Genomic DNA, 72,089 nt, shown 5'->3' with positions numbered 1-72,089 from the left:
ATAGTAGAAGTCCATTACGGCTCTTATCTACTTAAGATATGACCTTTTACAAAACAAACCTTGCATTATCAATCTAGGACTGCAATTAAGAGATATTCTTCCACTTAAATTATCTCTCTTTTCATGTAATTGCAGTATATGTGTCTGTGTGTGAAAATAGTTTGCAATTCCATTTGTCTCATCAGTGACAAAACTATATCCGACAGATCCGTTTTTGACCTGCAACATATGCTCCAGTGTATCTTTCAAATGAACAGTTGCCATGCCTTTGAAAGCAGGAATCGTGCAATGAGCAACATATGCTAAAATATGTAACAGTTATTATTCTTGAATGTTAATTAAAGGGACCCGTGAAAATCTGGGTTAGAATTGATCTTCAGTAATCTTCAGAGGCAAATAACGGGATCGGGTGGTCAGGATCGCTGGCTTGGTTGACACATGTCATCGTATCCCAGTTGCCCGGATAAATGCCCATGCTGTGTGTCACTATTCTCCGGTCCAGACACGATTACATACAGACCGCCGCCATATAGCTGGAATACGGCTTAGAGAGACGTAAACTCAGCGTACTCACTCACCATGGATGGGTTTCTCGCTTTCATTCATTTTCATTAATCACATTTGCATGGATAAAGTAGACACGTACTCGTTTAAACAAAGCGAGTTGTAGTTCTTCTGTTCTGTTAACTAAACATAAATATTTGTCAAAACGGTCGAGTAAAACGTCTTGATGTATTATTGTATAAATCTTTCACAATGTACAACTAGGACCGTGATCTGACAGTCATTCTAATAACTCGGTGGTATATGATATATGCTTTTAAACGTTTTACACTACATTCTGCTTCGTGCATATTCATTGCTTGACATTATCAGTTTACCATGTGTTTTCACATTCAGTATGACTGAATTTAAGTTTCTCCGTTTTGTTCTTTCATACGAATCTTTATTTATTAGTGGTATTCACAGAAGCCAATGCACGTAGAAGGAATACAGTGTCACAAGCTCAGTAGGTGCAATAACGTTTGTGCATGTCATACTGTTACACTTTGACAACACGATGTCTTCGTTAACCATTTTCTTCCAATGAAGGATTTCTTGAAGGCTATAGAGCAAACATGAAAACAGTCTCCTTGAGAGTTCCATAGCCGATTAAAGTAGTACTCTCTAAACACACATTTATTATGCATATAACAGAAACAGTTAAAAAACGACATAAAATTTCAAATTTACATATGTGTCCTGAATGATATCAATAGCATTAATATAATCGTGGGCTGTGATGCAAATATTATCTAAAAGGCAAAGAAAGTGTATTCCCGTGGCTGCCATGTTGCCTAGAACAAAGAGCGAACCGCTATTCGGCTAAAGACCAGTGAGACTTGAACGTTTACGACAAGTTTTCCCTTTCTAGATAAGCGATTTGTCCTGGGACGCGTTACAAGCAATTTTTCACAATTAAAGATGTTCGTGAGTCATAGAGGCGGCTTTACAGATGTAAATATGCCGGCTATTTAGCCCATTTGGTGGGGCACATGGGGGATGGCAGTACGTGGTATGAGGTTGTGAAGTAGCGGCATCACTGCAGGATATTACACGAATACACACCACTGACGTTCATTACCCTTGTGGCAAGGGCAGCCCGTAAACCAAACCGATGGTGGCTTGTGGATAGAGAGGTAGTCACCCGAATGCAACTGGTCATGTACCTGTGTCACATACATGCGTACCAAGTTTAGTTTCCAGAAATACATTCTGTAATTTGAACACATTAATATAAATAAAATATAAGATGAATAAAAACTTACTTCATGGAACCAACATTTACATTATATCACAATATACTATTGATAATTTGAATATTTAATGATTCAGTATCTTTTCTTCAATGCATTAACTAATCCTGACTGAGAATGTTGTTGTTGTCTCAATTCGAATTGAGAAAATCCATCTGCAAAAACAGATTTTGATATCAGTAGATGGTATCATATGACCGAGACGTCCAACATTTAAGCCTCTGTTCACCCAGCAGAGAATGGGTACCCGATGGAATAAGTCATGTAACCACTAACCTTCTAGTCCCTAACTTCTAGCTTGGGTTAACCGGGGTAATGATAATCAGATAATAATCAAGGTTGTTGGTAGTAATCCTATCTACTGTCCGAATTACGAATGCGTGACTGTTTTCGGTGAGAAAATATAGACGGTAGAATGAAATAAAATTTCACAGCGCTATCACATGATGTGATTCTCCTTTCTCTCACCAATCAGACAAACCAGTGATAGATTTAAGAACAAGCTATAAGCATCCTACAATAGGCATAGTTTGGGACCAATTCTGACCCTGGGACCCATTGAGTTGCTGCAGCTGACCTTAGTGAGTTATTCATTATCATTTATGTTCACCTTTCTGTTACACTTAACCTAGTGGTGTATGTACACCCATGGGCGGACAGTGAGTGAGTATGGTTTTAGCAATATTCCAGCAATATCACGACAGGGAACACCCCCAAAAATGGCCTTCGCACATTGTATCCATATGGGGAATCGAACCCGGGTCTTCGGCATGACGAGCCAACTTTTTACCCACGTGTTTAGTGTTATATTTGGTTTGGCCTAGATTTCGAGCTTACCACACATACGTAGTCCACGTTAAGGTTCATTCCTCGATTCACGAGAGCTGCTTCCCTGTAAGATGAACCGGATTAACTGCACACTTGATAATACATTCTGTCACTGATAAATGCTAGATTTCAAGGTTAACGGATTAAAAAGTAGGGGAAAGGGTTTATCGCATGTGTTTTCTTTTACAGTGACAAGAACAGTTCTTGTCTAAATGACTGTATCTCATTGTGTGACTATTTATACTATATAATTAGAAAAAATAACCTTTGTGTATACTTTTAATAGCGAGGTTAGCAAGGCACGCAACATAAAATAAATACAAGTGAACTTGGCATAAAAGCTATCGTGTATTATATTAATATTCCACAGATCAGGAAAAATCGTCAAAATATGACACAAGTCATTATCACTGACCGAGGTCAAGGTAACAATCATCTGTTCTCAATATCGGTTATGGTCGTCATGAGAGTCCAGAACTGCCTGGCATCGTCGCCCCATGAAAGCAATCAGATTACGAATTATAACCTGGGCAATGTTCAACCACTCATCCTCCGATGCTTGTGCCAACTGCTGCGGTTCTGTGGCTGTTGCTGGCGTGATCGCAGGCGTTGATCAAGATCGCCTGTTGGGGTTAAGATCTGCAGATCCTGAGGGCCCTGGCAGTACTTACCTGTTGTGGTTCCTCCACAATGGGGTAGTCAATCTTACTTTGTGAAGTTGGGCGCTGTCATATTGAAGAATGGCGTTTGCTCGATACATGATGGGACAGACGTGTTCCTGATGAAATTTATTTAGGTGACATGTGACGTACCCATTCTGGACGTGTACTGAGTCTGTTCTACCGGTATGGGAGATGGTGACCAACATCCTTACACCTCCACCACCAAACCTGTCCTCTTCCAGTATACATGCTAAAAATAACGTTCCCCGCGACGACCGCAAGCACAAAATCTATGTACGGAGGAGCCAAATTAAACACGACTCCATCGCTGTTATGACCATATTCCGTATAATTGACATCGATGCAAAGGCACATAGTATACTATAAATACTGTATTCAGTGCTGTCAGTAGTAGAAACCAAGCTAATTATTAAACCAAGCGTACAAGGGTGCTAAAATGTTCATGGAATAAGGAATTGTAAAGTAAAATGGTTGCCTCATTGCAAACATCACCTTTACAAGATAATGTCTACATTTTTATGTGAGCATATACCGATTGAAAACCCATTTACATATGTAGCACGCACAATGACTTCTCCGCGATGCGCAGTATGGACACAAATATTTTCTTCATATCAAAAATTTGTCACACCTTCCATCGAGTTAGTCGCAACACGTATATAGTGATTCACTCGTAATACACACACTTTACCAGGTTCCTAACTGGCGAAATCCAAATGGAGTTACAGTACTGGAAAATAGTTGGTCATTTTTCATTATCTCAGAGAGATAAATAGATTGGAGAAATGCGATGGCACATTCCTTTACCTACTGGGCTTCAGGAAGGAAAAATGTTCCAGATTTCGTTCGTGCATATTTAGCTCACAGTACAGTATTCAAAAGTGTGGTGCAACGCCCATCTGTCAGTTAACGACTGAGGTGACAAACCTGAAACGCTAAGAGAATATCGAGTCCCGATCTAGAACAGATTTGTTCATGGCGATCAACTGATAATGTGTTTGGTGGAACACACAGACTTATAAAAAGGAAATGTTTTTCGAATGTCGATTTAGAACTTAATCTTCAAGAGCATGTGTTGGACTACCATGTGATCCGGGTCACGACTTGACTTTGAACAAGTTAACTTATATAGGAAATCCTCTAGATGAAAACAGGAGTGATAAAATAACAGGAGGAGAGGAGGGACGGTAGGATTCAGTTAATTGTACTATATATAGAAAAATGAAAGCTTCATTAAATCAAAATAAAAAAAATAACGTAAAGAATGTCAAGAATATTATAGAGATTCAACCAAAGCGTTGGGTAGATGGGATTCATTTAGACAGCTTACGGGAATAATATAACAAGAATTTAACATTTGAGCAAAAACAGTTTGACAGAAAAAAACTAAGAGAAACATTTATAAAACACATTCACGAATCGTCAGAAAAAAGTATAATGACGAGGCCAGATGTCCCTGAAACGTGTGCGAATACGTTGTGCGATACTTTAGGGTTGTTTTCGTGAATGTGTTATCCTCTGACTTATTGTTTTAGATATCTCCTGTCTGTGGGGGAAGAACATGAAATGTCCAATATAAACTCACAAAGAAGCTAATTAAGCACTCCCAGTATATTTGCAGTGACAGGTTTTCAGCACACACATAAAACGTCTTGTGGTGACCACAATGGGAAAGTTTTTCTGGCCGTTATGATCTTTTGACTCATAACAAATAGCAACAGGATTACAATCCATGTTGATTTTATGATAATTGCTCATTTAAAAACACACTGATTTTCATAGAAAACCATGTGTGCACATGTATCGCCCTTGCATGTTTAATGTTGAATTTATGGGTGAATATGAACATTCCAAATGTCATTTTGCGTGTCTTACACGATACAAATCAATACCTTCCATGTGACTTAAGAGAGCCAGCTCCTCATCATACTTCTGCCAGCTTCCTCATCCTCTTCAAATTCGGCCAGGTTATGTACAGGAAGATCCTTTTTTCGTACACGACGACCAATCATGTCCCAGTTGTGCTCCAAAGAGTTAATTAAGATCGGGGTTCGTTCAATCCTGAGAAATGTTAAGGATGCTTAACTACGTTCTCGGTGTATACATTGTCTATATTTTCTACAACATTTGCAAAACCAGTCAGATGTAATCTGAAAGAAGGATCCAAGAAGGATGGGACGTGATGTACATGATGCCTCACCCTTCAGATATCTCCAGATATGTACACAGCTATTTCAATGCCCATAATTAATGCACTAGTGGCAAGACTTATTAACACAAGATAACCACTGTGGAGCAATGATTGCCAATAGCTATCTATCTCACCTGTCACTCTTTGTGACAATCTAGGCCTGTTTAGCTGGTCTGCAAGTGTGCACCACTAACACTATTTACCGTTGTCTACAACTGAATGGAACTATTTTGCACTTACAAAACCTTTTGTCACTGCCTACCGCTGTCTTCCACAAATTACCACTTGACCAAATTTTACCACTAGATATCGATGTTTACCATTGTTTGACACCAGTTCCCATTGTCTCCAACAGTATCACGGTCTGTCACTGTCTAAGCTGAGTACTGCTACCACCCACAACCAAGGAAGCATGGTAAATAAAATTTACTTAAAGCTGCAAATATTTGTGTATTATGAGGCTTTAACGGTTACAACATCGTGTTGTAACATCATCCCCAACACAATAATCCAGCAAGACAAGTAACAAGAGCAACACTATGACACAACGCATAAACCGTAACCATTGTCATCGAGGTGCAAACTAAACAGTTCACAGAAAACACAGAACAATTATGCCAGAATCATTACTTCAACACCAATAAGAAGAACGTCCCTCGAGACATCTAGAAAGCTCTATATACGTATTTCCATGGCCTTTCTAGTCTGTTTAATACTTGCACCTACTTGCTCGCATGTCTGCAGTGGTCTCTTGTGACGAACGTGTCGACGGTAATCATGTTCCGTAAGCTCGACATGGGACAGGAACGTGACAGTCTTTCTCTAAGCAACATTTTATCAAGTCCGTCGAGCTTCACTGATTCCCGTGGGAACAGATCTGGCTGCGACTATGGTTCATGGATGGTTGTGAATCATCATGTGTAGTCACAATCAGAGGGGCATCCTGAAGGTCATGTTACCAAGTATTTCACTACCATCACTGTCATGGTTTATTAACATATGAAGAAAGTGCTTCAGTGTGAAGCTGGTTGTTAGGGTCGCATGTGCAACTGTTTGAGAGAGTAATTTTCATTACTAATGTGTGCTTTGTAAACGAAAGTATATTTCACGTGAAACATCACTAGCGCTGTGAGCTAAGTGCTGACGTTCGGTGTGTAGGGTCGTGGCATATAGTTGTATGAATCTGGTGTTTCGTGCTGTTCAAGTGTTGCTTTTGGTCCTCCACATCGTTGTTCACGTACTACACAGAAGTATTGAACGATCAAGAGCCTCTCTGTTTCAAGCTTAACTTAGCTAAACTATTTTCAATGAGTTCTTACCCCAACAGTTATATACCGGTAACAATGTCTGCACCTCATATGTTTTTCAAAGGTCAACGTGGCTTATTTGGGCTTTTTAACGGTATGTGTTTGGACGTGAATAAAACTGAAACGTGCAGCTTCAGTGTTTCTTTGAATAACGTTATTTGCCCTCCAATATCGATCGCCCTGTCAAGCTTCGAAGTAAAACTAGGTACCATAAGAAACAGTGAATAAAAAGTGGCCATTCTTAAAATGAACTTTCATTCCATAATTAGACATTCTTGGTCTGCAAATTCGTAAACCTAAGTAATACAAACACCTTAGTATAATTATAGGTAGCACGCAAACACTATGCGATATTGTTGTCGAAATATGGAGCCAATAGGAATGACAGTTGTGCCCTTGTTGACCTAGCAAATCGTATAGCCGTCATCGCGGAACCAATACTAGCACTGTGGCAACCAATTACTTAGGTTCGACCTTGTGAGGCGTCAAACAGGTAATATATGTGTGATGGTTTCTGGTCTAAGTGCGGCAGTCATGTCCATGTCTTTTCCACGTCTTCTTTTTCTAAAGTGGGTATCACAGGCGACGCCTGTTTGCACTAAGGCCATCATTATCATTTGTTTTTAGTGTTCTTCATTTTGGATCTAAGCATAGTTCCAGACCATGACTGCCCAAGGTTGTATTATACAACGTGGGAGTCAGTCAAAGTAGATTGTTTTAGTTCAAATTTTTATTACAATTACAACGGCATAAGATACAACTACATGTACATACAACCATGAATGTACTTCTGAGTAATGGTTTGTTTCGTCTAGTTATGAGCTGTCTAACATGATCCCATGAGTGCGTCATGTTATTAAAAACTTCGCCACAAAAACATTGAGTTATATCTTTTGAGATTGCTAGAAGTGCACACCAGAGTCAACCTACGTTGTAAGGTAGAGCCTTAATCAACCTTTACCAACAAAACGAGGAGTGTAATTCTTTTCTACCGTTTATTAGTTCCTTTGATGGTATGGGTCATATGCACTCAGAGTGATACTGACACTGTTTCGTCTTCAATTGCTAGCTGTGTCTTTGGTTTATGTACAAGGTGCTCATTCGACAAGACTAGACACGAGACCAGTGGGAGAGTTTGAATCAGTGGGATATGCCTACCTGAGACATTTGAACAGCTATAGTAAGCAGGGGCCATTAGCGCGTTTGACATTTGCTGGTTATTATGGAAACAAGGAAATAAACAAGGAGTTTTATTCCCAGTGGGTGAATCAAGGAAATGGGAAGCTGTAAAGAACATGGCTGAGAACCGTTGCACAAGCTCTTTGGAAACCTACGCTGGTACTGAGGAAGCAACAATGTCTTTTCGACATGGCGGCTGCTGTTGCCGAGCGAAGAGCTGCCTGTTAATTGAACCTAACATAAAACATTTGGTTTTATGGGCGGTGTGTCGCCATTGAAGCCATAGTTTATGGTTTATATGTTAATTTTAATGTTTATCGCTGTTATGGTTAACTATGATCTTAGATCATTGTTAAATGGTTCTTACCCTTCTCTCCATGTTCGGACTGAAAATGGAAACATTTGGAAACACTAGAATTCATATTTTGATCTAATTTGAAATGCTATTTCTATAATTATCACAATCTTATTCGTTTATCATATTATTAGTTTATCTATAAAATAACTTACAATAATGCTTTTAAAATGTTCATGCTGAGTGAAAACTTGCGGAATTTATTTATGTGATCTTTTGAAAGCCTAGTTAATGTTTCATGAAGAAATATCATGTATCATGATATTGCACTGAATAAATAATGCTTGTTGCTGTAGCTCGCACAATACTTATGTCTCATTGAAATATGATTTAAAAACATTTGTATTTAAATGAGAAGGCTTAAAACTAAGTGTCGCATACAGTTCGCCCAAAATGTCAGATGTCAGATCTTTGTTCTTGATCTTTTTGCAGATGTTCTTCTTTACCGATTCTTGTTTGACAATAATGGTCTAATTTTAGCGAATTGAAACATGTGTCCATTTTTGTGAAATATATCGTATTCTTTCGGTACCTGACCTGCAGTATCATAAGTCAGTATCATTCATCAATGACATGGGGAGGTTGTAACCTGTGACAGATTCGTTTAAATCTTGTGTCATGCCATATTTGTAGTGGTACTGACACTTTTATTGCCATGTTTCCTTTGTTCTGATTGAATCTATTTTTCAACATATACTTGATAATCCCGCTGTACATTTTGATGAAACAAGCGATTGCAACCTAACACTAAGCCTTCTCTTATGTTTCTACTTTCTAGTTGACATTTTTGTATGGTGTCCTTAACTTTTAAGGATTTTTACTTGAGCTCATTTTGTATATAATATTTGATTTTGTGAAATAAGTCAGTGTTTATTCGGATACTAATCCACTCCCTCAACCTATTAAGATAAGCCTTAACACATCTCTGATTTTTGTGACATGACCCATCTCTGAAAACTCTCAAGACAACAGGACTCGGAGATGACTGCTAATTCGTCAAAGAACCTTGTATCACGGAACTGGAAATCGTTTATAGAGAAACCACTATCTTTCTTTCTTTTTAATAATATGTTAAGGTATGTATTGTGACACTATTACTCTAGTTCTGGCAACCCTTTGGGAGGTTGAAGTTGGTATAAAAGGAAAAACATCATTTAAAGCAAGCCTATATTCAATTGTTCAGAGTTAAAACTCTGATAGAAATAACAATCATGTTATACTCAAAATAATGTTGGGTTAATTATTTAGCTGGCTACATACAACTTTGGAAATGCTAAAGAAAATGCTCACATTTGACAAGACCTTTCAAACCTCGAACAGCCATCAAAAGTATCATTGTTGAATATGGGAAATAGTCTCTTTCATGTATGGAGGAAAATAGAGTCTTACTAAGTGATGGCAAAGCTGTATCAATCGCAACGCGACATATGTTTGAGACGGCCTATTTGGGAAATGAAGACACCATTTCTTGGCGAGAGCAAAATGGAAACTTTTTACAATATGACATTCTCTCCGAGTGAAAGTTTAAAAAATATATGTGTGTGAAGGTGAGGACGATGTTTGGATGTTGTCACTAGAAACATTTTGCCGGTGTAGGGGGACATCGTGTAGAAAACAAACCGAAACCATCCTATGCGAGCGGGATGATTTGATTTGAAAATGTCGCATGTTGGGTAAACAGACAGGAGGACAATGCTGTTGACTTGTGATGTTATTTTGACTGTAAAATGTGCAGCTCTCAAAACATCAGTGCGGTTTGTAACGGCTACATTTTCATTTCTGTGTGAGCTGTCAGAAGACGCTTCTACTTCAACGGAGTGTCATCCTTCCAGCGTACACTTGTCATCATGCTTCTTTGTATGACAGGAGAGAGGTTCTTCCAGCTGAACATCCGACCACCCCACTCTCGTCAGTCATGATTGAACTCCATCTGTATCGCCTATGTTTGGCTCCGCTTGAACTATGAAATCGTTGTCTACGCCTCAATTCTGTTGTCTTTAGACAGTATCTGGATTCACCAGTGAAACACTCTGAAGCCAAGTCTTGGTCTGTCCAAATGACGTCTTGGCCAGGCCAATCAAAATGTGCCTGCTCATTATCTTTAAAGATGTCGAGTTTGTGGGTTACATAACTGGACCCAAGCTTCACGGACGATTACGAAAATAAAAAAGAGTTCAAACTGGCGTTCCGCAGGTCGTTTCGGAGGGTCGTGGTAGTCACGAAGTCTTGTTGTATTCAGGAGAATCCAGTCTGTCTGTTGGGTCATGGAGAGATTATGCTGGATCGGTGATCCAAACATATTGATCCCATATCATGCTGTTCACACGTAGGCTTACATCAAAAGCGTTAACCCTGTGAAGTTGTGTTGACTCGGGTCCAAGCATGCCTATGCATCTGCTCAATTCGTCGGTTGTTAAACGACGCCTTAGACTTCATAAATGCATTCAGTTGTTGCATCGTCAGAAGCAAACGTCTGTATACAAACAATCACGGCTTTTCATGCACTTCGAGCAGACTGCGTGGATAAGTTGTGCCATGTTTCATCATGAAAGTACAGATCCGTAGAAATAAAACTAGCTTTCTCTACCTCTGTTGCACAATATTCTGCCGCCATAAACACTTGATCCTTAGTAAACTTTGAATGGTATAGTTCAAATGGGCCAGTCCTCCAAGCCCCACAATTTGTTTGGGTTCTGTTCTCCGCAGGGAGCTGAAAACAATAACCGGCATGCATGTGATTCCATCTGCCTGGAAACCAAACTGCCTTTGAAACGTCGTTGGTAAATGTGCAAGAGCGTTACGTATGTATATGTTATTGAAATGCGTTGCCAAATGTAGAAGACAATCTTATACATCGAGAGAGCATATGTACATGCACTGCAATGCTTGTGTATGGAATCATAATGTAACAGATATGGACATTCTTCGGTATAGACATAGGTAGGTATGTGATTCCTTGACAGTAACTAACACTTTTTCTAAACTATCGGATAATACCGATCGGAAGGGATTAATTTTCATCTTCAATGCTTTAATTAAGGAACAAACTACAATTAAATGTCAGAAATCGTGGACCTGTTTCGGCATGTAAGACTCATACCTGATATATACTCAACTAGGTGCCTCTTTTCGTATGTATTGGAACGTAATATCCACCATAACAGACATAGATATATGACGCGCAAGTTAAACTACAATTATACAGTTGTACTATAAGAATACAGAACTATTGAAACTGATCTAGTAAGACTCGCTTGAGTGGCATTTTTACAAATTGGAAGTGAGATAGAACAAGTATATTTATGTATGACAACTTGTTTAATTGTAAAGCACGCCGTTTCGATATAGGTTCTTGTATCGTTTTCAAGTGTGTCTTAAACCTGTATCGAAACGTCGTGCTCTAGAATTAAAGAAGTTGCCATCGATGTATACTTGTTCTCGATGATCGCACATGCCAGTGTGGGTCTCCACGTGAGAATGCTGTACACTATGTCTCTATGCTACATGTTCCAGAGATATGCTATGTCTGTCCATATAGTCCATATGTATATAATCCAAACAAAATTGTCACTTATATTCCTCAATCTCTGTGTTTGACCTGTTTCATAAATTTCATATTTCTACACCGAAAATCTGTCCATGTACCATCTAGGAAGGGTCTTTTTTCACTTGGGCCCAAATCTTCTTTCATGAATAAAATATGTTTAAAACGGCCAATATTTATAAATAACACTTACTAAGTTTTCATTTTCTGCTGCTTTCAAATAACAAAACTGACAAATTGTGTTTTCTCTTATGATCCTCATATATCTTTATAACTATATAACATAAATAATGGGTCTGAATTATAGATAAATCTTGCAAATCCAATTCAAAAAGATGCAAGTGTCACATTAATACGAATTGCTCTCTACTCTCTATAGAAACTTTTGGAATAGTGATATATCATAGATTATAATGATTGCGAACAATGCCACATTTAAATGTACACATCTTTTAAGGTCTGGGAAAACATCCTTGAACTATACTGGTGTATCCGTTGCCTATTCTACCCATAGATCGTCATAGCCACATGAACAAAACTGATGCTTACACAGAAGATGCCCAGTGAGTCTGTCGCTATTGATCACATGGTAACGTCATAATATAACATTTTGATAATTTGTTGCATGCAGTTCAACTAATATAATCCAGAATGTTATCGTCTTTGGCTTTGCAAACATGGATAAAGAGTATTGTTCACACTCTAAGTTTACAGATGTATCTGGTGTCACACCTGGAATTCTGTTATATCAATGTACTCTTTCTACAACATCAACAATTGCAAACCGGAACCTTCTTCCCCCGTAACCAAAGTACACACATTTTTGTATCGAAAATCGGAAATCTTTTTAACTTGCATGGCGTCTTTGCTAGGATGCACCTACCACAACAATCTATTTGTAAAGTATACACCTAAATACGTATGGCATGATACGGTATGTAATGATTACCCTTTATAAAACCAATTTCCTTCTGCTCGTCCAGCTGGTGTAACACCATATAAAAGGACAGCAGCTATTGTAAATGTATTCTTTTACTCCGACGATTATGGCCTTCACAATTTCTAATCATATTTTATCTGAACATGCTGGAAACAGCATTTGAATTTTTTATCAGTATCAAATTGAAATCAATTCTGATACATTTGTGACAACAGATAATTACGGGCCTTCAAAAATAAAACGAAAACTGTATAATTTTCGACTTTCAAAACATCAAACATATATTCAAGGCATTAAATTCTGTTATTGACTCACATGATTCAAATTTCATGCCAGTGAGGATAACAAGCGTATCAAAATTTTCCTGCATGCAAAAAAGTTAAATATCCTCACAGATGGTGCGAGACAAACAGAAATTGATTAAATTACGTAAAGTCTAGAATGGTTCATTAACAATCAGATCCGACATGTCACTGGCCAACATGCCACTTAAGTTGCCATGCCATTACACATCACAGATATATGTTACTTTATTGGGAAGAGAAGACTCCTTTGAGCTTGGAAAGAGGTGTTCTATTTGTACAAGGCTAATTGAACCCAATGTCTGTTAGTATTAATCATGTTCGCGGTTCACGAGTCGACACCAGCTACCACGAAATCGAACCTCCTGATTCTCTCTCCCCCACTGTCATTTATCTTTCTTCCCCAGCAGCTCCGACATTGCTGGGTAATCCATGAGCGGCCATGGTGGGCAATGTACATTTTGTTAGCATTACCAACAGCATTTATTAGATTATATTAAGAATTAGTTCGATCTCAGAGCGTTTATCTTTAATCGAAGTTGAAGGGGATTCTAATGACAAGTGATAGGAAAGGCGGGTTACATACAGTCATGCGATAAGGCGAGGGAGCAGGGCCAGACAACATGCTTACACCCTTTCCACGCAAACTCTTTAACACAACTATTGCTCTCAGAAAGGAAAATATATGGAATTTCAATACTTTGGCTTTTACGGGGACGGTTTTGTTGATGTTTAATTTAACATTGCTTATGTCACTGTAATAACTTAAGTGAAAATATTCAATAAATTGGTGTGCTCCTCCATACTGTACCAAGAAAGAGCCTACCTTGCCCATATAAAGGCACCGAATGAGTCATAAAAGGGACAGTTATTGTTCCACTGGGAAGACACTAGTATGTACCACGTCGCTACAATTTACATTACAATCGACTAATTGGGTATTTATGTATATGTGCGAGGGACTTAAAGAAAAACCTGCATATGAAAATTTGAAACTGTATTTTCAGCACCTTTATCTGAAGTAAGAAAATGTTAGTCTAATTAATCATTATGGCCGTTGTGGTACTTAATACAAACACGTTTCATGGAAATGAAACCCTTCGTCCATTCCTGCAAACTGCTGCCTGTCTCAAAAGATGGCAGAGACGCTGCGCGGGTATTGTTCCACTTCTCAATATAGAGACATTCTGACAGATGTTTTTCTCATTTACTAGCATGAACTGAAAAACAGTTTCGCCTATCCATGAAGGGAAAACACTGGTCATAGCAACTGTCAACGCATCCTTCAAATACAATTTGATATGCATATCATTTCAGTATTATTGATGCTATTTTTTAAACTTGACACTGGAGGTTTTTCCTGATTTCTTCAGCTTGTGTGTACATTTTTTTCCAATATCTAATTATATTTTGTGTTTGGAGAGGGAGTTAAGTACCTTTGTGAAATATTGTCATCAAATGATTTAAGTTGTATAAAATATTTACTGTTCAATATACACCACTTGCCTATGTAAAACAGGAATAGGTGCCTCTGATATTCTAAGAATATCATCGAGCATTTCAGTCATGACAAGGTGTTTTTACGAATGTGTCGGAATTGGACATTCAACTATTACACGGGGAAAGTAGTAAAAAATTCTCTTTGGATATCTTTCAGGCGGTCAAAAGACTTTGTATTCATTCATCACGCTCACAGTATATAACGCCAAGCTAAATTTACCGTATTAAACATGGTGTATTGCTCAACGCGGAGTTTTACAATGTTACCACACCGTGTTGAGCAATAGACTGTGCAGCTAAAAAAAAACATAGGTATCATCAGAAATATTTATCAAGTGCATTCATTCTTATATGATCAAGTTATTTGTGTACGACGTCGAAAGTTTGTAGATTTGATTGTTGAAAATAGTTCATCAGTATGACTCTAAATGATAAAGTCTGCTGCAGACAATCCGTCTCGTGAAGAGTGGGGCAAGAATTGATCTTCAGTAAACTATCGTAACCAACGGTATCAGGTGGTCAGGTGATAGCGTAGATCGATGTTCATGCTATTGATCACTGGATTGTATGGTCCAGACTGGATTAATTGCAGGCCACCACTATATAGATGGAATGCTGCAGCGTTAAACTACACCAACTCTCTCATTCCAGACCACCCGGTAACTTATAGCATGAGCAACCATCCACATTGTCAGAGCAACGATGCTGCGTTATCAGTCAAGTAACCATCCATGTCACCTGGTTGGTGCCTCTTGCGTACGATCGTGTGTCTGTAGATATGGCCTTGGATTAAACATGACGGAACAATATAGTGTGGCCCAGCCATTTCCACAATCATAATACGATTCCAAAAACATCAAAGCATGTGTTTAGGAATCTCTTTCAGTTAGTAATGAAACCGGACGTTTAGAAAGGGTGATCGGTGCCGCCTGTTACAAATGCAAGAGAAGGCACGTCAAGTGTACCGATCGAGCATGGTAACATAGATATGTTACACGTTAGGATTATCAATGGTTTCAGGCGTAATTGTTGGCTAATGCATCAATTTGGAATCGCTCTTCACAAGTCCATGGAACGTTTTCTTTATCAAATCTTGTAATCCTGACCATACTACGTTTACGAAAAAACCGACTGACATTTCAACATGTTCCTAAATTAAATGTGCCCACACCAAAGCTTGAGCTGAATGAATACCGTTCGACATACAATGAAACTGACAGTTGTAATTTGTAGTCATCATTCATGCCCTGCAACCTTCTGGGTCATGATATTAAATGAACTCCAGCATTAATTACTGGTTCAATGTACACACACTAAGTTGAGTCCATGCTATAGCATATAGGTGATACGTACGCCACCTAGAATAGGAGTTCACAGCAATCCGCTTTGAATCATGCAAAAGTTATCTTAGCGAGAGCAAGATCTTTTCTAAACATGAACGGAAAAACAACTATTTCAATCCAATGTTTGGTTATCTATGGCCTTGTGAACTCGAGTGTTGGAGCTAATAACAATTCCGAATGGCCCCCTTGATGCCAGTAGGCTAAATAATGCTGAATGTGAGGGGGCATATCAGATTAATGTGGATTTATTGCGTGTGTTCTCTTCATTCGACCCGTCCAATATCTCGAAATTTAGAACCCCATGCCTCTGACATTTAGGTTAACATTGATATATGACCTCTACAATAGACACCATGTGTCAAACACTTGATGGACATCTGTCTATTAGATTCTTCTGGATCGAAACTGGTTACTGAATTGAAAACGGATTCTGAAACATCATCTCATATCTCGATTCAAAGTCTAACCGTCGAGCTATTAACATCATCATTCATGTTTATGCCGAATGTTGGATATAATGAATGTAAGGCGTTTTACCATGACCTCCTGGTAACAGAGAGACACCTAGCGGCTAAGACGTTCGCTCGTCACGCCGAAGAATCGGGTTCGATTTCCCACATTTCTGGTGTCCCCGCCGTGATTGGTGAAAGCGTAATATTGCTAAAAAGTAAAATGAAAACTCACTGATTCACGATATATTATTAAACTGACTTAAGGGTATGTCAAATCAGCCATACTAGTTTGCAGTATGTTACGACACTATGTAACGAGGGTGAAGTAGGTAACCAATGACTTGACACTCCTAGTTAAGCTGTGACATGTCACCTTACGGAAGGAGGAACACATTTGTAAAACCATCATAGATATGATGTCGGCAAACTATGAATAAAGATCGGTGTCTAATCCAGTCCGCTCAAATTTCTGATAAATGATGATGACTTTCAGAGTCTTCTACATTTAAAGAAAATAGGTTTAGTTTTTACAGTAATCATCTTTGCCACTAATCAGGTGAAACATGAAACCTGCTGAAATATAACCGAGTAAAAGTAATATCCTCCCAGACAGAAACCTACATATAATAACTTCAAAGAAAACACAACTCTCAACTTAGTGAGTGAACACAGAAGTGGTAATATGACGCCCTTGGTGCTTATGTTGCAATTCTTATCTGACATTTCACTTGATAAAAACATAAAGTGTGTAAAATATTGCAAAAAATGTTATGGTTATAAATGAAATATGGTCCTGGTTATTTTCAACGAATACCAAATGCTTAGTAGAATCGTTTGTACGTTGAACCGTTTTAGAACATTAAAATTCTTAAAGAAAAACGAGTTATCTTTGGGAGGTATAAATCTCTCAAAAATATATTGATGAAGATAAGGCCATTTATCAGCGAATTTCCCATGTGGGGCGTATTCATGAACGAGTTTCTAGCCGAATGAAGCCATGAGATGAATTTATTCGTTTGAGACTGTGTGTGGTCGGGCAGAATGGAGGCCAATTTGTCATGGGACATCGGGGTTTTATGTTTCTAAGCCCAATCAGCTACAGGACCACTTAGGCCTTAGCGACAACACAAAGTTCTTTGAAGCATACACCGTTAACGACGGCAATAAACATTCTTAATTTTTCGTAAAGTGAGTATTTTATTGAAGATCAAATTGGAAATATTTTACTAATTTGTAATTATTAGTTGAATTTGTTTAACAGTGGGAAATATTCCGTTGTGGGTGATAAAATCCACGTGAAAAGAGAGTGATAAAAGCTTTTGTAATTTCGCCGATGATATAAATGCTAATGCTCCATGATAGATAATCAGTTTATGTGTACCAAATAATAAAAACATATACTGAGATAGCGTCTGGTATTCTATTTGCCTCAAATAAACAAGTAATCTACTTCAGATTCGGATAAATCTATTGATCTGAATTAAAACTGAATCAGAAAGGCTAATTATTATTAACCACTCATCGAAAGTCTTTCAAATGATTTATACCCACACAGCTTTAGACAATGTTAAATTATAAATTTTTTTGATCCATGCTTTTTAGATATATGTCAAAACTGCCATCATATGCCACACTTCACAGAGAGAAGACACGTCCAAAAAAGAGATGGATGTCTCCAAATTCAGACTGAACTCCTTTTACACTGTTATTCCAAGCTTTACATAAATCTCACTCACGCATTGAGCATCGTCCTCCCGTGCTCTCTAGGTCAGAAGAATAAAAATGGCTCTTAAACGACCCTATTTATCATCAGCTACATTTCTGTTCGCAAAAATTAAATAGATTCAATTTTAAATACAAGGTTGTTTTTCTGAACCACTCGATGGAGAGTCATAAGTTCTATGTTCCATGTATGAAAACAATGTAAGACAGATTTAAGTTCAAAAATGTTTTATTCTAAATGACTGCATGAGCATAGTAATGACATACAGCATAATCATATGATATCATGGCATAACGATGTACAAATCATAGGATATCATGGCATAACGATGTACAAATCATAGGATATCATGGCATAACGATGTACAAATGAATTTCCGCAAGTTAACGCCAACAGTAAAATGCATCGGGTGCACACTGTGGAAAGAGCTGCATCGTATGTACATTACAGTCTTCGTCTGTTTGAAATAAATAAGTTCTTCGTGGTTGTTAAAACACGATCTCTACTGGTAACAAGAAAAAGGGTCATACGGAAAGTTGTAGATAGGTTCTGTAAAAGAATCTACTATTTACACATAAATAAATCAGGTTGGTATTGTTCTATTATACCCATAAATGGCCGTACACCGGACCAGTGTTATAACAAATGAACACCTTAAGTTTGGAAAATGTTTCACGTTTAAAGAGAATGGTATCATTCGACCAAATAGACCAAATACGAAGCCGTTTATAACCCTCCGGCGGTATTTTCACATTGAACAGACAATATCAATGTAAGTTCTGGAAGAAATTGAACTGGCCAGCTGAACAAATCATGTAGGTGTCCTTATGCTTGTACACCCACGTAGACTTCTCATCTAGGTTGTAATAACCAGTATATTTCTATCCACCGTGAAGTAACTGAAATATCGACTGGTAGTATGTTCACTGTTCCAGGTGACGTGTCTGCATTCTAGTAATCAATCCTTTGTTACGTAGAGATTAGTGGTGTTGTGGTCACCGATGACGTCACTATGGTTTGCAAAGTATTGTGATGTAATTAATTTTCATTGTCATATTTTCTCCTGGGACGTAAAGCTTAATTTTACCAAAGTGATATCTCCCGTGGAAGACAAGTCTTGGATCATAAATATACTTCACAGCACTGTGCAACACAAAGTCTTATACAAACATACTAATCAACGTTTTCATGATTATGCCAGAGCCGTCATGATACTGTCATCCAATAGTCTACATCAGTGTACGTGATTGAATATCATCTGACTTATGATGATACTCTACATTTGATAACAGGCATAGACATGTTATCACAACCATATATAGCGAACTTATATTTGCAAAGGATATAGGCACGACACAATAACAACTCGCATTGTCACACTCACGTATTTACAAACATGTATATGCAACATATATACACAGTGCCAAATATCTAAATGTCACAAAATATGTACAGGCTTGCCAAAACATTTCAGACTAAGATATATCGCAATTCACCGACTCATAATCCAAAACTGACATAGTTATCCAATGTATAGTATGTATACATATATATGTAAGTAGATGTTGGCCAGGGTTGCCCATAAAATAATAACGATCTGAGATATATCGCAATGAAAACTAATAGTCTGTGATATTTAATTTGCTTTAATACATTGATGTCAATGTAATTAACGGGTTGTTTGATAACGTTTCATTTTGACATAATCGCTGTCGCAGACATCTGATCAACGTAACACCTGGTGTCGAAGAAGTCTATTCATATTCGGATAGCTTCCGCATGAAAATATCAGACATACCCTTGAATAATTGGTATGTAAGCGTGATGACACCGGGTGGTCGCCTATCATGTCTTAATCAGCCAGTAACGACTGAAATAGGAGATAGGTCAATATATACTGCCCCAATAAAAACTCTCAGTAACAGAAGTGTGACAACATATTCAAAGTAGTGCACATCTGAAACCTATTTATCAGATGCATTTTTTGGGGCGTCACAAAAGAGGCACTAGTTGCAATACAACAAATTCACTTCTTTAAAGCGTTAATGGCAATCGGGAAGGGCAATGTCTCCTTGGAAACAGTGCATATAATCTGTTATATCTGAAAAAGAAAGACTGTCATCATAATCGCTCATTGGTTTGACTTCCGCCTTCCATGGTGGAACCGCGGTAGGCCCAGTCTTGCTTAACCCTAAGTACTTTTCTCATTAACACATTTCCTGAATCAATACAGACAGCGTTATGTGATACTGTACACTACTTACAAGCATGCATCTAAAACACATGATAAATATGTGTTGTGGTTAGCTTCACGTGCCTTATAATCAATCAGAACATACACAAGGAAGCATATTAACACCTGAAGATGGCGCTGTAGCTTTTGTTTAATGGAACTGACGCATTTGGTAATACCGAACTGCGTAAAATTCGCACATAAACGTTCACTGTATATCCAGATATCTGCAACCAATGAATTTATTAGTTGGTGTATTTCTGGTGTGGCCGTCTTATTCATCTTCTCAGATGTTGTTAATTATTATGCCATCAATGCGTTTTTGCACTATTCCTATTTGTCCATGGAACATCCACACATTCAAGTCTTGGAGTGGAAAACATCCACGGATGTTCATCACCGTGAGTTACAATGTTGAAGAAATACTTCTACATCTGTTCTAGTCCATCATGGAATGCTAAACCTGTTTTCGAAAATAGCGTCAGTTTTATAGGATATAGAATATGAAAAAAGAACTTGGCAATTCGACGTCCGCCTTGTTTCTTTGCTTTATTAGAATATATGCACACGTGCTATTACACAAGTCTTTCTTTTCGCTCACGGATGTTGAGGAACACGTGAAAGTCTTGAGCCAAGAGTCCTTCCTAAATGTAATTACTGGACTGTTTGAAGAACACATAATGACATGTCTTGATTAGGAAGACACTTCTTCCTCTTAAACTTTTTTCAGTTTATACAGCCATAATAAATCATAATTGCACAGTAGGTGATATATGTTCTGTGATTCTGTGCCTTGTGCTTTCCTCTTTCATGTCGGTGCTACCACTTTGAACCCAGGTTCACCAGGGTTAGCATTAAAGCTCCATTCCTTACTTGCATAGCACATACTTCACATGACATAGAAACAGTCAGCTATGGAACCACACAAATATTAATCCACATAAAACTACACTGGTTGAGCAAATGTTCTTATGTGCCTGTCCTTGGACTGTTTTAGACTGGATTGGGCTACCAGGAGCGCCTGCAAGAGAACAGAAGAACAAGCATTCAAATCATAACAGGCTCTGTCAAGGAGATTGTCCATCCCCAAACTGGTGGAACACCATGACACCTTAATGTGTTCTTGGTTCCAATACTTTGGTGTTCAAACTATATTTAGTATCTTTGGGGCATATGAAAACCATTCTAGTATGGTAAATTCATCCAGCTATGCCGAATCATCCAACAATGAAGGTGACCATCAGGGATTGTTAAAATAATGCATGTCAAACGGTGGGTGAAACCGTTTCAATCGTTATATATACAGATAACGTTATGGCATGAAAATGGTGAACTTGTACCTATGACTTGTTGGCAACAGATGATGTCCCTTTAATTCTGATGACATTGCGAACAAACAAAAGAAACACAAATGGCATTGTGTATACATAAATAAATATTTGACTATCCTATTGAATTTAACAATGAAATATTAATTGTATCGACATATATGTTGGATACATACACACAGGCAACAGACTACCCGTGCACAGGGTCGCCATATTGTTGTTGATAGTGTTGTAGGCTTTAAGAGAGTTACCCGGATCTAACTGTGGCCTCTGCTCTGGCCTCGGTGTGGGTTTCCTAGTAACGATGTTGACCACCGTGTCTCCTGGTTTCACATCCGGCGTACGGCTTGCGTGCGGGTTCCACGTTATAATTGGAATGGTTGTCGTTGTAAATGAACTTTGGGATGCCGTAGTTGGAATTATTGACGTTGTTGCTGCTGTCGTTTTTCGATTTGCTGAGTAATCTGTTGGAGAAAAACGCACGCACGTCAAACATGTCAAACGTACTTAACTCTCAAATGCATTCTAACTTATAACAAACATTTGGAATATTAACAACGATAAAATATGATTTACTCCCATGTGAAGAACGACAGACTTCTATTTTTTGCAAGAGCTTGCCTGAAGTTTTTGAGTGTGTGTCAACTCGAGAAAAGTAATAAAATTCATCCGTTCAGCCGCCAGAGAAAGAACTGCATGCCCCAAGAGAAGTATATAATTAAATCTACCAATTACAATTCTTTTCTCTTTCCGATTAAATACTTTATACTATTAAAAATAAATAAATGTGTGTGTGTGTGTGTGTGTCTGTGTGTGTGTGTCTGTGTGTGTGTGGATGGATGGATGTTAGGTACGTAGCTTGTCCACTGTTCGTTCTCATCAACATCTCACCATATAGTATCATATTCTCAGCATCCTTCCCAACTGAGTTGGAAGACATGCATGTGTAACTGCCAAAATCAGTGTCCTCCAGATTTCTGATCCTCAGACTGAGGGTCATTGTATGCTCCGCTTCGTGATATATCTCTACTCTGTACTTGCCACCATTGGATATCACCACCCCCTTCCTCATCCAGACACTGATCGCCTGGGGGTAGGCGGAGATCTGACATTCCAGTATTGTCTCTAGACCTATGTCCTGGCCAATCCGTTTGTTGGGGAGGCGTACCTCGGGAGGAACTGTTTGAAAATAACTACATGATAGTAGTCAAATAAATGTAAAAAAATAATATAACTAGGAAGACAAGTGACAAAGATGACAGTGTTAATGAAAGATGAGTGAGTGAGTTAAGTTTTACGTCGCACTCAACAATATTCAAGCTATATGGCGGCGGTCTGTACATAATCGAGTCTGGACCAGACAATCCATTTATCAACGGATGGGAACCGATGACATGTGTCAACCAAGTCAGCAAGCCTGACCACCCGATCCCGTTAGTCGCCTCTAACGACAAGCATAGCCGCCTTTCATGGCAAGTATGGTTGGCTGAGGGCCTACTCTGTCCCGGATCTTTACGGGTCTGTTAATGAAAGGCTAAGCAGCAAATGACACTAAGAGACACATGACCATCCATCATTATGAAGGTAAAAGACTTGAGACATACTTGAATAGTTTATTAATACCTTACTAACACCTCAGTCAATATCACAGAGGTGATAAAAAAAGCCACGAATGTGCCTTGTTCATAACACACAGCCTTATTGAAATATTACATTCTACAGTATATGTATTGTAATCCTTCGTGCAAATGTCACTATGCATGTCAGTAAAGACAGACCTAATTTGACAGTTCAGACCCATTAGATTTGTCTTGCCACGTATTCGCTCATTGATAATGGAAAGTGGCTTGTTTATTTACACATTAATAAGAAACACTATAATAAACTTACATTCAACCGAAATCCGTATTAACCTGTTTACGGCTGGCGGTACACCGTTGAAGGCGATACATTCATAGTTACCCCCGCAGTAACGACTCACATTATGGATAAGTAGGACCTCTCCGCTGATGCCGATCTCTAAAATACAGTAAAACACGTCATGCCGATAGTGAAGTACAACATATGGAACACTATACAGGTATATGAGGTTTACTATACCAGTTTTCACCACTGCTACAACGACAACAATAAAGAATAACTTCCTCTTTACAGATTTTAGATCCATTAAAAAGAATGAACATGGAGCAAAAGTCTTTAATCTTTTCAAAGGTTCGATGTTCTCAAAGGTGCAAATTCCGGTTTTGTATTTCCGTTCATATATAATGTATACAATCGTTCACTTTTACGTCAGTGATATATAGTTAATTGTAAGCGTGACGTTGAAACGGGACACGTATATGAATGAGATCAAAGTGTCATTAAGTGTTCATTCCGATGCCTGTGTCAGAACAAAGATTAGACTTCGAACGGACAGAAATAAACTGAACGTACGCAATAACTCAATGTAATGTATGCATGAATTAGTATGCATGACGTGAATAGAATTAAAAGTCATCCAAGACCAGGAAGAACGTATTTCAACCATGCGTAAGAAATACGGTTCATGCTATTACATTCATGCTGGTAACGTAAAATACTTCAACTCAAAGTGAATCAATTTTAGATTCATTCAGAAATGTCATTCTCATTCCGTAAATAATACCAATATTGTTCCGTGCTATGTAGAGCTATCATTATATTCAATCGTAAAAAGAAGGACTTACACATTTAAAACAAGGTTTTTAACGATGCATATTACCTTTAATACATGTAGCAGAGAATTTGGATGATACATATATGTGGTAAGTTGATCAACGAGTAATTGCAGCTAGATTTCCTTCTGTGCAGACTCTCCAATAACCGCATTTTGTCCTCAGTGGCCACTTCCATTTTTGCAGTTTATTATACTCATACATGCAGACTATATGCATGGCTTGTTAGCAATTGCAGGGATTCGGTTCTAATGCTATAATTCGTTTTCGAAAAAGGCGATTTCATATTTCACCTTTTTCTGAGCTATAACACTATCCTTCAGGCATGAGTATCGTCTTGAGGTATTTCAAAAAGATGAAACGAAATTATGCAGTTTCCATGGTATTGCTTGAGGCACCGAGGTGTACATGGTATTTACAATTTACTTTGGAAATATCGAGTTGGGTGTCTACATCAATATTGCACATGATGCGCATGTGCCTTGAACGCTTTATTTAGCTGCAGCTCAGACATGAAAGTAGCACCATGACACGAATGTATTCATTATACATATAGACTAAAATACCATGAACAGAAACATCATCAGAATGCGCTGACCGCAGAAGCTGTAAAACTACGATTTGTTTTCACTTCTTAGTGATTCCTTAAAGTAATGATATATTTCGCTGTCAACTGACGGGTTACTGTGTCAGCTATATGCATGAAAGAGTTTGGATGTGTACACTTGAGTGTGTTTTAACCACTGGGAAATTCGGGTGGGGACTTGAACTCAGGGCCAGGGCTGGTGAACATAATATATGATTGCACATAAGGGATGGTGAACACCGGTATAGGACCTGCACCCAAGAATTGGTGGGCACGGGCATAGGACCTGCACACAAGGGGAGTGGCGGGCACTGGTATTGGACCTGCTCTCAAGGAGTAGGGTGCAACGGCACAGGATGCTCATTCAATGAGTATTGGGCACCGGTATAGGACGTGTACACAAAGAGAGGTGGGCGCCAGTGTAGGACCTGCACATAAGGAGTGATGGTCACCGGTATAGGACATGGACACAAGGAAAGGTGGGCGCCAGTGTAGAACCTGCATACAAGGAGTAATGGGCACCGATATAGGACCTGCAGACAAGGGCTGGTGGGCACCGGTATAAGACCTGCAGACAAGGGCTGGTGGGCACCGGTATGGGACCTGCACAAACGGAGTGGTGGGTACCAGTATGGGCCCTCCACACAAGGAGCGATGGGCACCGGTGTAAGACTTGCAGCCAATGACTGGTGGGCATTGACGTAGGACCTGCACACAAGGAGTGGTGGGCATCAGTATAGGATCTAAAGACAAGCAGCGGTGGGCACCGGTATAGGACCTGCGCACAAGGTCCTGAGGAAACTATTGTAGGACCTGTACACAAAGAGTGGTAGGCACCAATATAAGACCTACACTCAAGGGGGGTAGTGCACCTGTGTAAGGCCTGCTCACAAGCGGTGATGTGATGGACACTCGATGGGGACCTGCATAGGAGTGGTGGACACAGATTTCAGGACCTGCAAACACGGTGTCGTGGGCACCAGAATTGTATCTACACAAAAAGGTTTGGTGGGCACCAGTTTAAGACCTGCAAACACGCGATGTGGGTCTTCCACACTGAGAATAGGATCGATACACCATTTTGTTCGGTATTCTGGTAATTTAATATAAGTAGATGATGTTGTATTATTTATAATACTTATGTACATGTTAAAACGTCAAGTGCAATGTGCAATTTGAATTTTTCGATAAATGTACCAACATTTAAGTGTTTTAAGAGTTTACGAGTTTCCTCTTGACTATACAAATTTGCATTTCAGTGTGAACCAATTCTAATTAATGTACCTAGTAAGTAATGTCTAGACAAAAACACGTCTACCCCTAAGCCGGTCACCAAGTTTCTCACTTACAGTGGAGATCATTATATTCAGCATTGTCGCCTAATCTTGTGGATGATAGACATCGATCCTTATTAAATCCACAAAGAAATAAAGTGGTTTACTCTGCAGCTATGGAAAGTGACAGGTGATCCGACTGAGGATTACAATTTCCTCCACCCCTGACTGTGCCTGTGTCCTATACGTCCCCCTGACGTGATCTTTACGGCCAGATTGACGCCAGACAGACTCCGAGGTTTTATTAAACCAACTGTAGTCCTTAAACACACTTTAATTTCCTTCGTTCAGTGTTCGCTTAATTTCCTGACTTTGATTTCGCTGTCAGGTCCAAACTATGCTAAAAGTAAAGTTCAAAGGATACTGTCAAATACCACAGAGCATTTCCTCCATGTCGCCCGAATTAATGGCTTGGATATTTCATCATTTTTCTTTTCCTGTCGTTCCGTATTTATATCTAAGAGGAAATAGCTATCTTTTCGTATCAAAGTAGCCGCGTTGGAACAGTTATTTCTCAGAACGTACAGCATTGACAGTCGCTGGTGGGTATTTATTACACAGCGGCTATATTTAGATGTGTCTTCCCTGTGCCAGAATCGGGTTTAATGCTACTTCGGAGAGTACAGAATCCATCCTTGAATTGTCCCGACACTTATATTACCCAACGCCACAATGTAACGTTCTGTGTTTTCTCCATACTGAGTCGTGTGTGAGTTTTTCGTAAGAAGGTTGAAACTTCTGTGGTGCCTGCATTGTTTGTTGCGTCAACAGGAGTATTCACCACTGTGGTGGTTTGTCGGATGCAGTCATGTGAAACTTCACGTATAGCAGAAAAAAGTCCTGATTAAGTGGATGTATACAAATACTTAATGAATGCTACAGCGTATTACAGTGTAATGTTCTATACCACTGCAAGGTCAAAACCTGCATTAAACGTACTGTACATTTTACAAGTAACCGTGCCATTTACGTTTGAAGGTTGAGCTTTAGGTGTAACTGGAAAAGCGATCTCATGTTTCATAAATATTACGATAACTGAAGAGCCTAAATTTGACTTCTTCATTACTTCTACAAATCCCTAGATATCTCGAAGTAAAATATCTAGCTGAGCTCTATGTCGCAACATTATACAGATATTGCAATGAGCAGGTGAGAAATGTTCTATCAACATCACAATCAACTAGATATTTTAAATCAGCTTCACATGTAGTAGCTATGTGGGTTCATGTGTTTAGACGACAAGCAAACAATTGACCCACACGGTTGACTTGTTAAAACAATAGAAACGCGAATATAACTTTCGCATAGCAGTAAACTTTGAATAGGAAAACTGGTTTATATTTTACAGTTACGAATATCATGAAACAACAACCTCTGAAGATATATACAAACAGATAAACTTCAACATCACAGAATATCAGACAGTCGCTTTTTCCTGACGAGTGAGTTGAGTTTTACGCCGTAATCAGCCATATCTCAGCCATACGACGGTTTTCCTGATGAGCAGATGTTGTTGGAGATAAAGAACAAATCGATATCACAGGAGACACCACGTGGATGGTGCAATTTGTAATTTGCTCTACGTGCATCTCTGTGTAGAATACCATTCAACGTCATACAACAACAGCTTTCAAGCAATCATAGTCACGTTGTGATCCCTACTGTCAAAGGTTGACGTCAGTCAAGCAGCCATACCGGACTGCACTTTTTGCTTCCAGAGTTATAAATATGAGCTACAAGACCCTTTCCACATTCATGAGAAATCTCTGCTTAAAGCATAGTCGATTATACAATACAAGTGATTGTCACGACGACAGAGAATGATACCCCGATTAATGAAAGTTTTACAACGTCATAACAAGACTCGTCGCGATGTTTCTAGATGGGCGGATCTTACGATAGGGGTTCAATGTATATGCATGGATATATATACACCTATATTACATAACTGTGATGACTTAAACACTGACATTGCACAAAACAATTACGGGGTGGCTACCATAGTTACCTTAAACAAATTCTACTATGTTATTGTCATAATCAAAGTTCAGTTAATTATTGTCTAATGGGTTACTTTGGGTATCACTTAAAATGAACATGCAAACAAAACCAAATATATCTTACTATTCGTGCCTGGGCAGAACTCACTGTCTTTGCTAACATCGTCCTTGGTTGGGTTGTGCCTGTACCACGTGACAGTTGGCATGGGGATTCCTGTGACATTGCATATGAGAGTCACCGTCTCGCCTTCTCGTACAGCCATGTCCTCGGATGACAGCTCAGGTAAAATTTTTGCTGGCACTAAAAGCCAAGTAAATTGTACATTAAATATGGTAAAATGATCAAGAGGATATCTGAGATCATGCACGATATTGCTAATGCATGCAACAGCCATTTATAGAGCTTAGTTTATGATTTCACGATGCCAGTTAAAACTGAGTTTATCGCCCAAAAAACATTCATTCAACATAAAAGAGTAAAGTAACTTTTTGAAGACTGTTGTATCAACATTTACTTGATTTTCAGTGAACATGATACTATATGTAATACAAGCAATTGATGCAGCATGGAAAACACGTATTGCCTTGCAAGAAAAACCTATCCTTTTCAGCGCACAGGCATGATTCATTTGAGCGCCGGTTTCAAATGGTGGTCCGTTCAAGTTTTTGATTTTTTGTAGTATTCAGTAGTTATCAATTACATATCTAAAACAGAAGAGATTCTTTAGTTTTCAGGAGGGCTTTCATGCAATTGCATGGCAACAACTTGATAACTGTTCCTAATGGTCTTTTTGCATTATCCAAAAAGAAGCAGAACATTTGTGTTTGCACGAAAGTTTGCAGAAAATATTTCCTTTGGTGAAACAGTTGATCAGTTTTGATCAGGGTTGAAGACGTCCATAGCTTTATTAATATTTTTTTATAATTAATCACTGTTATGCGCTCCCATGCTTTGTTTACAATGTGATGAACATGTTCAAAAAGGAGTTAGAGGCAAAATGTATCCTTTTTAACAAAGTTATTTTCGTCGAGAAACTTCAATAAAATATTTCTACACAAATAAAAGTACATTCCTTGTGATTTCAACAATTTCAATATTATGGGCCATTCTGTTTCTTCCAATAGCGTCATGTACAGGACATTGGCTCTGTTCGCCGACTCGATTGATCCTGGGTGAGAATTGGCGCCCAAAGGTAATTTCAGGCCATATGCTGTCACTAACTAAATATGACAAATACTGGTAAGGGGCTCACAGGTTTCGCTCCTTCGTCACAATAAACGTGAAATATGCTGATACCATTTCCCCCGAGTCGGTCCAAGATCCCTAGTCTTAGTTAGATATAGAACATAACGTTCCTCCGCTTCACTAGGAACACGATTCGATATTTTCCGGAAATGCTACATTTAATGTAATCAAGGATGCTGATCTCTTGGGAGCACCCTTTGAAAACTGGATCGATAGTAGGTAAATACCTCAGTATAATTGTGACTGAAAACGCACACTGAAAATCACAGTGCTGTAAGATTTACTGTCACATTGTGTCACGCTGAATCAAAATCGTAATTATGGGTTTCAATAGCAACGTTTCACTGCAATTGAGATTATGGGTTGTCAGAAGAGTAGAAACGCCAGTCCCGTCTCCATGCTTTGAACAGAAATGATTCATTGCGACAGGCTCCCTGATTAAACTTAAAATTGAATGTGTACACAAGTATACATCAAGAGTCTAAAATTACTGAGGACAAAATCGATCACTTTATCGAAACATTCTGCTTCATGTGTTCTGCTTCATGTGTTTTATCACGTAAATACGTGTTTCATCGACGTATATGGTAGCAAATTGTTCTTCGATGGAAACGAGGGTAAATATATGTTTTAGGAAAGCCTGCCCAGGAATGTAGTGTTTTCAGAAGATATCTTAAACCCACATATCCTACAGCTTTGAAAACATGGAAATGACATTATACTCCCAATGTCACAACACATAACTTATGAGTGAGTTAGTTTTGTTTAAGGTCGCTCGTAATATAGTTTAGTTATATCACCGCGAGTCGGTAAAATGAAATCATAGTGCCACGTGACACCTCAAAAATGAGAGAATTCGAGATGTCATATAACTACATTTTAACTATACGGGATATCACGAGTATTACTGAGAACGTATGCATTACACTGTTGCATCTAGAGACTTCATGTTGACTTTCGCTCTAAAAAAACATTTTGTCTGACATCCAAAGCAAAGAAGCAAAACCCAAAACATTTTGGAAATTAGAAATTAACTTTGCTGAGATTTTTGTGAGTTGCAGTGTTTCCTGGATTCCAGCTTCGTCATTCGAAAATCGTTCCCGGCTTTATCGATTTCCATATAAATAAGTGGCTTGTGTGAGCTATCGCTTCAAGGGAATATCAAGGAAGTTACGAAACAACTGAGGGACTCTAATCTCGAAATGGAAGTATTTACTAACAACACAATAACTCACGTTGTTACGAGTTTCTGACTACACAAGGCCATTTACGGTTACAATCGGTTACAAAGTAGAAAGTGCAAAACGTAAAGGTCAAATTTTCGTCAGTCTCAATTATGGGTTCTTTTGGGCATATGAGGCAAAACAGTCATGGTCTTAACATGAAACAAAAGTATCGCTACATATGGAAGCAGGTAGGATATATCGTGATTAAGTATTAATGTAAATTTTACCAGGAAAAAGGATTCAAACCTTAGAACGTTAAGGCTGAAGATATGTCCAAGTAATTTCCTGGCTAGTTTAGGGTCTAGAATCTGTAAGTCGCAGTTGTTTAACACAGTCGTCAAGCATTAAGTTAATATACACCTACTTTCGCCAGAAAAAGAGTTCCAGAGTTGTTTGATCTGGGTTTCTGGTTGTCAATGTGCATGCATAATATATATACACTCTCTCTCTCTCTCTCTCTCTCTCTCACACACACACACACACACACACACACACACACACACACACACACACACACACACACATACACACATACACACACACACACACCGGGTATAATGTTGATAGAACAGCTACCATATTCGGAGGAAATCCGACATCAGGATGAAAACCTGCAGATCCTTACACGCAAGGGAGTAAACTCTGCATCAACGTTTTAGGCACCTATATGCCCATATAAATATAAATGTACACTGTGTATATGCACACACACATACATACATACACACATACATACATACATACATACATACATACATACATACATACATACATACATACATACATACATACATACATACATACATACATACATAGAGAGAGAGAGATATATAGATAGATAAATGTACACTGTGTATATGCACACACACACATACATACATACACACATACATACATACATACATACATACATACATACATACATACATAGAGAGAGAGAGAGATGATATATGAATATGTGTATCTATATATATGTGTAAATATGTGTATAGTATGCACATACATATATACATATATGGTACACAAATCTATTTCTTCAATCATCACGTCTTGCAGTGTCCATCGTGGCCCTTGTTTCTTATCGTGGCAGCTGATAAAATGTTAGTTGAGACTGATTTCATTTAATGGGATACCTTTTTGAAGCAAATAAAATAAAATGCATACACAGAACACAGTCATAAGTCTGAATCGAAGTTACCAGGCCTTAAACTATTACATTGTTCAAAACATTTCCACGTTTGGTATCTATTTTATGTTGTCCCCAAACAGTATGAAGTGTATTTTTTAAAAACATTATCAACGTTACCTAACAGATATGAATAAAATGCGGTTTTACTGACACAAATATTTACACAAATTCATGGAGCATTTATTCCATCACGATATAAGTAATCGTACATGATAAAAAGTACAGGGAGATGAATCGTTTCAATTATTGATTGTGGGAAGTATTCTAAAGAGAGGAAAATTACGAAGTGGTAGTCTAAAAGTATATGTCACGACAAAAATGACCAATTATATTGTTATTCCTCTCGTTATTTCAGACTAACACTTTGTTTCGCGGGATAAAAACGCAAGTACGCATAAAACATCATCTGGGAATAAACCTTATCATGCTGGTAAAGTCTGGTACAAATACGAAAGATATGGCTATTTGAGCTTCACTACCAATTTAGGAATCGGTATTAATCAGCCATGACTTCACCAGCTGAAAGAAACATGGCATATATTTGAGTATGAATAAACACATTCAGCACCTATGACATTTCGTTTTATGGATCTGTATATCGGAATAAATATCATGTTCTCGGGTTAAAGCTGTGCCCGTCTTGAATTGCTCTTCGTGTGAGATATCTAGTGACAACTCATTATTTTACCGTCAGGGTTTAACATAATGTTGAAGGTATCATACAGGCAATCATTATGACGTCATGAGTGTATGTGGAAAGAGCGAAGGGCACATTTGCATTTCATAGTATTATGGCTTTCGTTTTTCACTCTCTCTGAGTCAACGCGAAATTACTTTTTTCAATCCCAAATACATCATATTTTTAATCTAAACTTCATCACAAACCCTTGACACAAACAGATAGTTTTAAAAAAATAGTTACTATTAAAGTATGTAGTGAACGATTGCAGCTAACGTTCTGAGAAACCATGTCACCGAATGTACTGATGCATTGCAATGCGCTGAAATTAAAGACTTCGTAAATTGGCAGCTATCTCATCTGGCAGTTTGGCTTGACATAGTCATTTGCATATATATTAGTACTCATTGATATATTAGTACTCATTGATATATTAGTACTCATTGATATAACCGTTACCTATTACGTTGAGGTTGATGGTTTTGATCTTGACAGGACTCGTGTTGATTTGGCAGCTGTATATTCCCTGATCACGATATCTCACAGAACGGATATGAAGATTCCAGTCTTTCGTGTAGGGTCTTTCAATACTCAGACGTTCATCGTCGATGATGCGCCGGTCCTCAAACGTCAGCAAAGTCGACAGCTGATCGGTCCAAACCACCTGTGCGAATTAGAGACAATGCCGTTGGAACTCGTATAAGTCGGTCCGTAAAGTAGTTTGGGGTATGAAAGATCACAATAAATTGTTTATGATGTCTGACATCGTAATGGCAATGAACATGTGGTACAAATCAACAACTAACACAGAGGCAAACACCAACAAAATGTCTACGTTAAGAAACCACAGACAATTGCAAAATGTACTCATTACGAATAGGCCATTCGTGAGAGAATGTTGAGCGGAGGACACTGTGTCGTGTTCCCGTGCGTGCGAGCTTTTGTGTGTGACTGTCAGTACTAGTACAAGTAATGACCGTTGTCTAGTGCTACCTAATGCGATATCATGTCACTATTTCATATGGACGTTACTTAGATGAAATATGATGACTCCGATATCAGCCCATTAAGACCGACCTCTGGGCAGGTAGACAACAAATAACAAACAGTGTGAAAAGGCCTCGGGATCGATCGCGAACAGTGGCGATTTTCCTCAGGACACAATAACAGTCAAATGCATTTCTAATTCATGCTCTTAAACGGTTGCCGTTTGTCTATCAAATCGCTCAAAGTTTAGAAACATATGAACAGAGTATTCCAACTACACAGTGGCACAGAGACATTGACTACACTGTTGACATTTATTGAGACAACACATCGTGGAATATGGTGCATCTCTAAAACATCACAAGGACCTGTGCTGATAAACAACGTCAAACAATACATCACTGCAGTTCATACACCCTGCTTACTCCAAACATTTACTTTAAATCTCCAGTTTGCTTTAAAATAGTCACAGTGCCACCATTTATGACGCGATGATGGGAAATATTTAACTTCCCATTACCGTAAACAGACCTTAGAGCTTGCAGTGCTTATGTTGTCTTATAAACCTGGATTTCATTAGACCACTATTTTCATATGGCTAGACGGAATGCCTGTATGTTTCATCGGTATTGCACTTAGAAAACAATAACACGTGGTACATAGTGACGAATGAAATCGGTTATTGTCGTGGGAATAAATGTTTACCGTCATTACTGTGTACTTTTTAGAAACTTTAAAGAGTATAACCATATCAAACCCCACTTGACCTCTCTGTCATCATTTAAGACGTAACTCGAGTCACTTTGAGAACTTGCCTGATATGCCATTTTGAAATCCATATGAATTTAAATCTAGCAAACTGAATGGTCTGGTATCAGTGTGTTTTTCATCTGTAGCTTAAGTAATGTCATCACAGACATTCCGCTAGACAGGATACCTTCGCGTCCTCGTCTTCTTCACGTAACGTTATTGATCTCAGGACTAAATGTCTTCTGTACATTAAAACGTTGTTCTGAGTTAGTGTTCCGTCAGCGAAGCCTAGTATTTACGGGTCGGTTTTTTGTTCTTAGCAATCAGCCGGAAATAGTTTTAAAAATACAAAATTACCAGCATAACACGAGGTATATATTCAGTTGAATTATTTCCACTGGACATGCTGTTCATGTAACATGCAGAAGGTTCAATCAAACATCCGGAATCGAACTAAGAACTGCAGATGTGTTCTTGAAGGGTGTGTTCAACGAGTCAGAATAAATGGAAGATCTTCCAAGGCTGGATTAAAGGCATTTGTCTTCAGTAAATATATCTCGCAAAGGTCGAGCTTGTTTTAAGGCGGTAATTTATCAATATAAATACGCGCACGGCTCTAATTGTTGCGTCTCACAAGCGACAATGCCAGTTCAAGAGGTTTGCCATTTTATTAAGACATTAACCAATCGCAAAGAGTGATTTATTCCACGCGTCTTAACCCCTAAGTCTAGCATTTATACCGACATTATCAATATCGTCAATTAGACCCATGATATCGATCAGCAAGATTAGGACAGGCTTAGCGTGCAACTAACTGTCCACTAAGAAATAAAACATGTCAGAGTATCTCCATGGGTCGGCGAATTTCCAATAATTTGCCCACCTTCCAATTGAGAAATCCCTCGCGCCCGTTTCAAAGTTGGGCAAAAACGCCAACGGAGTAGCATAAATTTCAGAATTAATCTGAATAACTCCCAGACGGCGGTAGGAAATTGGCAATTTCTTCATGTAGTATTGTCAATTCATGTTGCCTCTCTGTCATGCATGTTTTGTAAGTCCCTGGGTTTTCTCATGAAAGTTATTTCCTTCACGGGATTAAACTTGTAGAATGCCGAGACCTCGACTAGCTAATATCATATGACGGTTCTCTACACCACACGACTTTTTCACGCATTTGCTTTATCGTGTGATATGCACGAATCCTCTGGTGCACTTGTATTAATCTATATGCGCCTTCCAAATCCGGACCTTTCACATCAGAATGGATGAAAAAGATTCGTGTTTTAAAGTTTACAGAACGAGTACCGTTATTGGAAGATGATTACATTTTTCGATGTTTGATTAAAAAGTGAAATTCTTGATTTTTAAATAATTCTCGAAGTGATCCTTTTTGAACAAAATCATTTGAAATAGTTTCACTTCATAAATCGATAGACCAAAATAGCACGAAATTCATGTATTAGAATGGCAACATTTGCTGACTCCAACTTAAGCGCTAAAACACCTAGATGACAGGACATGCGTAATGTCACCCCAAAGAACGCTTGAAACACGCAACGTATTCATGATCAATCTAAATTCGAATTAAAACATTAACCCTAAACATTTCACAAATGCTGAATGTTAAGGCGCATCTACATTTTGAATGCACAGAGTGCATGCGATGCCCAGGAAGTGCTCAGTGATAACGGCTGCCAAAGTAGCCAAGTCGCTTAAGGTATTAAGGCATCCAATTGGTGGTCGGGGGATGGGTGGGGGAGAGTGGTATTCGCGTCAGGAGTGCCCGAAACTTTTGATCGTGGGTTCGAATCCTTAATTCTCCCTGACTATCTTTCACCGTTTGTTGCTGCTGGAGAAGTTTTGTGGAGATCACTAATGTCACGTCTGCCTTTCTCTAGATCCGCCATGATAGGGTTTCTAAGCATGTTGGAACAATGGACGCGCTGATAGGTTTCACACAATTTCTGTGACATTAAACAGGACGTGATACCCATGGAATGGATCCGTCTGTTGTATTCATTATTCCATTCAATGGTGGGATGGGTGGGTCTACTGGAACACATGGACTCAGTCTCGGTTAGTGAGGCAGTTTCTAAGTATTTCAGTTATATTACTGTGTGTTTGATCTGGGTTCCAACCCCCAATGGTTAGTTTCTGGTATAAGTAAGGGTCATGGTGAAAACCAGAGAAAGTCACTTGACAGCAATATAAATTATCATATTTAGGACTAGGAATTGTAAATTCACGTTTGTGACTTTGTGAAAAGTCACCGAAGAAAAGGAATTGCATTGTGTGAGAATGACAGAAACAGCAATCTTGTGCACAAAGGCATCACTGCTCGGAAGCATGTTTGAAACAAAAGTAGAGATGGCATGTATGCTTCGCCTAGTTCCACTAAGAAAACGTTAGACAATACGGTTTCAGATTCTTACATAACTATAATTCGATACAGCTGGGTTCCAGTGTAGATGGATTGGAACAAATGGTGTTACCTGGTGTAGTCCAAGGTACTTTACAGAACAGGGCAAGATAGCAGTGGTACCCTCCTTTACCGTTACGTTGACCATCGGAACATCAAAGCTTGGCTCCAGTTCGAGACCTGCAAACAGTTACGTTGATGAATGAAAAACAAAATCATCATGACAAATATAATTTACAAATGCCACAGTCTTATCAGTGGTTTAATAACGCAAGGAACGACTTCCAAAGTCAAGTGAAATATCTTCATCTCCGATATACATTCAACCAGATGGTCAAAACAACCAGGTGTTCTTTTTTCAGTTTCCAATGTCTTCGCAGATCAGATGTTGTGGGCGGTATGTATTTAGGGAATATGCATGTGCAATCTATCATTGCTAATTTAATCAGCCTTATCTTTCTGTAACATGAATTTACGCCGGGAAACGGTGTAAGCACAATTAAAATTCCACTCTACGTGTGACATGCACGTGCGAAAAAAAATTCTGTACGTCTTCTTTGTGCTATGTCAGTGTCTATGTATGTAGCTCAGACTGTCGGGCATAATGAAGTTTACACCTCAAACATGGATAATGGAAAAACAATACTTTACAATTATCAAAACCTATTTAGAATGAAGACATAACTATTATTTCCGCTATAAAATAAAAGAACTGTCGAAAACAGAATTACTGGAAAGTCATTAAGTGTGCATGTACAAAAATATTATATACCACATGTACTGCAGTGTACTGTGTAACCCAGTCGGTAGTTAAATTGCTTTGAGTGTACAGCTGCCTTGTATGGGACATTCCCATCTTTCCCAAATGTAAAAAAGCGCATTAATATGTTCAATATACTCAAAAGGGGTTCAGGACAACGTGAATACAAGTCAGTTGGTGTAAGAAGGACTCGTTTGGCCATGCCTTCTTTTGCTTGGTATAAATTACAACGTCTTTCATAAAAGTGTACTGTTGTATGGTTATGAACGTGCACTGTGCAAGCAAATGGACATACTTGCTTTAATTTAAGCATCCATGGATGGTTTCCCATCGGATACTTGGCCATATTAATTAATGCAAATGAGATTCAATGGAGATTGGTGGACAATATCGGAAAGTACCAGGGGCACCACTACTAATCCCAGATAGAAACTGATAATTGTGAAGCGACCCTGACGAAATGGCTTCGGTGAACAAGTGCATCAAGATTTGATTTAGAACATCCTCAGAAGCACAGGAGGTCATGTTCGGGTTTAAGCTGGGATGCCCTTCTCTGACATGGGATGACAGATATATCCGTGTGTATGTTCGAGCGCATTGTGGTGTCAGATAATTATTAGAATACAATACTCGTTTTGCAATCACTGTGATGTCACGTCAGTTTGTTTGAAGAGTCTGCCTGCGGACGTGCGTGGGTATATGTATCCATGTCTATGTAATCGTTAGAGGCAATCCAGTCTCCGCTAGGATCTGTGCGACTTTCTCTCAGATAAGGCTGTTACGGCTTGAAATTCCTGGAATACACCACCGCTAAATCCCCGCATCCTCATTTATCCTAACCAATAACAGCTGTACTTCAAATAACATCAAACGTTTTAAAACCATCCCGATATCAATGAATACATTGACCGGTACGTTATCTGGGAGGACTTTAGACTGAAGGACTGAACAGGTAGCCCAGAGGTCTAAGGTGTCATAATTTGTCAGGAGTAGACCTCCTTGCGCACTATGTTTCCTGGTTTATCAGCACCATGAGCGGCCTTCATTACTTAGGGCTTCCTTCCCACACCCAGTTCACACGCAGTGCTGCACAACGACGTTAAACCTCACTCACTCACTCACTCACTCACTCACCTCGACATGGAATTAACGCTTCTTCTATGAGCTTTTAACATGGCGCTAAAGGTGTGTGTGAAAGAGAGAGACAGAGAGAAAGAGAGACAGAGGATGTGTTTCTGTGTGCGTCGCTCCGTGTGTGGGAGGGGTGGTGGTGGTGGGGTGGGGGGGTGGGGGGGTGGGGGGGAGGGAGGCTATATACTGAATCATGGACATGGACAAGACTACCTCCTCAGAATTAATATGTTAAATATTTTTTACTCATATACCATCCTTTAAAGTACTTTGATAAAGTGATAAAACTCAGCCAGGAGTTCGAACTACCAACTGTCCACTCCCCGGGAACAGTCCCGACCCCAGAACTACCGATGCAATATAAATTAAGCATATTCCCTAGCAAAGGCAAAGAAACATATTAAGTATTCTGTAACCGATTCTCGGCGCGTTTATCTAAAAGAGACACTTTATTCTAGCCTGCTGGGTCACAACAGACACCACCGCACTAAAATTATTATTTATTTATTCATCACAGGTTATCTGTTACAGGTCATCACGCAGTGCTTATTCCGTGAGTAATAAAATACATTATCTTGCTTAATAACAGCATCACTGGTGTGGCCTATACCATGCTTGGCAGAGTATATGAAGCTGGTTTTATTGCTTTGCATGTGAATGTGTGTGATATGATATTAGTATCTCTACATATAGAGTAACTAAATATATGTTTCAAATATCATAGATAAACATAAGATGGTGTTTTGTTTAATGTACTGTGACTAATGAGGGGCATTTAGGGAAAACTGTCACCATTACAATTTAAAATTCAAATGGCATTTTTAATAGTTCAGATATACTGGCAGATATATCGACAAAACGACGTCCATTATTTCATAAACGGTTCAGTCACATCACATTCAATGGTAAAAAGAAAAATTTGTGATAAGTAGCTGTATATTTGATTTCGTTCAAATATGCTAAAATAAGGTGGTTAGAAACTGTTGTAAATAGTTTAGACAAAGTATTAGTATCATCATATACTCCTTGTCTGATTAGCGTGAAATTAACACATTAAAGCAAAATGTGCTTGACTATAATTGCACTGTAATTGCACTGTAATTGCAAGTTGCACTTGCAATGGTGCCAGTAGGAAGGTGTGCTTAACGTTGTGCATCGGTAATGTTGTGTATGATTTGCTCGATAGCGGTGTTAGCATCTACACCGAAACGTTGCATCTATTGCAAATAAGAAGTAGTCTATCCACAAGAAGTGCTCCTTTCCATAAGCTGCAAGCTGTGTACACAATCGAATAATTAAGTAATCACTAGACGGAATAATCCAGGAACACAGTGGTACACAGTCCAATTACACACTTAATAATCAACTGTTTTATAATCATATGTTAAGTATGCTGCTGTGTACAATTGCGGATATTATGCTGCTTATAAGAGAAGCATATGAGAAATATATCCGGCTAGCACTATAGAGGGGCGAATGCAAACATTTAGGCTGAAATAGTTCCGTAGATTTATGTTATTAGAAGGCTGATAAACGCCATGGAGTCATCCTTGTATCACCTCGAGGGCAATGTTCCTTTCCAAGTGATGTAACGTGTAGAATACATTTCAAACTTTGATACATCAGAGACCAAATGGTGCCTTATGCAGCACCTTATTTTGAATAATGTTACATTTGTTTTCAAGCGAACACTTGTCTTACCTTTGCATGTGTTCGTGTCACCAGAGGAGAAGTGTCTGTTCAACTATCGCGATAATACCTGGTATCATGATGGGTGCATAAAACGCATAATGCAGTCGGAACAGAACAATGGGCTCATGTATGATATTATATATGATTATGGAAATTGTCTTGTCGGGTTCTTATCAATTTTCAATTACTTCATTAAAACACCCGGTAACCTCGCTATCTGCTTGTGACTAATATGGCAGGAACCCTACAATGGTGTCAGCGTTTGTCAGATAATTTTTTAGGATTAAAATCTTTGTTTTGTCTGGATAATTACCAAATGTTGTGTTTGACAGAAAATGCAGCGAATTCAATAGACTAAGTATTTGCGCTTGGTTTCCATATAGAGAACTTACAGACAAGACAAGTTCAATGCATATAGTATGCATCCTTTCATTGTGTTCTACTCCCAAATGAGCACAACCCGTGTATATATAAATCTCTAGACAAACTAGATTGTCATAAAGCATTCTTGCACAAGAAAAACCCATTTCTCAAATCTAAGTAAAATTACGCATAATTAAGAAAATGACACCAGTATCAAGACACAGGAAATGCATCCTGTGTTACAACAAATGCGGTTTTCTTTTGGCCATCAGTAAAGTTAAGCTCCTTTCGCTGACGAGCTCTCCCCACCGGCACCGTGGGATATAATTGCTGTAAAGACTGGCTTCGTACGTTTGTTCTCTGTCACTGTCAACCAAACACTGTCATTATGGTATCAGACTGCAACGATGTAGATAATTCTACAGGCGCCCGGGCCTTTCTGGAAAATAGTCATTTATAGAAATCACCGGATGTGGTCCAATTGGTATATTTCCTTTTCGTTAGGAAATGATCATTTTAGGGCACGCTGTCTTTTTACCATGCTGGCAAGATGGCTATGAAGTAAATGTATTGGAGAGATTGTTGCTTGAAATGTCTCATAATAAGCTACATAGTTATCACCCTCAAGGTCAAAGCCAAGTCTTTGCTGTTCGCACATTGTAATGGCAGACCCACAAAAAGAATACCTAGAACTGAAATGATATTAATTGAACAAACATATATTATTTTGTTGATCATGTGTCACCATTACCAAGGAATGATTACAATAATTCGAAAGTCAGGACCGACTTTCTAAGTGCAAAGAAAAAACGAAGAAGTTTAGTTACATATGTTTCATCTTCCGGGTTTAAAATTTTCAAATTTGTTAAAAGTTGTAATGAAACGAAACAAGAAGCAGAATTACTATGTTTGATCGAAGTGGTTTTGTACAGCCATCGCGAGTATGATTGAATGACGTGCCTTCTTGTCTTTCTTTTTGTGTCATGATATAACCATAGCGTGTCTGAAAAGTACCTTGCTTGACATATGTGATAGTTCGGTAATTTTGAAAGTAGATGATCACAAATGAGACCAGATTTCCTGACCATTTCTAATTACGAGCATCACGCTATGTATCGTGGAGCTCCGTCTTCTTCACGCTTTAAAGCAAGAAGACATGACGTCGTCAGTCGCGTACAATGTATCACGTTAGCTTACAGACTCCAAACCTGTCAGAGCCATGATGAATAGCACTTGTACCAGCAAGACATCGGATGAATTCATAGCTTGTACAAACAGTATCGTGATCGAGATGTTTGCCTCTTGTGATCAGTCAGACCGACACTTATCACAACTGCTGTGATTACAGTCACGATGACACATGACAGTCGCGTTATGACAACGAGATCATAACGTTACACTGAACAGTCCTATCACAAATTGGAGAGCGTTGATATAATGTCTGACAAGCCACAACAGTATCCTTTAATATTCACATGGAGAGATGTCTTTCAGCTGTTGTAAGGCAATAAGAAGCCAAGGACACGTGGGCGGACGATATGCTTTACAACACATCTGTCACTCTGGTTCTTAGGGATACGAACAATATGACAACCATTGTATCTTTCAATTGGTTTTATGCTGGATGCTAATTATTTCAATATTCCTGTATGCTCCATGGAATTTCTATCTCTGCTGTACCGTGCTAGATAAATTCGCATTAACACACACGGGTAATAATATATATCTTCATGTCGTGGCCGTCAAGGTAAAGGTAATCATGAACGACAAAGGTTACTCACATAGATAATAAGTCAGCAGTTGTACCGTGATAGCCTCACTAAAACAGACACATTCCGTCTGAGAGATTTTGGTTTGGCTCGCCAATTTTACCTACAATTCCACTGAGAGGCATTCTGATTAGAAGACCATGAAAAATTCGATGATGAGGTCAGACATTTCTGATAAAAGTTCTGGTGGTGTTGAATGTTCTGTCTTTGTTATAGATAGTTCTCTTTGACCGTGGTTGGTCATTTGAATTTTACTTGCGGTAACATGTAGACGATCGCCACGGTTTCTAGTCATGGAATGCACAAGTAAAATGATAAATGCTAGCTCCTTGGGAAAGAAGTGACACAGTCTGAATTCGTTGCCGTTTTGTTAGTGTGTTTGTTTCCAAGTGTTTAAATGTATTATGTTTGATGTATGTTGTCTTGATAGGTTTGTCTGATATATTTATAAATTGTTTGCATATCGTTGAACTATTTTATCACATGCAGTGCAGTATTTTAATGCTGTCATTTGTCTTGCTAGCAAATCCTCTCTCATCATTCTGAGACGTTTACTGGTATCGTCTATGATCAAACTCCTTTGGTGATTCACCGTTCCTCTGTGGAGCCCATATCCTGAGAGCATGTATTAATCAGATCATGCCGCACGCATATACACGTACATCTATAACAACACGATTGCACCGCCTTAACAGATGGTAATGTGTTCAACTGTCTGAAAAAGTGATTTTCACAGCATTGAGAGCCCCATGTTGTTTTTGGCATGCTGTTGATACAGGAGCTTTAAGAAGTGTAGTAATTTGCTGGAAAGTGCCATTGCATTTCAACCTTTTTACATCATTGCTTGTAATCTAAAACATTCATTAAACAAGCGATCCATTACACTCCCATGTCGCGTATGTTCACGGAGTGGGCTGCCATGGAAGGCTACAATCTCCGCCCCCTGCTTTGTTTATCACAGTCAAGGGGATAATTCCTGGCCACGACTACATGGGCTTTCCTCGGAGACCCCGGGGTGTTACTCTAGCGATTGTTCAGGCAGGAAAAGGCGCGGTGCCAGAAGTTCAGAATCCCTTTGGAGTCTTCTTGTCGAGTGAGGCAAATTATGAAGGGGAGAATTGACTGACCGTGTCGAGGACAAAACATGAGGCCATGCCTTGTGTTGGAATACATTAAACTTTACACCAAGATGACTCATGAACATCATTTGAGTCGGTGGGTAACTTACCATATTGGTATTCATTACATGGCCAATTTCATGGCACTCTTGAACAAGGTTCAGAGACAGTATGACTAACAAGACGTTATGGTCCACTGGAAACATAAGACGACATTTACATGTATACCCGTCGTCAGCAATGAGAAGGTAATATCGACGAAGATGTAATGCCGACGTATTTGTTACGAACAAATAGCTTGTATAATCAGAGTACCTAAAAACACACATTCTAAATTTTCAATAACGAAAACCTTCACATTGACACAACACAAGGATCGATGGTCATTTCTTCACCGCACCTGAATTTCCAGTTAGAGTGAAAGCTTTCTGTGAGGGGCTCAGGCATCGACGGAAAGAACACGACAATTCTGAACTTCTAAGTCATCACCAGAATAGAAGCAAAGATGGAATACAGTAAAACAACTTCCCCGATTGGTGGCAGGAGTGAAAAATGAAAGATCAGACAGATTTTTTTTCGTAAGATAACAAACCCATCCGAGATGAGAAGCGGTAATGAAAAAGGATATTCGATCCTCAAATCTAGTAATTTGAACTCTGACTTTTCGCGGCCTGGTTTGGCACGTTTCTAATCAACATCAGAACTTTGACAAGAAAAAGATATTCTAGATGATCCAGTTTCCCTGGATCAATGTATGACGTCACTCTGTAATCACTGTAACAGGTTCGTGGTAAAGGTTTCTTAATGAAACACATACAGTTCTTGGGGGCGATCACAAAGACTATGTGGAACGCCTTCAGACCACTACCAATCCCAAAACTGCCATTATGTATCTATCACAAAGGAGTAAGGTTTGTATCATTAAGACATGGCTGCAACAGCTATATCTCCGTTGAGGGAAGGGTAACAGCCTTGTTGTTAAAGGGCTATCTTGTCTCTCTGAAGAATCGGGTTCGATTCCGTCATCCTCACAATGTATGACGCTCATTTCTCGAATTGCTGTAATGCTGCAGTTAGAACCTCAGTAAGCAAGTCCATTATTGCTTTTAGCCAATATGTACACTCTATTCATTGGTTTGTTCACTGGGTTAAAACCAGCTAAATCATATATATATTGATTTGGAATAGCATTTAAATTCTTATGATCTTAATTAGTCGGGTTGAAGATCTCTATTGAGTCAGCAAAATCACGAATTATATGTAAAGATAAGGACATGATTGTAATAAAACTGAGTGTCTTAATAATTTTAATATCTTCGTTGCCATGTAAGTTAAAATCTTCTGGCGTGTTTGAATCTAAGATCATTTCAATAATCACAGTACTGGTGGATTATCAAGCATTAATTATATTCAGTGTCTCAGAGTTGGTTTAGGTATCATAAATAACATTTTTTATAGATTTCAGCAAAACAGCATTTTATTAGATGTTCATTAGTTTCATTCAGCCGAACATGCCATAACCGAAAAACATTTTGGTTGGAAAACAGGGCCCTTTTAAACGAACAGCTTCACGGCAACCTGAGTCCCACTCAATAACAAATACAAACCGATGCAATATCTACTGTCATATGAAATATCTACTGAATATAGTGTTGACTCAGTTATACTATTCCGACTATAATGCACACTATACCACATATCGTTAGTTTATGAATCCTATAATAAATGACAGATAATACTCAGTCCTAGTAAGATAATTATTATCACCTGTGCAAGACCCCAAGCGTCAAGATAACGTCAAAGAGCTTGTGATTATTTGTGATTCATACCCAGACACAAGAGGTATCAATGACCGTCATAATTTGCCAGCGTCATGTCTACTACATACAGTGTTTTGTTTCATAACAGTGTGAACGTTTCTGAAAGAGAGCGTATCATGTTTCTCACTTATAGCTCTTGGTTAAAGATAGCTGGTATTCAGCAAGTCTTGTTAACTCAATACCTTCTTAATCTTGGAGACGCTGTCTCCTATTGCTTGTTTCACACATAGAGGAGAGACACACACCAAGTCAGAAGGCTGGCTGCTCTCTCAATTCTCAATGCTTTAAAAAACACATGAAGAAGGAGATACATGTACGCTTTTATCTGATTACACTTGGATTAAAGTTCGAGAGTCCTTTCAATGCATCATGAAGCATCCCGTGCTTAAAAAATACTTTAGTGAACATTTTGGTGCTGTTTATTACATAGAAAAATCCGCTTGTCCCTTGAAACATGGCAATGGGCACTGTGAAACTCATTATACTCATTATAGTATACTCATTATAGTATACTCATTATAGTATACTCATTATAGTATACTCATTATAGTATACTCATTATAGTATACTCATTATAGTATACATTATAGGATTTTTGGTTTTGAGAATCATGATACAAACTGTGCATACACTATACAATTTTGCACCTTTGAAGCATTGTACATGTGAAATTATAACACATACCAGTAAATACACACAGCTACAACGACATTATCTAGTTTTGAAACATTAAGCTTCAGTACACGCTCATTAAATAGGCATCGGGTTATACATGGATACATACGTGATATCATTATTAAAGTTCCACAACTGCACAACGTGTTATTTTGAAAACTCCACTTACACATTTGAGAAGCCATAAGTCTTTTGTTAATGTATATACCTTCTAAATAACCGATCACCAGAAAGAACGGGTTAAGATCTAAATGGTCGGCTTCAAGAGTCGTCGTGCTGTGATGCTTTGGACTGTAATATTTGTTTCACTCACGTACATGTTGAAAGACTAACAGTAGTAGTATCGTGTAGCCATGTGCAAAACTCCAGGGGATTCTCAGCACATATTTGCCAAACACAAAACAACTGTAGTCATAAACATGATTCGGCAACTGATAATAGTATGATGATAATAATGATGATAATTGTTCTGAATGTTTAACATAGTCAATGATAATGTGATGCTTTTAAGTGCTCACTGAAGCTGAAGGGAACGTTGGACCTTTCAGTTTCACGATAATCATGTGTAGAATTTCGTATCAAATATTTGAGCTTGTTTAAGTATAATTGCTAAATTATAAAGGAAAACCTCTTTTGAAAGTTTACAAGTTCATTTTCATCCCTCTCGATTTTCAGAACACTTTATACAATACATACGAAAATACTCAGCATAAATTTTCGTTTTGTGTTATTTTTACTTCACGCAAATCTGAAGCATGATGGTCGATCGGTGTATCTTGAACACATTTCAACATTCAATAAAGAGCCTACAAGACTATTGCTTCCTCGCATCAATCCAGCTGTCATATCGTTGACCTGTTCATGTTGCTGAGTGTAGTTCCACACTAAATACAGAACAGATATTTACATAAACGTAGGTTCAGCTAGCAGGTTATTGAATTAAGTCCTGACATGCTAGCTTAGCTAGGGCGGATTAATTATCAGCACAGGGGAAAGACGGCAGTGTTGAAGGAGAAAGCTTTACAGAGAATTACTGAAGGAAACTCGACATGGTATTTGTAACGAGTACCAACTAACATCGGGTTGTTTATATAGATAGCTTTCTTAAGACTATCGTTTAAATGTCAATACGTTTACTGATCTAACGTGATTTATGCTCGATGATTAAGAGAAATATAGTTGCCTTTCATAAGAGACCGGTATTTTTTGAGAACTCAAATGAGATTTCACGTTATAAACTTAAAAAGCCGAAATAATTAACCTTTCTAAGTAACCGTAATTACGATCGTTCATCCAATCGTTAGTTGTAGTTCCGTAAAGTGACTCTGAACTTGCAGAGTACATTTACAAATGAGGTCAGTTTAATTAACTTTGAAACAAAGCGATTGGTAAAACAAAATTTTCAGCGCTACTTGTATATTCTGGGCTTCAAGTCTGAAGCATTTCTCATCTCTAAATGGGAAAGGTCTTTTGCTTAAACAGTTTCAAACAAATCAATTATGTATAAGATTAGGTTTAAACAAATGTTTTCCCATTTTTAGGAAGCCCTAAATGACTGTTTGAAAAAATAAGAACAAAATAATGAGTTTCTTTTTTCCTTAAATATATCAAAATCAAACTCTTCGACATGATATATTTACGTAATGCAGTTTCAAATCATCTTTCCCAATGTAATGCCTGTTTTCAGTATGTCACGTGACAACCAAAAAACTCAAAACAACCAATTTCCAGATATATGGTTTCATATGAACTTACTAGAAATGTCCCAAACATATTAGTCTAAAACATACGTTTTGAATGTGAGTTAGTATATACTCAGAGGTGGAAACGTAGTGACATTAATATGAATGACATACATTATATACGCAAGCCGTCGTGAAGGATATCTTGAACATTTGATCACATCTCATCCCCTTACCGTCAAGTGACATTTTACATTCAGACTTGTATAATTGAAATACACTTATTCTTACAGATTCTTACAAATCCTTACAGCCAACTGTCCCCAAGCATTAGTGAAATTTTACATTCAAAATTGTAGAATGAAATGTATTTATTCTCGCCACTCTTTACAACCACCTGTCTCCCAGGCCAACGTTAAAGAAAGACACATAAATGAAAACCAAGGCACATGCGATGTGTAGTATGTGTCTACATGGGAATCCTTCTTCATCTCTTTCATTTACATTTATGTTTAACCAAAACACCCTCAGCCCTATAGTAAAGGTACCCAGGTATTACAGTAACCGAATCCAATATGTTTATCAGAATGAACTATTAGGGATTATAATTTAAAATACCGTTTGTCATTTTGGAAATTCCTTTTGCAAATATAATTGTGTGTTATGATTTATTTATGTCACAAATTCCTACATAGATCTATAATCAAAACTAACTATATATCCGCGATTAAATACATAAAGAGAGATAGCTGTCGGCTCACACCTAGTGGCTCGTTCTCTGTTGTTGTTTTTTATTTTGTTTTGGGTTTTTTTCGGGGTGGGGTTGGGGTTGGGGTTGGATTTGTTTTGTTTTTTGTTTTTTGGTTTTTTTTGTTGTTGTTTTTTTGTTTTTGGGGGGTTTTGGGGGTTTTTTTCACTCAAACCTGGAGCCTTATCCGCAAGTAAAGACTGAAACACATTAAGTCTCACCGCCCGCTCTTTACGACCACATGTCCCCAGTGTTAAGGAATCCCTATGAATGAAAACCAAGGTACATGCGATGCGTATAATGCGTTTCTGTAGAAGAATCCTTCACCAGGACTCACATATACTAAAATCCCAGTTTCTCTGCAATGTTCATTTTATCGAGGGCTTATACTGCACGGAAGCAACTACAAGTGAAGAAATGTGGATTCATGACATATTAATTGATATGTAACTGACCAAGCAGCACTACAGACATATTTAGGTCATAGTTAAACCTCGTGTTTATAAGGGATTATTTCAGCTCGTAAATATGTTTGATTTCCCTTTTGATGATCAGTATCCGGGCAGCCCATCCTTAATGTCATTTACTACTTTAAGATACTATCGTTCATCCAACTCTTGATCAAGGTTTCAGCGCTTACTCTTGCTGTCAAGAATGTGTTGTGTCTGACAAGAGGAGGCCATTTCCCAATTTGGCTGACAGGTGGCCAATATAATAAAGTGTTTCTGACATAATTTTCTGTTTAACTCCATGTTTGTTCATATGAACAATTTTCTTGCCCTTTTAAGTGTTTGTCAACTTTAGGCGAACACCTTGCATCACCACCACTTATTAGTGATTCATAGACACGTGAATAAAATATTGTCAAAATCATATACTTAGAATAAACACTTGAGCGCCACCTAATATCTTTTGTCACTATAGGTTGTCTGATTGGAAATCTTTCACAAAAATAACAATTCTCATAATCATAATCTTTTACTTACAACAGGATGTATGCGCTTTGGGAAATTAGGCATTGTGTTTTTCTCAAACCAGTTACCTTCATTTGAAAAAGGAAAATCAGAAATGACTGTTATATGGTAACATACTCGTCACTTTCTGACAGGTGAAACCTAAGTTTAATAGTGTTGCATAAGAAGGATGGGAATAGTTGTTAAGCTTTAAAAACAGTACTTTCATTTCTATAACAATATTTCCTTTAATTTTAGATACGAGTGACTATGATATCCCTAAATCAATTACTTAATGAACCTTCTCTAAACAAGGATCGGTCTTCCCAAATTATTTTAGCCTAACATTTCCACAGCATGACATCTTAGTTTTGAAACAGGCTGGCGCTGTACGTTTTGTTCCTGGTATGGCATGACCATGGCTTTTGATTGTAGAAAGAGTTGGGCTTTTATATTAAATGATTGTATACTACACTGAGTGACAATCAGTTTCACATCACCGGACCAACCAGTAGATGAGTGATATATCTGAACCCAGTGTTGAATACTACCACGGTGGATTCACGGGAGATTTACATATAATTGAACTTAACTGTCGGTAAGGATAATGTTTAAAACATATGTTAAACCAATGAGCACCGCAGATTGACGAATGATTAAATCATGCCCGTGATAAGGGGTTACCGTTTAACTCTGTGTTGAATAATTACAACAGATGGTAACATTATAACAGCTGGTTTCACGCAGGTACCTGACATGGAGTTTGTCAGCTTCCAGATAAGACTGATAGAACTTGGACAAATTGGTGTAAATTGGTGTAAGCGCATTCACGTAATAATGTTCCTCAACTTGTAACACAGATTTTGGGGGGGAACGTTACTGATTCTATTGACCAGACCTAACGTCAAATGGAGATGTTGTCTCAGGGATTGCTGCTTTTTAATAAAAGTTAAGTCTCCAATATGTTTGTAAATGTAGTTGAGACTTTAGCTATAGACAGTAGTGCATACATCAACTGGTGTTTCTAGCAATAGTGTGTGCCGCTTTCAATGCCTCGTGTAGTGTTGCCACTTACCAACATAACTTGCTATGTACAACGGTCGAATACATGCAATGTAATCCCCCGTTCTCAGTTCATTTATGCAATTAGGATGTTTGACTATGTTCCACTACCCACATATATGTGTGTGTGTATACACACATGCTAGAGAGCGCACACACACTCGTGTGTGTGTTTTTGTGTTTATGTCACTATGGCATCATTCAGTTAATGTCGAGTGCATGTGACAGCTGTCTACAACACAGTAAACCAAAACGTTATATTTCACATATAAAAATATCGTGCAGACAGCTGTTCCAAATTAGTTGTAATTTGCACTCGCCAGTAACTCTTTGCAACAGTGTTGATGTGATGTGACTCTCTGACAATGACATTGTAAAACTGTGTCACATGTTTTCAATGAGAGTGACAGACGGTACCAACAGAGCAGTACATAATTTGAAAATTCCCTTTTTTACATCTGGTATCATCTCAGATTTTCTGGTTCATTACCCCCAGTGAAATGTATTTTTTCTGATGAAATTCACGAATAAGCATTCGCTGATTTTCGGGTATTTTCGGTCATCATAGTCAGATATGCCATGCATATTTACAAGATTATTTGGGTTTTTATATATATATCGTCTAAATGATAACGTAAAAGTAGTAATGAACATGTAATGAATTATGCTAAATACATATTATGACTTTCAAAGGAAGGCAATAAAATCAGGTTACGAGAAAACGCATATCAATATTTTTCAGGGTGTTACAACATGTTCTCTTTCGAAATGTCACTTTTCACAATGATGTATGACAAACGAGATATATGTTGGTTGCTATGTTCCTGTGGTAACCAATGTCATTGGTCGATGCAGATATAGAATATAGTTTAACATGAAAATATCACCCATTACAGTTGCATTCCTTAAAGTAGCTAACCATCAGCCGTGAGTTGTTTGTCAAAATTTCAAAGGTTCGATTGTATTAAAAGACCTCCACTGTGGATTGGGTTTATCTTGACAATACTGATATCCAAAACTGGCACAGGGGAGAGGTTGATTCCGGTAAGAGTGCATTGCTACTGACTCAGCTCAACACAACTTCACAATGTCCACTGTGATATAACACTCAACTCTTTACTGACATTAAATCATATGTATGATCATAACAGAAAAGTGCAACGATGGCTTAGTTCCTTGTAGCATATTCTTATTATCCTGTAACTATTTATGGTCTTATCTGGCAATTTTATACGAAACGTGAAACTTGTTATTTAGCCATCAGGAAGGGACAGTGGCACCAGATACTGATGTGTCAGTTTGGTATCTTGGAGATCATATACTTTATTGTTTTTTTCACCTCAGAGATATAGATACCCTTGTCAGTATTAATAAGTAGGATTATATTGAAACCTCTAGGCTAGGAAGTGATCTAGATCAGTTCACTAACATGGTGCAAGTACAATTTTTTACGAAGGAAGACAGTAGATAGATTCATTGTTCTCTCTCGCGTGTTATTTTTTTGCACCCATCACATCTTCATTGTTATTTTGAAATGTTCAGAACTAAAAAGGAAAAAATATAAAACATGCCTCCAGTGTGTGGCGAATCTTACTTTAGACAATAACGCGATGCACATTTAAAACACCTTTGTGTTGGAATATACACGATCATTTATCATGTTGCTTACATCCAGTGATGTCCATTCACTAGAATATCTAGAAAGTAAACTCCTTTCGTACTTTACGAACCAGGACTGAAGATGCAACTGTTGGGGCTGGGGAGCTACCACACTTGATAGCTGAAAGTAACAGTGAACAAGTGGTTTCCACCAAGCATACTGTAATGACCTGTTTTCACAACAAATGCATCGGTTTAAGCAGATTGCCAATTACGACACAGGAAACAACAGACAAGGATGTATTCCAAAACTTGCTGATGTTTCATACAAAACATTTTAGATACGTATAATGATTCGAGATTATTAGTACTTGCATGCACATGCTATTTTAAGTAATGTCTTCACATCACATAGGCATCGCAGCTTGTGCAGTTTGTACAGCAAACTTTCTGCATCAATTTGATACTGATTTACAAAATGAAGAATATAGAAGTTGTGAATCCATACCATATGCTGTTATGTTACCTCCCAGCTTCTAAATGCCCATCAATTATCTATTTCAGAACAGAATCGCATTGAATATCACAAGAACATGAGAACATAAAAAACGAAGAACAAAAAACAACAAAAACAGTTCGATGTATCAGAGTAAGATTTGTTTACAACAGACGAACAAGACCTCATTAATCCTTTGTTAAAAGCCCGATCATCTGTTGTTTGTCAGTGCTGCGTGAATTCATTCCTTCTGAACTCCCCACACCTCCACACACATAGATCAAATTGACTCTTCGCGAATCGACTGATGTAATATTCAAGGCAGTTTAGACACACTTCACTCACCTACACACACACCAGTGGATTATTGTGAACGTAAATTGTGTGTCAGAACGGTCCAAATCTACATGAAATTCTCAAACAAATAATCTTGTTGAGAAGATTAGATTTAAAGACTTTACGAGATATCAATATGCGTTGCTTCTTGTAATAAGTCTCTTTATGTCTCGTCCAACACATTTCAAGCTGGCAAATGGCCATACACGTCCGCTGTCTACGAAATGAAAATAACTAACACATTGTACAACAAAGATCTAATTTTCTCTTCATGTCTTTCAAATGATAATCGAAATATTCAAATACAGCTCTACAAGTTTAGCCTAACAAACCTTAACCAAACGGACAAACTCAATTTTACAATTTTCTAATCATATTGATCCTAGAGGTCGGATTTTCAAACTTACTGTCGCAATATTAATGCAATTCTCGTATGTCGTGTTGGCCAATTTAGATGCGAATACTTTTAAGATTTGAACACACTCTTCTGACAGGTTCTAGAAGATTATTATATTTCATACTGCTTCACCGCATTCTATCAACTTGAATCATTAAGAGCAACAATGATAGCGATCCGGTGGTGTGGAAAAACGAAATTTCACATTTATACAGTTCCTGGTGCGCCCCAGGTAATCCGACTCAGTCTTATTGAAATACGATATTCCGTTTGTTAAGGAAATAGAATAAGAAGCGCGAAGATTTTTAATGCACTGCAGAGCTGTCAATATTAAGTCAAACTGGCAAATGATTTAAACATTCTGTTAACATACAAGCTTCGATTTTATGCATACAGAATTACGTGTCCACTATCATCACATTCCTTCTCTAAATGGACTACCAACAATAAACGCACAAATTTCAACCCTGTGGGTCAACTTTAGCATTTTGACCCTTACTTAGATAGACATTAGTATGTATGTATGTATGTATGTATGTATGTATGTATGTATGTATGTATGTATGTATGTATGTATGTATGTATGTATGTATGTATGTATGTATGTATGTATCCATGCATGCATGCGTGCATGCTAAGGTACATATGCTAGTGCTCGTTATGTACTTGACGGCGCGATTTGGTATCCTTGTGGTTAAAGCGTCCGCTCATCACATGAGTTCAATGTTTAAAACCCATTATTTATGGTGTTCCGGCTGTGATATTGCAGTAATTGTGCTTAACGCGGCGTAAAACTATACGTGCTAACTCATTTCCTCGATAAAGGTGCAAGCATCTATACCTGAACGTTGTCATTGAAGAATATCTGAACCTGCCGTTATGTTTACAAATCAGAAATATGTTGCTCATATGGCTTGTTTAACAGTTATCAATATGGCATTGGTTGATGACACAATGTGTGAAACGGTTACGAACATAATTATTCTCTGATAGCGACGTTATGACGACGTGTACATATCTGAGAGAGATCGCATTTTGAAACCTGTGCAAGCCATGCTGATTATCATTTCTTCTTTAATCTCTGAAACGACTGCATATGTTTGCTTAATAGTTTATGAAACGATTGTATTCCTTTTTAATTTGGTTTGATAAAAGTAATGTATATTACGGTAGCATGTTTGTTCAAATTTCGTGTTAAACGGTGCGGTTCTACATGCTTGTAATGGGGTCAAACGTGTTTATTGTTTTGTCATTTGCAACGAACTGTATAATGCTTGTTCATATTTTTACCGTATAGCGTGAGAAGTGATTATATAATAGATATTTGTCCGTAATGATTTGTTAAATGGTCTGAAAGTGTTTACATTTCTTTGCTTATATGCCTTACTGAGAAGCGATTGCATGTTTATTCATATGCTTTGCAAAGCTTAATATATATTAACCATCAAGACTTAGACCCACTTAAAGTACTCAAATTATGTTATAGTTATATATATGGTAACATCGAAGATTAATTTCTTCACTAACTTTGGAGAACCAACTGCAGACCTTAAGCAGACGAAATGCACCAGGCTCATGCATCAAATTGCCGTAAAGCATGTGCAAATACGGTGCATGTAAACACCTGCGTTTTGGTGTAATGTCTTGTTAAGAATTTTCACTACTTATTGAACTTGTATTGTACATCAGTTCATGTGTAAACAGTACCTATAATCAGTGTGGGGTATTTTGAAAAATCTAGTTTAGAACAGTTGACTGAGCTAAGTGACTACATTTACAAAAGTGAATCTAAACTTTGATAGCGAGCATATTTGTTTACATGTCTTGTTACAAGATGTGAACAGTGTTTATATCTCTTTGCCTATATAACCTCTTATATAATCTATTAAGTGGTCGCATACCTTTATTCATATTGTTTGGTGAAAGGAGGTTAAACCGGTTATGTATATTTTTATATATCTGCATGGCTTGTAGTATATTAGAAGTGATTGTATATGTTTATTTTAATAGCTTGTTACATTGTAAGTGCAATAGTTGTATATGATTGTTCACTTTTCTAATGGCTTCTGAAGTGGCTATATATATTTGTTTAAATGACTTGCTAAATGTTGACTGAATCGTGTTGTACTTTAGGAAACTAAAAATACACATATTTGTTTTGCCTCCCTACAGATGAATATGCTAAATCTTGCAGCATCTCCAAACGTATATGAAATTAATTGTGTTCGGGGTCCCTTTTCAAGCCTTGATATTTGTCCTAGGGCGATCATGACTCGCATGCTTTAACGTAGATCTAAGGCATACATAATGCTGATAATAGGTGTTTGGGGAAAATGAATCCTTGACCCGTATATACGAAGTTGGGAAAACACTCGATCACAATCGTCTTCACAGAATGTCGATACAAACTCCTTGAAATCAGATCTTTCACACCGAGACAATACCGTTATAAAGATCTGAGAACTCCCCTATGAGGAGTAACATAAGGTTTCTAATCAGATTCTAAATTCTTGGTAAGAGTGCGAAAGCATTAAGACAAGCATTTCCTATTTTTGTATCTCAAAATCGAACGCAATCGAGGAGATTCCTTTTCAGAATAATACGGATTAGATATTAAAATAATTCTTTTGGATAATTAATGCACTTTTATTTCTGAGCGTCAATGTATCTACTTAGTAGTAGTAGTAGTAGTAGTAGTAGTAGTAGTAGTAGTAGTAGTAGTAGTAGTAGTAGTGGTGGTGGTGGTGGTGGTGGTGCACTACTGCCAAAAAGTTTATTCCCCCTGAACGCGTTGAAATCGCGTGTAACATGTGTGTGACACGGTAGTGCAACGGGTGTGAGTCCAATGTAACAGGGCTGTGCAACGCATGTGCAACGCGTTTTCGATCCGTGTCACACACATGTGTACCATACGTGTAACACAGGACCAAGTTTCAGTTAAATTTAATGAAAAGCGTTAGGATTGCATGCTTAAAACTGAAGTGTGAATTCGAAAATTTACCAGTGGTAAGGGAGGAGCTACGTGATGGTTTTCGGTAATTGTATTGTTTATTTCTATGTTTTGTTTTTGTATTTTTGTGATTAGTATTTCACTGTTTCCTTAACAAATTGTTCTTGTACTTTTTAGAGTTTGTGATTGTCTTATTTCAATATAATGATTTTGTTTTCTTAAGTTAGCAATAGCTGATTATATTGAATTATATGCGAACTAGAAGACCAGTTTTAATTAGATACATGTTACTTAGTGGAGTTAGACGAGGCTGTAGTGATATGTTTGCGTTAGTGGTAGAGTACACACTTTAATTGATCGTGTTCGAGCATGTTTGTTTCGTGACTGTGCTTGGAATTATATTTTGTATTACTATGAGCTGTTTGGAAGTTGGTTATTGGATAATGTTTTTTCAATTAGATAATATTATCAAAAAAAACGAAGTCAAAAGCCTTTACGTGGAACGTTTTTGGCAGAGCAGTCACCAGAGTTAATGCAGTGAACACACATGTTATATGACACTGACAACACCCCAACCCCACCCCACCAACCACCCCACAGTGACAAATGAGTCGTCCTTGAGTTATTTCCCGTCTGATTTCATGACACCCAGAACGATGTACTGGTCCTAACATCCATGTACGTTTCTCTGCACCTGTTCAATGTGGACGCTCGGCATTCAACACACCAGTGATCCAGTCTACACTTAAAATCCTAACATTGACCGAATAATTGCGTAATTCAGTCATAGTATTGTAAATTCAGTAAATGTCCAACTGCATCTAGAAACTGCATCACAGGGTTTTGTCCACTTGCAAGGTGTAGCGTTTGTCTCTGCATTCTGCAGCTGTCCCTGTCAATAAGTGCACGACGTTTCCCAGCACCAGCAAGACATGCCTATCGTCTAACCCATGTATCTGCTGTCTCCTTACAGGGACTTCATTGACTTCCTTGACGAACTGGTAAATGTTGGGATGTCACCGGGGCATTCTCTTCTTCAGTCCACTGTGAAACCTCTCCATGGTATTGTTGGAGCGAGGTCCAGTATTGTGGTGCTGGTTCCAGATAGCACAGGGAAATCTGGCACATTCTTAACCTAGACCTTTCATTGGTGTTCATTCACGACGTCACACATCACTGACTCCACATCATGAGACGATGAGATTTTGGCTTCACTTTTGATATGCCTTGAACACTATAACGCCGAACATATACATAACCAACACTCTACTTCCAGATTCACGTACATTGACAAAATAACAACAACAACAATACACAAGCGCAGAAATGTATGTACAGCATCAAAGACCAGTACTCGGCGTTCAGGATTGTCCTTGAAAATACGTGCGCCTGTACATATGTGATTATGAAATCCAAGCGTTTTTTATCTGATGGATAGTAAATTGGGACATGCAACCTTTAAACATTTTGTCAAATGTTAGACAATGATTACACAAGAATTACTCAAATGTTAGACAAGTGTCGTTAGATAAGTGGCAGCCAAGTGTGTGCAACACGAGGAGAAGGATACCGGAGGTCCACTTCACATGGTATTGTTTGTCAGTTCAATGTACAAGTACCTCTCGGCATGTGATGCAGCATATAAAGATCACTACAGTCATATTCCTGTTAAAAATGCAGACTGAGTATTGGGATTATATACATAAATCAGATAATTTTAATTGATTTTTAAATCCAATTTTAGTTTATTATGGTCCTCCTTTAGTTAAACGATTGTTCCCTTCCCTGACCAACGCGACTCCCACGGATTGTGCTTACGCGCTGAGACGATCATTCTTGTAGCGCGGCGTCTGGCCTGAGTTCCGGACGCCATGGTATCTACACAGAGTACTAAGTAGTAGTAGTAGTAGTAGTAGTAGTTGTTGTAGTAGTAGACTTTGTAGTAGTAGTAGCAGCAGCAGCAGCAGCAGCAGTAGTAGTAGTAGTAGTAGACATAGTAGTAGCAGTGGTATTCTTAAGTAGTAGCAGTACTGAGAGTAGACTTACTAGTAGTTGGAATATATATACGTCGTCGTAGTAGTAGTAGCAGCAGCAGCAGCAGCAGCAGCAGCAGCAGCAGCAGCAGCAGTAGTAGTAGTAGTAGTAGTAGTAACAGCAGCAGCAGTAGTAGTAGACCTGGTAGTACTTGTATTTATAAGTAGTAGTAGGAGGGGGTGTGGTTAGTAGTTATGCCGTGGTATAATTGTACTTTGTGATAAGTTTAGTTTGCACAGCTAGAACGTTTCTAAGGAGACAAAGACAAATGCTTAGGGTATTATTTTTTTTTAAATTGACTTCGTATTGGCTCGAAAAGCAACACATCCTTCATTTTGACCGTATGGTCAATCTCCGCCCATAGTTCACCTGACGTGACCTGGCGTGAAAGTTTCCCAGAATTTCACAAAGAGAGGGATTGTATCGGAGTAAAATATCTCATTTTGATGAGATTGGGCCTCGAGAGAAACTTTGATGAAATCAAACGCCGGGGATGACACCTAATCCCGTGCATTACGGAGCTGAAAGGGCGCTGTTTAAAACATTTCTCATCTCCAGTTTGAGTTCCTGGTTTGTGTGTATAAAATATACCTTATTTTACATAAGTCTCTGTTTAAAAAAACCGATCGTTACAAAAAGTACAGACTCCTATTTCAATATTAAGCACGTTAATGAAAGTTCACATTAAGAGCATCAACATTGTTACATTTTAGCATGCATGTCATTATATGTCACTATCTACCAAAACAAATGGACATTATGAAAGACTAGATTGTGTCCAACATTTTGACTGAAAATCGATTCATTATGTATGATAAATGTCGGTTAAATATTTAAGCTCCTAAAAGAGCGTTTACAGTTTATAGAGTGTATTTCCATGAATTAATCTGTAAATAGCTTAAAATGCTCACACCAAGATGCTTCAAACATCACAACTAGAATGTTTAAGGAACAACCGCGAATATCTGATACATATTTTACGTATTAAGTCGAAATGTGAAAACTCTATGGGGAAATGTCAATGCCATTGGATTCACCGAGATAAGCAAGGGATGGTGTACAATTCCGATTAGCATTACAATTTACATGCTCGTCCTTGTTCTGGGCGGAGATTCCGTATCGTTCATCTCCAAGATTTCTCACCAGTTATAAATGAAACGTATCGATTCAGTGAAGAAGGTCCGACGCTTCTTTTCACTACGTAACGATTTGATTTCCTTTAAAGTTTCCAAAAGCATCCTATTTCTACCCTTCCACAATTTGTTTTGGCAACCCGAGACTTATATGAATTCCAAATTGAAACGTTCCGAAGATCTGAACAGACCCACATTTTCAACATGAAGTACATGATTCCACTATGATTCCTTAACGGTCAGCGTTAAATCAGGCGTGATATGTACTCTCAATAATGCATCGGGCTATTCGGCGGGAGTCACTAACACTACATGTTTAATCGTTTTCTTGTTCATGGAACAAGAGCATTATCTCACCAATAGTGCCTCGCTTAGAACTCATTAAAGGAAGCGACGGTTGCGATAGTGTTAAAGGTTACGAGAAGAGTCATTCGAAAGACATTACCAGGAAGGTTCATTGCTTATAATTCCTGTATGCTTCTGTTCTGGCGATAAGGTATTCATGTGATATGTTTAATACACTATACTTTCAGAAGATGAAACTAAAGAATTGTAGTTTTTCGGCGCATTTGCATGTTGTAAAATTATATTTCGATTGAAATGAGGGAAACGAAACTGATAAATGCATATTAGAGATCACTGTGCAATGTTAATGTAACAAATAAACTCCTGTTAATATCACTTCAATCAAAGATGTCATCATGCACAATGTATTACTGAACAGACTCGTAAAAGGAGCTTATAAATAGAGGCTTAACTGACAGCTGACGACTTCGTCTTTAAGATCATACATGAGAGCAGCGAGAAAGTGCTGATGCAAACGAACTAAATGTTCACGTTCCCATTTAAACACTATGGACGGTTGGCTAGTATATAACATAGATACTTCTTAGGCACACAAACCCACTTTACATAAGTGTATCTTTGAGTTCATTAAGTTACTTTCATTAAGCACTCTCATTGGAATTTTTGAAAACAATTAACTGTATGCTAATATTAGCAGATACATCTCTCAGTAAAGAAGCGTTTACGATATATACTGAAAAGCAAAATAAACGAATTTTTTTAAAATCGAAATCTCATAAACGCAAGTGTTCATGTTTATGTCTTCTATTTTAAAAAATCACAAAAATGCCAGAGTTGCTTTCCTTTTGGTGTTCAGTATATAATGACAACAACAAGGAAATACGACACTTTGAACCCTCCAGCTTAATTGGTTTAGGTTGATAATACAGTAATTAGAATTGCAACTGATCAAGCCGAGGCAGCGGTGAAACCATGTGCCCAGAGTACACGCATCTTTCTATTTTGAAAATGGTTAATATACGTGAAGCCCTTTTCTAATATTCACCAAACGTGATTCGTCCATGATTTTGATTAAAATACGAAAACTCACTCACAAACCATAATGCTAATGGCAGGTATAGGTGTGATGAAATACGTTTGAAGAGAAAAATGACACATATTTACATTATTTTACATTTCCCTGGGTTTTAAAATCTGAATAGTCATTGGCGCCTTTAAATCAACAATCACCCACTCACTCACTCATCTGTGATGATCGCCAACTCTCACACTCAAACAGATCAAGAAAACAGACTTCTGAAGGCTTCCAACAGCACTTTAGCAATAGCTTCAATAACTTTGACCATCCTGGTGAGTATGTGATCCCAGTCCTCTAATAACGTATGTTCTAGGTGTTTAACGTCGCCCCGCACTTTAAGACAAAGTATCTGATGCCCAGTCAGATGAACGCGGTTGCCCTGGTAATGCAGATGCGTTGTGGGTATTCGGGCAGTAAAGGTGAAGGACATCTGGCTGCAGAAAAACATCCATGTCACTTCAAGTTTCCACGATAATGGGGCTTATCTTCCTTTCACCACAGATCCCACAGCATGACGCTACTGCTTCCTAAAAGGTAAATCTCTTGGATGTATCCCAGAACAAATCGATCACCTCGCCATTGATACATCCGCATCTGATCATCAGGATTTGAACCGAATTTGAACCAGCACTCGTTAATGAACAACACCCTTGACCAATCGAGACAGTGCCTACGTCACACCTTACGAAAGAACTGACGTATATTTCTCCAGTGGTGACATGTCAAGGCCATTCCACAGTGGTAGCTACAGCTCGTTCCAGCTCCATGACGTCACCACCAGGAAGAGGTTGTTCAGATGCAACATCAGTAGATGTAGGTCTGCTGTTAAATTATGAGTGTTCAAGAAGATAGGCAATCTTTTTAACCCTGAGAGCAACGTCTTATTCTGGTTTCAACTCTAACAGTGTAAACGTTAAGTGTATTACAACAATCGAGGCACATCTGTGCCCATGTTCGTGGAGCTGGATTCCCCCGATAATGTTTTCATGTTTATCATCCCCAGATGCCACAGGTCTGAGATTCACTTCGTTTCGTCTTCCATTAAGCTTTCACACCACAGTCCATACAGTAGTATGCCGAATTTCATCGTACCTATACGCGGAGCGTATTGCGATATCCAGTTGTATATGCAAGCATGTATTCAAACGCTACGGACAGATATTCCGGTAGCCATGTTCGGTGTTTCACGCTAACCCGGCCTGAAATGTTTGTGAATCAGTGTCAGCGACCACTTGCTGGTTTTAAAAGAGTTGAACTTCTCATTTGTGACCATCTTCACTCAATAATGTATGAACACCGTAAACTCTATCACATATACAATAAAGATTCAATTATATTGCATTCATAATATATTCACATTCTTAGATAATCAATATAAGTAGAAGTGTGATGAATAGGGGATATAAGTTGACGCAGAAATCGTTGTAACCTAGTAAGCTTCGTTTAATGATTCATAAAAGATAGATATTCATTTATTACGAACAACAAAGAGGTTTTACTTCGAATAATGTAAGCTGTTAAAACGAGTCTTCATCTGTAAAGAATGATAAATATTTCAGGAAAACGGTTGTTCATGGGTTGTTTAGTGCCACGATGAAGTTATAGTATTACGTGACTTGTGTTTAAACCATCTTCAACTGTTTGCCAAAGGTACGCACATGACATCATGGCGAACAATAAAGCAATACTGCAATAGACACGGATTAGAGTAAGTTCAGTTTCAGTTAGAATTACCAAAACTAATAGCCCCATATCCGTAGCCCTGTGGGTTTTAAACATGCTAAGGTCTCGTTTTTCCGGGCAATATCTGCTTCTTTCTGAGCTAATATACGTTGTTCCTTCTCTGCCCGTTTAGATCATTTCCTCAGCGTTAACGCGTGGTGTATGTGACAAGAAAGGCGAATTCATTAACCCGGTATAAAAAGAGATTTCAAGTAGGTTTGTTAATGTTTGTTCAAGTTGTAAATTGCTTAGAACGTATGTAATTACAAACGTGCCGTACAAACACATTCCATTAGGATTAACAGTGAAGGATTCCCGTCGGAGCCTTTGACAAAAATTGTAGCTAACTTGAGAAAAGCAAAAAAATGCAGTTTCCTAATAACGCAGGGGTTTTCGTCAGAAGGCGCATCACGCAACGGCCCCGCTGTTAGCCCACAGTAAGCCGAGGCAGTGAGAAACTGAATTAAGGGATTTATGTTGACTTAAAAACCAATGACTCTTGGCATACGGGAAGGCGGTTGATCCTTCCAGAATAGAGGGATCGCGTCTCCCTGGGAGGAATCGGAAGATCTTTCTTAGACCCTCTCGAGTGACACCCTCGGCCCAAGTCATCAATCATGCGAAATTGCGCCATTAATAAAGGTCGGCAACGGGAGGCAAGTCATATGCAGTATGAGAATATCGGCAGTACCGATAGCTATACGCAGTCTGACAGACGGTAATCTCCACGTGGTCATTAGCATGTGATGAATATTCAACGTGAAGGTAATCAGACATCCAATCTGGTACAGCGGTGTTTGAGAGACACGAGGAACTTCAAGTGAGAAAATTAAACAATCTGCGACAGATCTGTGTTCAGCAAGTGTCCAGATAAGAACACAAAATGCCAAGCAACCTAGCAAGAAACCGTGATCTGAAACGTTTCTTTTTCGGACAATTCACACAGAGAAATATGTTAAAACTAGTGAAAATAAATAAATATGTGCAAATTGTAAGTACATTTAAGTACATATTGTAAGTACATATTGCTTTGACAAAATATTTATGAAAATATTTGTTGTTACTCTGGACAATGTACAGTATAACATATTGAGTATGTCATTTAAATGTATGAGATAATATTCCATAAAACATACAGAATGTACTTACAAAATATGACAGGCACACATACAAGCCCGCACACATGTGCATTTCCATCTAAATCATAAAAAATCATGATATCGAACAAATAAAAATAAGCATTCGGAAAGCGTAAATAAACTTGAAAATTCCCACTCACCTATTGATATTGCAGGAACCAGGCACAGAGTCACAATGACACATGACTGCATGTATAACAGTAAACCCATTGTCACGCTTCGCGGGTTAATCTGTATCTCTTACGAAGTTCTGCGATAGATAACAGTTGGTCCGAAAGCTGTCGTCAGCCACAGAATAGAGGCGGCATGCCAGGATGAACGTTACTATCTCGACACTCACTCATGTGTTAATCAAACCAATTTGCTAGAAAGAATGGCAGTGTGAGGGCCGCTCACAGCTGGGAGTCACACTAGTTGTCACACTCGCCCTATAGATGCTAGCTTCCTGTTCACTTGGTGTGTCACAGCTCCAAAACAAACAGCCAATCACAGGCTCCGGACTTCACGGTTACTTTCAATTTGCACATTGACTCCTGACCCTCACACTCCAAAGCAACTGACTGTACACATGGCAGGCGGGTGAATAATCTATCACAAAACGGCAAGCACAGAACAGGGAGAAGAGGCGGAAACCAACTAATCACGTTCTTGCATGTTCCGTGATGGAACTGGAAAGATACCCCAGATCACCGGCTCTAGGAAGCTTATCGTGTTCCCTCAAACCGTTTCCACACATTTGTACAGCATGGCGTACAAACTACTGTTGTCCGTCTGGCGGTGTGCTCACCCCCTGTAACTTCCTACAGGAGAATACACGCTCTGTGTGTTATAGAACTTGCTTTTGTGTCACTCTATAACCAATGCCTTACCCTTAACCCAGACGAAAGGACTAAACAGATTTGAATGAGTCATTAAGCTTCACTTCCTCACTGAATCATTGATCATGGGTCACAATGGAACGGATAACCAGTCGAGAAGTTAAGACCAACCAAGCAAAGTGTTTTTATAAGAACAGAAGAACCCCAACTTGAGGATTGCGATACATATTAATAGTCTTAATAGACAAAGAGAAACTATCGATTTTTTAAGTGTATATGAAACAGAACCTTATTTATATCAGTACTGCCTTCAAAGGAAATGCATCATTGCTGGCTAATTGTAAAGCTGTACGAAGTAGCGGTATCAACAGTAGGTTGCCTTCAATTTCTATTGCTCATATGGTCGTTCGACCAATAAGGCTTATGTGCTAATGCTAAGGGTTTTTCTTGCAGCTTAATCCATATATCAACGTCTTGTCCACTCTATTTAAACATTTTACATTACTTCAGTTGAGGCTTGGGAAATATTTTAAAGGTTATGAAACGGAATCGTGCCCAGCGCCCTGTGTATTACATGATTGCGCCGCAGACGAAGAGCGATGCAGAAGTATTGAATGCTGATGCTATAGGTTATACGTTGAATGTGTCAGATCAATATCTTAATACGCTATTGAGTAATTAGTCCAGTTTATTCCGAAGTTTAGCTATAAAGGGTTTGTAATGAAAAGCTAGCTATCAACAGAAATGTCTTGAATCGGTTTTGAAAATGATGCTAGGCAAGAGATTTTGCCCAACTGCATGTCATATTTTCAAGTATTTTTTCATCATAGCTGCAGTGAAAGTTACCCTGTTAGCATTTGGACTATTGCGTATATATGTGTGTGTGTGAGAGAGAGAGAAGGAGAGAGAGCGAGAGAGAAGGGGGTGGGAGGGGGAGGGGTGGCGAGACCGTGTGTGAGAGAGTGATAGAGAGAGAGTTTGTTTGGTGTATGAATAAGTAGATAGGCATGTGCATTGTGTTCGGATAATACCGTACCTTAGAATAACCGTCAACAACAAACATGCTTTACATGAACGTTTATGTGAGTAATATATATTAATTTTTATATTTATGTGTACAATGTAACATATAACACGAAATACCCAAAGTTGGACGTAGAGCATACAGTAGTCCCACAAGCGTTCGTGGGGTAGCATTCCTTAGTTTGATAATTTGAAGGAAGGTTCCCTGATATCTGGTTATTGTTAATGAAGTTTAACTATCCTACTACTGACATTAGTGTATATTGGTTTGCTGAAACTGGCAGAAGTCGTCGTGCAGTAGCCAATACATTCAAAGTTTCACTGTACACGATGTGTATGCCATGGAAGAGGTACCCAAACCCAGACTATTTACGATCGACCTCAATGCGGACATCCCAGATCAAGGACAAGAATATAAGGTTCGAATGATTGTTACGAGTGTGTATTTTCTGTATATTTTGTTATTAATTAAGTAATAATTATTTGGATGATAATTATGATGGGTCACATTTCCTTTTACTAGATGGTCAACACTTTTAGGATTCTGGTTTTCCGGAATTTATCTGCGCTCAGTTTTCTATGTGTTTACTTCCGGGAGATTTATTCGAGGGCATTCTACATTATCTGCTGTCAGACCGATCGCTGTGTTAACATTCTGCATAGTTGATTCTATCTCACACTAAGACTTTGGTGAGTTTGCTATATTGTATTTTGTGACCCATTGACTTAGATTTTGACTCTCTTGAATTGTATTTGTAATCAGCATTGTGAAAATGACTTGTGACTTTGTATACCTTGCTCTCGTTGCATAATAATACATAATGTGAACGTTTATGACTTGTCTTTGTTCTGTTTTGCTGGTTCTCAAGTGGATTTCTTACATCGTTTATCACGGTAAATTCTTAACTGTAACAAAAGTACGGGCTCGAATTCATTTGACATTTGAGACCATTTGTGAAATTCATTTCAAATTACTGCATTTGAGGAACCAGCAAAATGGTATTTGAACTTGAGAAGTTTGTATTGTCCCCTGACACTGAGACAATTAGTCAGTTGAGTAAATGAGATTTATTGCAAATTTCTTCACATCCCAAACTTGATGGAAAACCTGCAATGAGGAAATTTCAGATTTTGAAAATTGTGTTGAATCACTATATTGATAAGGGAATTGTTGAAGATGATGTTTTGGAAATGGTGCCAGAGGAATGTTCAGACCTGTTGGAAATGAAAAAAAATAGAATTGAAAAGGTTGGAAAAAGAAAAAGAGTTGGAAATGTTGAGACGGAGAAGGAAATAGAAAGAGACAGAAATAGAAAGGAATTAGAACTGAAGAAATTGCAAGTTGACACAGAAATTGCTCTGAAAAAAAACTTGAAAACCCTTCTCAACTCTCAGATTCTTTCACTTTTGACATTGCAAGACATGCTAGGCTTGTACCCCTTTAATGAGAAAGAAGTTGACAAATATTTTCTACATTTTGAGAAAGTTGCAGAAAATCTCAAGTGGCCTGTTGAGTCATGGACTATGTTATTGCAAACTGTTTTGAAGGGTAAAGCTCAGGACGCATATTCAGCCTTGTCAGTACAACAAAGCTCAGATTATGATCTTGTCAAGAGTACCCTTTGAAAGCTTATGAGTTAGTGCCTGAAGCTTATAGTCAGAAATTCAGAAATGCCCACAAAAGAGACAATGAGACATTTGCTAGAGAAAAGGAAACATTGTTTGATTGGTGGTGTGGGTCTAAGGAAATCACAGATTTTGATGGTTTGAGACAGTTAGTGTTGGTGGAAGATTTCAAGCAGTGTTCATGCTGACCTTAAAACTGATTTGGATGAACAAAAGGCTGATGACTTACATAAGGCAGCAATGTTGGCAGATGATTATTGTTTGACTCACAAGACTTCTTTTAGGTCTCCGGGTAGTACAAACTTTTTTGGCCAAAAGGGCTTTTCCCCGGTTAATATTTCATGACATGCAGGTTACATGGTGTTAGAACAGGTTCAAAATTCTAGTGGCAACCAGTCACATACTTTTCAGTCTAAGCCTAAGGCTACCAGTGGTTCTGATCCTGTTTGTGCGTATTGTAAGAAGCCAGGTCATTTGGTGTATGCAACTCCCGTTTAGAAATCAGGCTACACGTTCCCCAAATGCTTTTGTGTCCATCACACCTTAGCCTTTCTTTCCAGGTGGTTCTTAGGAGAGTTTTGTTTGTGAGAGTAAGCCTCAAGATTCTGTAGTTCGGAAGGAGTTTTTGCCCTTTGTTTCCAAGGGTTCTGTGTCACTTATGGGAGATAATTCTACCCCACGGCCCGTTATTATCTTGAGGGATACTGGATCTCTGATTTTGAAGGATATTTTGCCTCTTTCTGATGAGGCTTCAGCTAACTCAGATGTTTTGCTTCAGGGTATAGGTGGCAGTTCTTCTGCCCCTCTCCATTTTGTGAATTTGACCTCAGATCTGATTTCAGGTGAGGTGAAAGTTGGTGTTCTTGACTTTCTCCCAGTTCCGAGTGTCGATTTGTTGATCGGTAATGATCTTATGGGAGCCAAAGTTGGTGCTGATCCAAATGTCACTGTTTTGCCGGAGAGTTCAGTTAGTACAGAAAAGTTGGAGGATGAATTTCCGGGTATTTCCGGGTATGGGTCGCCGGATGTTCCTGTGGAGGATGAATGGAAATTGTACCATCAAATCGTGGTACCGAAAGTATTTCAAAAACATGTACTTTCATTGGCACATGAAAGTCCCATGGCAGGTCATTTGAGAACTTGAGAAAATTTTGCCACATTTCTTTTGGCCCAGTTTGATTTATGGTCGACGGACACGTGTTGCTGGGTTGACATATGTCGCTGATGACGTTTCATTATGTCGAAAGTTTCTGTACTCGTGTTGCATAACTCAGACGTGTCTTGCAGTACGTGTCAACTTGATACATCCTGACACCGATGGATCTAATCTGGTCGGATGTCAACCGCGCAATCCCACTCGATACAGTCCTTTTCCGCGAAGATCCAGGTTAAAATTGGTCTTCAGCAACCCTTGCTTCTCGTAACAGCAAAGCAGCCAGCCAGCGATACAGTGCAAGGTGATGTCGTTTTCCGGTAACACACTGCACTACCAATTGTCCCGTTTGCAAGACGTGTGGTTCAGGTTTGAATTTCAGGGTGTTCATGGTCAATTAGCGAATCATCAGTGCCTATCTCCACCAGTGCCATATATATATATAGTGCCTTGGGTAGCAACGAAACTTTCTCCATTTGAAATCGTTTTGGGCATGAAAGGGACTGGAATGTGTGTCATAGGCCGTTGGTGGCCAAATGGGTTGAACTTGGTTATGCGCTGCAAGAGGAGCTGGCGTTGGAATCAGAACGCCGAATGCCTCGTTGAGTTACAGAGTTATATTAATCTCTCACAAATTGTGATGGCACACTATTGCTCACAGAACATAAACATTCACATCATTCCTTGCAGCCATGACATCTACTGTTATACTTGTTTGTAGTGTAGTCCTAATTGCTCCTGTATTAGCACAGGGCTACTGTTTCAAATTGATATCCATGTCAATAGCTAGAAAGTTAAAGCTATAAAGCTAACTTTTGCACCAAATATTACTTCAGAGAGTCCTAACCGAGAACAAAATGGTCTATATCTCCTTGCGAACCAGGATCCGATGTTGCTGTCATTCAGATTCTTTCCTTCATCAACATAATGAAGGACCCTGTTACTCAAACCTGGGAAAATTCCACTATTTCTTTACGCTTTTCTTTCAAATCAAGTCGACACGCGAAAATCTAACTGATGTAATGTTCAAAGTGCTGTTAAACCTCACTGACTGAAGATAAACCTCACTGGTTGAAGATAACAGATGCTATTAACCAAATAGTTTTTGTTGACAGTTTTCACGACCACTGAGCTTGATTTCATTTGTTTAGTGTCTTCATATCGTCTCCATTTGTTGAACCAACAATAACTGTTTGAATTGAATAGGTTAGCTATGTCATTAATATCAACCATTGTTACAGTGTTACAGGGATACCAATATCAGTGAAATATGGCCATCATTGTGTGCAATAAAACGCTTTCTTTTTTATGAATAACGGTCCAATTTACAATCAGTTATTTCAAATCGATACCGCGAGTTACACCAGCTACATGCTTATTGTGGACATGTAATCACCTTTATTACTTAAGTGTGAGATCTTTGACATCTGGGGTCTCTACGTCCGAGTGAATAATTTATAAACTCGTTCTATGTAAGCCAGATCGCTTTATGTTTCAGCTGTGTGTTATTTCATTGCAGCAGAAACAATCCTCAACTCGTGTTTTTGGAAAGCTTGGCGTCAGACACATTATTTTGTAACACAGTGTTCACTGTTTCGGGCTATCGCTGAAAGAGACAGTATGTTGGAACTGAAACCGTTTTTGAAATTTCATTAAATAAGTAGACCTGGAAGGACGATTGTAAATCTGTCAACATACGAATAATTGTAGTATCACGATTTCAGCCATATTGCCTTTGGACTTAAACATTTTCATGATTGTTTTTGGCTTAAGTGAGACTCGTTCGCGAAGCACATGATGCAGAATCTGATACTCGCATCAAAACTCGGTTACGTTCCACAATATATCACTTAAATTTGATATTACAGGAATAGGGATGCGCTATTTCATTTATCTCTGGTCGCAAAACTTTCAATCGAAATAAATTAGACTCGGTGCCCCACATGTGGCTATACAAGATGAATAAAAAACAACTCTGCACACAATGACAATAATGACATGGCGATATTCACCATGTATCCGATTCACCACCTCTGCTGACAATGTTTATTGAGTGGCCCATGCTTGTCCTAAGAGGCGACTAACTGGAGTGGGAACTCGGGTTCCCTGACTTTGTTGACACCTGTATCCTAGTTGTGTAGATCGGTGTTCATGCTGTTGATCACTGGATTACCGGCGGAAGCACATTTCCCACTGTATGGTACATGGAATGTTTTACTCTGACGCTGCTGTCGTCTTCCTACCTAGCCTCTACAGATACTTCGTGGAGAGAAATAAAACATCACGTTTAGTGGAGCCAGTATTCATCAGATATGGTACTCATGATACCTGAAAACATGAGAATCTATCTTGAAAAGAATGGAATGTATACATTTTGTGACAGCACAAGTATACAGAATATACGAGTAGAACATTTTGCCTTAAACATGATACTCTCCGTCGTAAATACATTGCCTATCGAGGCACGCTTCTTAAAAACACACGACATGTATAAATCCGTAATGTCTATTGACAAACGCAATGGAGTGTTAAGCAGATATTTTCAACACGTGATCGCACAGAAAAGAAAAGGTAACAGTATTCCGTATACACAATATTACAAGTCTATCACAAAAGGTCGATGGATGAGGGTGTCAAGTCGTCTTTGATCATGTCACAGTGAAAGTAGGCATTTATTTTTATATCGTGTTCATTCTAGTTTGTTTGTGGGTTAATTTTGCTGTAGCCAATATTCCAACTGCATAACGACAGTCTGTAAATAATAAAGTCTAGACCAGACAATCCCGTGATAAACATCATGAGCATTGATGTAAGCAATTGTAATTGCAAAGACTTGCAGAAGCAAATGCTAACAGCTTCATATTCAACAAAAGTAAAGACTTAAGTTTTCAACTTAGACTATATAATGGTGGTTCTCGTGTTTCTACAAAAAATTCTTTGTATCAAATCATTACAGTTTTAATCTGGCTATCACCGAAATTTCCACTTGAATAATTGCAATACCGACAAAAACGAAGTTGTGCAACATGAAAACGCCAGAACGTCACCAGATCTCGATAGAGCGACACGATACTACACGAGACGACACCACCATTGTAGGACACGCCATTAAGAAATGACGGTAAAGGAGAAACGTTTCAATTTGTAAATGCATACGACGTAATACAGATGATGGTGGAAATGATCTAAATAAAGGCAGTGGACACTACAACAAAAACAATAACATATAAACTACTTTGTGTTCTATTCTACCAAAGTTCAAATCGTCTACAACAAATTTCATTGTAGAACTTAAAGGCTTTTTGTTTGGGGGGGGGGGGGGGGGGGGATTTTCTTTTGGTATTTTTTTTCGCAATCGACAGACCATCTGGTGATGGAAGCGCAATGATGTGAACAATCGGTCTGAACAGACCTGACGCCTATCAAGCCAACTTCCCACACTTATTTACTTTCACCTTCCCAAGGTTATTCTTGTTCTACTTATAAATTTTGTTTACGTCATCGTTTAACATGAAAATGCTGGCCATGATCCTGTATTTGTATCCCAAGAACACTGAGGTCCACAAAGTGCAAATCATTTCGTACTGGGGCAGGTAACTGAATTCTCGTTACCTTAAAATATACAAAACAATTCCTAAATGTTTATCACTTTCCAGTACAACAACTATGAAAAAAGCATAGTGAGAATATATC

At 38.4% G+C, this 72,089-nt stretch overlaps 1 protein-coding gene across 2 annotated transcripts; it reads right to left on the bottom strand.

Annotated features, from left to right (window-relative positions):
• Positions 1 to 18,353: 18,353 nt before the first annotated feature.
• LOC137294061 (opioid-binding protein/cell adhesion molecule homolog) lies at positions 18,354 to 64,195 on the bottom strand. 2 transcript variants are annotated; one of them, XM_067824991.1, is made up of 8 exons: positions 63,917 to 64,195; positions 36,887 to 36,993; positions 33,117 to 33,321; positions 28,442 to 28,618; positions 23,595 to 23,723; positions 22,596 to 22,883; positions 21,956 to 22,168; positions 18,354 to 21,397 (listed from the first exon to the last, which is right to left on the bottom strand). In XM_067824991.1, the coding sequence occupies exons 1-8, from the start codon at positions 63,984 to 63,986 to the stop codon at positions 21,285 to 21,287; spliced, it is 1,302 nt and encodes a 433-aa protein (XP_067681092.1). In that variant the 5' UTR covers positions 63,987 to 64,195; the 3' UTR covers positions 18,354 to 21,284. The 2 variants fall into 2 exon arrangements, with proteins under 2 accessions (XP_067681092.1, XP_067681091.1); XM_067824990.1 differs by having other exon boundaries at positions 21,195 to 21,397; positions 21,881 to 22,168.
• Positions 64,196 to 72,089: the final 7,894 nt, after the last annotated feature.

Source organism: Haliotis asinina, chromosome 8 (genome assembly GCF_037392515.1).
Source record: "Haliotis asinina isolate JCU_RB_2024 chromosome 8, JCU_Hal_asi_v2, whole genome shotgun sequence".
Taxonomy (NCBI): domain Eukaryota; kingdom Metazoa; phylum Mollusca; class Gastropoda; order Lepetellida; family Haliotidae; genus Haliotis; species Haliotis asinina.
Note: the sequence above shows the minus strand (reverse complement) of the source record. Positions and strands in the feature narration are given on the sequence as shown.

Excerpts from the sequence above, each read along its gene's own strand:
- LOC137294061 (XM_067824990.1), bottom strand. The coding sequence starts at position 63,986 with ATGGGTTTACTGTTATACATGCAGTCATGTGTCATTGTGACTCTGTGC. Across the intron at positions 33,322-36,886 it reads AGTACCTTGGACTACACCAG|GTGGTTTGGACCGATCAGCT; the intron begins GTAACACCATTT and ends TAATTCGCACAG. Across the intron at positions 21,398-21,880 it reads GGGTAGTCTGTTGCCTGTGT|GCGCTCCTGGTAGCCCAATC; the intron begins GTATGTATCCAA and ends GTTCTCTTGCAG.